Source organism: Amblyraja radiata, chromosome 29, assembly GCF_010909765.2.
Source record: "Amblyraja radiata isolate CabotCenter1 chromosome 29, sAmbRad1.1.pri, whole genome shotgun sequence".
Classification (NCBI taxonomy): domain Eukaryota; kingdom Metazoa; phylum Chordata; class Chondrichthyes; order Rajiformes; family Rajidae; genus Amblyraja; species Amblyraja radiata.
Window position 1 is genome coordinate 16,511,397 of NC_045984.1, and position 65,692 is coordinate 16,577,088.

General features: G+C 42.2%; 2 protein-coding genes across 2 annotated transcripts in view; both read left to right on the forward strand.

The window, feature by feature from the left end:
• Positions 1–9,447: 9,447 nt before the first annotated feature.
• On the forward strand, positions 9,448–21,073 carry LOC116989355 (cathepsin L1-like). Its single transcript, XM_033046678.1, has 7 exons — positions 9,448–9,700; positions 11,985–12,126; positions 12,746–12,868; positions 14,949–15,122; positions 16,484–16,699; positions 18,899–19,061; positions 20,576–21,073. The coding sequence occupies exons 2-7, from the start codon at positions 11,995–11,997 to the stop codon at positions 20,692–20,694; spliced, it is 927 nt and encodes a 308-aa protein (XP_032902569.1). The 5' UTR covers positions 9,448–9,700; positions 11,985–11,994; the 3' UTR covers positions 20,695–21,073.
• Positions 21,074–65,466: 44,393 nt separating this feature from the next.
• The window catches only part of LOC116989721 (cathepsin L1-like), a 20,930-nt gene continuing 20,704 nt past the window's right edge, over positions 65,467–65,692 (forward strand). Inside the window, exon 1 of the mRNA XM_033047316.1 lies at positions 65,467–65,540. Coding sequence (XP_032903207.1) covers positions 65,467–65,540 — 74 coding nt within the window. The remainder of the gene's footprint in view (positions 65,541–65,692) is intronic.

Below are 65,692 nucleotides of genomic sequence, written 5' to 3' on the forward strand. Positions count from 1 at the left end.
TGTTGCATCGAGGAAGTGCTGGATATCCTAAGACGCATGAACGTAGATAGATCTCTGGGGCCTGATCAGATCTATCCAAGAACACTGGAGGGTGGCTAACATTGTCCCTATTAAAGAAGAGCATTATTTTTTTTTTAAACCTGGGAATTATAGATTAGTAAGCCTAACATCTGTGGTAGGAAAGTTACCACAGAGAATTCTGAAGGATAAGGTATACATGTACTTGGTAAAACGGGTTGATTGTGGATAGTCAGCGCAATTTTATACGTGAGAGATCGTGTCTCATGAATTTGATTGAGTTTTTTGAACAAAATAACCAAGGTGGCGGGGGTTGTAGATTTATTAGTCTATATGGAGTCCAGGAAGGCCTTTGATAAGGTTCTGCGTGGTAGGCTGCTCTGGAAGGTTAGATCGGGATGGGAGATTGCAACCTTCACGTGATCTGCCCTGTTTCGACGAATGCAATCAACCTGGTGTGCACAATCAAATAAGATCAAACAGAACAAGTTATCCTACAACTTTATGCTGTGCACGCCATACGCAAGAAGAAGACGTAGAAGAAGGTTAGGGAGAGCTATTTAACTGGGTGCAGAATTGGGTTGATGGCAGGAAGCAGAGGGTTGTGGTGGAAGGTTGTTTTTCGTACTAGATCACTCTGTTTGGGCCCAGTACTAATCTCTGAGGCACACCACTTATCAGAAGGATCTTGTCCGATAAACAACCTTCCACCACTACCCTATGCCTTTTGTCAACTATATCAAGGATTTGGATAAGAATGTAAAATGCACAATTGGTAAGTTTGTAGATTGCACTAAAATAAGTGGTGTTGAGAACGTCCCTCTGACTCTATCCTTTCCATCATTATCCCTGCACGCAGTCACCAGTGTAATTAAAATCCATTATCTTGTTACAGTTGTAACATTTTATTGAAAGATATGTCACTTATTTTCTCGGCAAACATCATAAAGAAGCATTAATTGTTTATTGTGTTGCAATTTTATTGTGTTGCAAGAAGAATCATAGAATCTTGAGCAATTTATTCCTCAAATGAGGTGAAGCTGGAAGAACTAGGAGAATGAGTTGTTAGATTTCAGATAATTTCTTAATATTCTTACCAATAGTTGGGTTAGTTCGTTATAACCTCTTAACCACAATTACCAAACATATTTCATTTTTGGTGCCATTTGACCTTTCTGTAGTGGTTTTATGCCCTGTGTCACTACACCCTGTGCTCAAACCATACGCCTGCAGAAAATGATGAACATGAAACTGGCTGTGTAGTGCTTGCTTTCCTGGAGCCATGAGAGTCAATTTTCATCCATTCTGTATGCCACGTAGACATACAGAATGGAAACGGGTCCTTGGGCACACCATGTCCATGCTGACCATCGATCATCTGTTCACACCAGTTCTATGTTATTCTTCATTCGGATTTACTCCCTAACATATTGGGCAATTTTTACAGAAGCCTATTAACCCACAAACCGGCATGTCTTTGGGATATGGAAGGAAACCGGAGTACCCGGAGAAAACCCATGCGGTCACAGGGAGAACGTGTAAACTTCACAGACAGCACCCGAGGTCAGGATCGAACTAGCTTTTCTGTCGCTGCGAGGCAGCAGCTCCACCAGCTGTTCCATTATGTCGCCAGTTTTTACAGCAAGACTCAAGCCCACATTGTTGATGCAATTTACACATCTCTACCTGTTATCCCTCTCACTCCCAACTCCAATCCCCTCTTCCCCAGCTGGCTCCATCTGTCCATCATCCTTCACCCTCATTGTTCCACCTAGCAGATACTGGCACGTATCTCACTTCTCAGCTCTTTATACTATCTATCTTCCCTCCACTCTGTCCTGATGCAGGGTCTCAACTCAAAACATGAACAATTTATTTCCCTCCACAGATGCTTTTTATACCACAGAAAGTGGGATCACTCAGTTTCCCACATATTGTATGCATTAGCTATACACATAGGTAGTTGGTGCTTTAAGGTCATAAGTGATAGGAGTAGAATTAGGCCATTTGGCCCATCAAGTCTACGCCATACAACCATGGCTGATCTGTCTCTCCCTCCTAACCCCATTCTCCTGCCTTCTCCTCGTAACCTCTGACACCTGTAAATCCTCATTAAATTTGATTTAATGCCAATTTGGGTCATAGCTAATATTAATGAACATGAGATTATGTGGTTTAAGCTTATCCCCACTTTGGACCTCAATCACCTGTATGTCTGTGGTGGAGATGATATTGTGAAACACAAACTTAATAAACACTAGTCTTGAAACGAAAGATACCAACACTGAAGCATGTGATAGGCTCTACAAGTCCTCATTGAGATATTTTTTGCAAGTGGTAAAGGTTACAAGTCAAGATGTGCCATATAATACATTGTAGAATTTCCATGTAGAGTACATCACTGTAGTGAGTAATGTTGTACAATATACTCGTGCATCTATAATAGTGCACCTGAAATGCTTCTCTCTCCGGATATTGCTGACTATCTGGCTATTTTTGCATTTTCTATTTTAAGTTTGGAATTTCAGCATCTAAAGTGTTTTGCATTTATGATACAGATTCCTATTATTTATATAATCACCTTCTGAGACTGGGCAGTATCTTCCAACACTAACACGATTATCAGGTTCAAAGTCTCCAGATATATCTTTCTGAGTCTGACCAGGGTTCATTTCATTCTCATGAAACCAATGAAAGATAAGGATCTAACATCAATCCCTCCAGAAGATATCAAATTCCAGGTCAGATTCTCCATTGTCAAGATGCTAATTCTGCAATAAATATTTATATGTTTCAAAATTTGTGTTAGCATTTATTGGGAAGCTCCTCAGTCCAACAGAGCATCCGATTATCCCATAATATAGAAAATACGTGCAGGAGTAGGCCATTCGGCTCTTCGAGCCAACACTGCCATTCAATGTGATCATGGTTGAGCATCCACAATCAGTACCTCGTTCCTGCCTTCTCCCCATATCCTTTGATTCCTCTAGCCCTAAGAGCTCTATCTAACTCTCTTGAATACATCCAGTGAATCGGCCTCCACTGCCTTCTAAGGCAGAGGATTCCACAAATTCACAACCCTGGGTGAAAATGTTTTTCTTCATCTCAGTTCTAAATGGCCTACCCCTTATTCTTAAACTGTGGCCCCTGGTTGTGGACGCCCCCAACATTAGGATAATGTTTCCTGCATCTCGCTTGCCCAATCCTTCAATAATATTACATCAGTTAGAGCTGAAAAAAACCATTCGGTTGACAGGACTACCCGTACTCCTGATTTGTATGCTCAGCTAACACCCCCACAGAATCTATCATGCATCTCTATCATGCAGAGCGACATTTAGTTATAAAATGTGCATAGATAAACAGAGTGGGTATGGATATGATGCAAATTTGGAGTGAATGTAGACAGACACAGGTATAGAAACATAGAAAATAGCTGCAGGAGTAGGCCATTCGGCCCTTCGAGCCTGCACCGCCATTCAATATGATCATGGCTGATCATCCAACTCAGTATCCTGTACCTGCCTTCTCTCCGTACCCCCTGATCCCTTTAGCCACAAGGGCCACATCTACAGTAACTCTCTCTTAAATATAGCTAATGAACTGGCCTCAACTACCTTCTGTTGCAGAGAATTCCAGAGATTCACCACTCTGTGTGAAAAATGTTTTTTTCATCTCGGTCCTAAAAGATTTCCCCCTTATCCTTAAACTGTGACCCCTTGTTCTGGACTTCCCCAACATCAGGAACAATCTTCCTGCATCTAGCCTGTCCAACCCGTTAAGAATTTTGTAAGTTTCTATAAGATTCCCCCTCAATCTTCTAAATTATAGCGATTACAAGCCGAGTCTATCCAGTCTTTCTTCATATGAAAGTCCTGACATCCCAGGAATCAGTCTGGTGAACCTTCTCTGTACTCCCTCTATGGAAAGAATGTTTTTCCTCAGATTAGGAGACCAAAACTGTACGCAATACTCCAGGTGTGGTCTCACCAAGACCCTGTACAACTGCAGTAGAACCTCCCTGCTCCTATACTCAAATCCTTTTGCTATGAATGCTAACATAACATTCACTTTCTTCACTGCCTGCTGAACCTGCATGTCTACTTTCAATGACTGGTGTACAATGACACCCAGGTCTTGTTGCATCTCCCCTTTTCCTAATCGGCCACCATTCAGATAATTGTCTACTTTCCTGTTTTTTCCACCAAAGTGGATAACCTCACATTGCTCCACATTATACTGCATCTGCCATGCATTTGCCTACTCACCCAGCCTATCCAAGTCATCTTGCAGCCTCCTAGCAACCTCCTCACAGCTAACACTGCCCCTCAGCTTCGTGTCATCCGCAAACTTGGAGATGTTGCATTCAATTCCCTCGTCCAAATCATTAATATATATTGTAAATAGCTGGGGTCCCAACACTGAGCCTTGCAGTACCCCACAAGTCACTGCTTGCCATTGTGAAAAGGACCTGTTTACTCCTACTCTTTGCTTCCTGTCTGCCAGTCAGTTCTCTATCCACATCAGTACTGAACCCCCAATACCGTGTGCTTTAAGTTTGTATACTAATCTCTTATCGAAAGCCTTCTGAAAGTCCAGATATAACACATCCACTGGTTCTCCCTTATCCACTCTACTAGTTACATCCTCGAAAAATTCTATAAGATTCGTCAGACATGATTTACCTTTCATAAATCCATGCTGACTTTGTCCAATGATTTCACCACTTTCCAAATGTGCTTCTATTCCATCTTTAATAACTGACTCTAGCAGCTTCCCCACTACCGATGTTAGACTAACTGGTCTGTAATTCCCCGTTTTCTCTCTCCCTCCCTTTTTAAAAAGTGGGGTTACATTAGCTACCCTCCAATCCTCAGGAACTACTCCAGAATCTAAAGAGTTTTGAAAAATGATCACTAATGCATCCACTATTTCTGGGGCTACTTCCTTAAGTACTCTGGGATATAGCCTATCTGGCCCTGGTGATTTATCGCCCTTTAATCCATTCAATTTACCTAACACCACTTCCCGGCTAACCTGGATTTCACTCAGTTCCTCCATCTCATTTGACCCCCGGTCCCCTGCTATTTCCGGCAGATTATTTATGTCTTCCTTAGTGAAGACAGAACCAAAGTAGTTATTCAATTGGTCTGCCATGTCCTTGTTCCCCATGATCACTTCACCTGTTTCTGACTGCAAGGGACCTACATTTGTTTTAACTAATCTTTTTCTCTTCACATATCTATAAAAACTTATGCAGTCAGTTTTTATGTTCCCAGCCAGTTTTCTTTTGTATCCAGAACAAAGGTCAGGCATTCCTGTGGCATCAGGAAGCCTGAATAGCATTAATATTGTCTGCAAACAGCAGGTGAAAATGTATTGGATGGAGTTCAGCACTTTCTGATAACAGTTAGAAACACGTGAACATTCTCAAAGTATCACTAATGTATTACTTGTGTTATTCCATGATCAAAAAAAATCAGGTTATGTTTATGAAAGTGTGTCATCACAAGAGATATTAAAAAAATAAACTGCTGGAAGAGCACAATGGATCAAGCAGCAACTGGAGGCAAAGGGATGGTTGACACTTCGGGACAATAGATAAAATCATGTGAGGAATAGATTGGGTAGATGCACAGAGTCTCTTGCCCAGAGTAGGGGAATCGAGAACCAGAGGACATTGATTTAAGGTGAGGGAGGAAAGATTTGATATGAATCTGAGGGGTACCTGTTTTACACAAAGGGTGATAAGTGTATGGAACAAGCTGCCAGAGGAGGTGGTTGAGGTAGGGACTATTGCATTGTTTAAGAAACAATTAGACAGGTACATAGATAGGACAGGTTTAGAATGACATGGGCCAAATGCAGGCAGGTGGGACGAGTTTAGATGGGACATATTGATCGGTGTGGGCAGGTTGGGCCAAAGAGCCTGTTTCCATGACGTATGACTGACCTGCATCAGCATGACTGCAGGGTCTCGCCCCATAATGTCCACCATCACTTTGCCTCAAAAGATGCTGCTTGATTTGCTGAGCTCTATTAGCAGCTTGTTTTTGCTCCAAATATCAGCGTCTGCAGCCACTTGTGTCTCCACCACAGGAGTTAAACCTGAACCTCATCCTGCCCAGTCTGCCTGTGGCAGTTGCATCTGCCCTTGACAGTTGCATCTGCCCTTGAGAGCATTGGTAGAAGTGAGCGCCAAACAGTTCTTGCGAAGACAAATTCATACCATTTCACTGAGGACATCATAAATCGTATCAGGTTGCACTGTAATTGTGCACAATAGGATGGAGTCTGAACAGATCTAGCAATTTAAAACTGGGCATCTAAGAGATGTGACCATCAGCAGGAGCAGAAAGTGCCCCCTCTCTGGTTTGATCCTCTAACCAGCAAGCCAGATTTACACAAAAGGACACAAAGTGCTGGGGTAACTCAGCAGGTCGGGCAGCATCTCTGGAGAATATGGAAAAGTGATGTTTCAGGTCAGGACCCTTCTGGTTTAACCCAATCCTAGATTGATAAGGAGTGTAGAAGAGGTGCAGAAGAGCATGGCGGGAGCTGCCCAAGGCATACCTAGAAATAAGCTGCTGCCTTGAGGTGCAGTGCAGGACCACATACCCACAAGCCAACAAAAATAGCTCAACAACAAACAGATGAGATGAAAGCTCTGCAGACCTGCTGCAGCTAGTCATAAACTGTGATGGACAATTCAAACAGTTAACGGGAAGAGGCAGCTCAGAGAATTTCCCTGTCCTCAACATTTGGGTGCTGCAGACCAAGCTGTAGTATTTGTAAACATATGTAGGCAGAAGAGCTGCTGAATAGATTATCATCCCATCTCCCCCTGAGGTCCCCCACGATGACAGAAGCCAGTCTTCAGCTAAATCGATCCCTTCCACATGCAATTTAAAAAGCAGTTGAGTATGTTAGATACAGCAAAGGCTGTTGGAACAGACAACATCCCAGGTGCTTATCTGAAGATCTGCACATAACCAAGCTGTTCCCTACAGTTACAACACTGTCATCTACCCAACATTGTGTATATCCAGTCAACAAAAAGCAGGATAAATGGTATGAATCAGGATAAATTGGGCTAAGCGATGAAAGGTGTTGTTGACTGTGCTTCATGAGATACATACTCAGCAATAACTTGTTATCAACAATCAGTTTGAATTTCAGCTGGATCACTCGGCTCATCAGAGCTTTAGCCCAACATGGACCAAAGAGCCGAATTCCAGGGTTAAAGGTGAGAGTAATTGTCTTTAACAGCAAGGCAGCATTAGATTGAATATGCCATCAAGGATACCTGATAAAACTGAAGAAAGGACATCAGTGCTGGAGTCTTACTCAAACAAAGGAAGGTGTTGCATTTATCAAGGGTCCATCATTCCAGCCCAAGGACATGACTGCATGTGTTTCCCAGGGTTGTGTCTTCGACCCAACCATCTCCAGCTGTTCATCATTAACCTCTCTCCCATCATAAGGCCAGAAGTCGTCTGTTCCCTGATAATTGCACGATGTCAATAATATCCACATCCTGTCAGCAAAGAAACACCCCATGCCTGCAGGCAGCAGGACCTAGGCAACATTCAGGCAGGGCTGTCAAGTGGCAAACAAAACTGAGTTGGCCCAATGGCACAGCTGGTCGGGCTGTTGGCTCACAGCTCCAGGGACCCTGATTTAATCCTGACCTCTGCCACTGTCTGTGTGAAGTTTGTCCGGTCTCCCTGCAATCATGTGCCTTTCCTACAGGTGTTCTAGTTTCCTCCCATGTTCTAAAGTCATGTAGGTTAAATTGGCCTTTTTAAAAAGTCCCACACCAGTTTCAAAGGCAATATTGTACCATTACCAAGTCCTCTAACATTCACATCCTAGAGGTCACCATTGGCCAGAAATTCAATGGGACACTTTCTGCAAGAGACTATCAGAGACTAAGTATTTTGTGATGTTTGCTTCTAACACAGTCATAAAGAGATATTCATTGGATACCAATTTAGATTAATCCCATTTTTTAAATTTTCCGCACATTGTCTTCAACTTGGCCTAGATTCTGCATTCATCGACACACTAGGGACAATTTACAGTGACAAATTAACCTACAAACCCATAGGAATATGGGAAGGAACTGGAACACCTGGAGGAAACCCAAGGGGTCAGTGGGAGAATGAGCAAGCTCAACACAGATAGCACCCAAGGTTAGGATTGAACATGCATCTCTGGTGCTGTGAGGCAGCGGCTCAACTAGCTGTCCCATGGTGTTATCTACAAAGCACATGTCTGGAATGTTATGGAATACTCTCTGCAAATCTGGTTATCAGGATGCACTCAGTTCCAGTAATCTCAAGAGGTTTAGCACCATCCAGGACAAGTCTGGCAACTCTGTCAACAAAATAGAGAGAGTACAGAGGAGATTTACTAGAACGTTGCCTGGGTTTCAACAACTAAGTTACAGAGAAAGGTTGAATAAATTAGGTCTTTATTCTCTGGAGCGCAGAAGGTTAAGGGGGGACTTGATAGAGGTCTTTAAAATGATGAGAGGGATAGACAGAGTTGATGTGGATCAGCTTTTCCCTTTGAGAATAGGGAAGATTCAAACAAGAGGACATGACTTCAGAATTAAGGGACAGAAGTTTAGGGGTAACATGAGGGGGAACTTCTTTACTCAGAGAGTGGTAGCGGTGTGGAATGAGCTTCCAGTGGAAGTGGTGGAGGCAGGTTCGTTGGTATCATTTAAAAGTAAATTGGATAGGCATATGGATGAGAAGGGAATGGAGGGTTATGGTATGAGTGCAGGCAGGTGGGACTAAGGGAAAAAAGATGTTCGGCACGGACTTGTAGGGCCGAGATGGCCTGTTTCCGTGCTGTAATTGTTATATGGTTATATGGTTAACTCATTTACCACCCTAACCATTCATTCTTTTCAACATTAGTGCCATATACAAAATGAACTGCAGATACTCATCCAGGATATTCTGACAGCACCTCACAGAGCAGAACATCTATCACCAGGAAGATCAAGAGCAGCAGGCTCATGAAAGGACCACCATCTACAGATTCCCCTCCAGGTCACTCATTATCCTGACTGAAGGGAGACAGTGTAATGGTGTATTTAGTCCATGATAAACCCATGTAGTGCAGACAGTGAAGTGAAAATCATTTCAGCAATCTTTCCTTCTCAGTGCTGAAAATTATAACGTATCATAATTATTGCCCTCAATAGTGGGCTACAAGGGAATCTGGAGTTCTGCGGCTAAGTTAATAAAAAAGGAATGTCTTAAACCGGTGTTCTCTCACACCTGGAAATCTGCTTGAACCCACTACAGAGTGTACTGGAAACAAGAAACAGTGCTGAAGTTCTGAAGAATCATTAATGATACCTAAGCACTTTTGTATGTATGTCCTGATATCAAGATAAACATAAAAGTAATCAAAAATACAAAGTAAAAGGGAGAATTTGTTATTTTTATTTTTTGACATTTTTTTTGTTTTTCGCCGAAAAATTAGGAACTTAATTATTCAGCATTGTTCTGACAGTCACGAAAAGTGTGTCAACACTTCTGTAGGTTTCCCAATCAGAGGCGTTGCCATGGGAAGGGGGTTGGGTCCAGGGATGCTGCACATCTATATAAACGGGGATACAGACAAGGTTAATAGATACTTCATCGGGCCACATCAGATCAAGGTGAGTTTGCTAATCCAAGGCTTCTGCCTTATTCCTTGTGTAGACTGGGAGGGACACGACTGGATAGAATGGGATGGAACAGCTTGGGCATGGGATGGAGCCTCATGAAATAGGAGGATAACTGTGCATGTTTTATCTTAAGGTCTAGATAGAACAGGGAACAAATTCCTTGGTTGCAGTGTTTCAGAAATGTTTTCATTCTCTTCTGTTCTTTCTCACTCTCCTTTTCTGAATTAACCCCAATTTGGTGTTGTCTTTAATTTTTAATTGGTTCTATAATTTGCAAATAGCAACAACGTATGTTCCCAGTGCCAATTCATGTGGAACACCAGCTTCTAGTTTGCATTGCTTCCTTTAATTCATTTTATATGAGTATTAGAATTGCAAGGAAGCCATAATGGAGATATTAAGTTGGCAGAGATGGCAAATCACAAGGATAGCTAGGGCCAATAATATTTTGTGAACATTTCTTAACCATAAAAAAATTCATATTCCTCCAAAGGCATTATAAGGGAATTAATATAAAACAACATAGGAAGGTGTTTGGCATTAGAGTACCTATTGCACATGCATTATGTTCTAATCATTACTTAAGGTCTTCACAATTTTTTTTTCCTCGATGGTGCCCTAGTGTACAAGCCCAGGATTTATTGCCCATTTCTGTTTGCTTTGATAAGTTGATGGCAAGCTGCCTCTTGTATTGCTGAAGTCCCCATGGTAAAGGCATACCCATAGTGCTTTTGGAGATGAGCTGCAAGGATTTAGAGCAGTGACAATATATTTCCAACATATTGTTCACGACTTGGAGGGAATCTATAGATGCCGGGTGTTTCCATGCACTTGCCACCCTTGACCTTATTAGCAGATTTGGGAGCTGCTGCTGGGATAGCATAAGGGCATAATGGCAGAGGAGAATTTAGGGTGTTGCAATTATAACAGAAACAATTAGATGGGGCAAAGGCATGAGGAACTGGCCATAATGTTACAAATAACTGAATGGCTTACTCCAGTTATTATTTTCAAAGTTTAGTTAAGTTTAGTTTAGTTTAGTTTATTGTCATGTGTACCGAGGTACCGTGAAAAGCTTTTTGTTGAGCGTTATCCTCTCAGCGAAAAGATTATTCATGATTACAATTGAGCCATCCACAGTGTAAATAAAGTATATGATTGTTTATGCAGCTTAGCCTGTGTGAATATTAATGCATTAATAGTATTCAGTACAATATGACTAATTTATTGATTGTGAATTAAAAAAACCTGTTATACAAAGTTTGTTATTCTGATCACTGAGTGATTGATAGGAGGAGAAAGGGCTCTGCTCGCCATCATTGCAAGAATTACACTGGATGTTAATCCATTGTTAATGTGGCACAATTCTTGATCTCATCTGTGGTGGAACTTTTCAGATGCATTTTTGGGATGTGGACATTTATTCCCGATGAGAGTGTCACATAAGGTGAGGCCATGGAAGGATAATCATTTGGAAAAAGAAGTGAACCGACATTAGTTTTGTATGATGTTTTGACAGCATTGTGGTCACATTTCTGGCTGTAATAACAATCCTTGAGGAGAACTTTGACAATAGTTTGGTAGCCATAGCACAGGACTGGGCAGACTCAGTAGGCATAGCACAGGACTGGGCAGACTCAGGAAAATATGGTGAAAATCGGGTAATTAAAGATCATCAACTTCCCAATACCCCTCCCCACAATCTCCAGTCTGCTCCCAAACTTGTTATCCCTCGAACCTCTGCTGAAATCCCCGTCCCCTATTCCCCATCTATGACAGGACACATACTGGTGCTGATCATAACATTTGCCCTTTTCAAAGTCCTGATTTCCAGTCCACTTCCAAAAGACAATGTCGGTCCCTCTTGTTGGTAACTACCCTTCCAACAATGCGAGAGGGTTGAGATCCTAAGAACAAACATTCATGGGAAGTCTCCTACTTCACTTATCAACCGCCCCCTGAAGGGTTTGCTGGGATTTCCAGATATATAAAGTAAGTAATTTTGTTTTCTTTCTAGCTTATTATTTTGGATTATTGATCGTAAGTTTGAACTGTACTTAAGTAGAGCAAATGGGCGAGTAGGTACTAATCCAGAAACAATGCCTGCATAGTATTTTTCTGTTTAATGAGGCTAAGATGAAAAGTTGTGAGCCATTGGAACAGAATGATATCAGCACCATTGCTCTCCATTCAGAGTAATTTAATAAACTATTTTCATAATTATTAACGAATATGGCCCACTCACGTTTTAGCGTCATTTCTTTTTCTCCTTTAGATTGTCGAGAATGTACTTCCCATTGTTTCTGGGCTTTGTGGTGGGGGTTATTCTGGTCAGAGCCTCAGAAAACACGTTCGATTCATCATTGGATGTAGAATGGAAGAACTGGAAATTGCAGTACAACCGGCATTACATAGAGGTGAACTAGAATGTGTTTTCAAATGCAAACCTATCCTGATGTATGTCAGGAGAAAAAAGGACAACTGAAGCATTCTCTTTCTTTCTTTTTTTAAATCAAAATCTTTTTTATTTCGTTTTCAGGACATAACAAAGTGCAAAGTTGTCTATTTGTTACAGACAGAGTGTACGAAAAGAATAAATAAAAAACAACTTATGCTAACATATAACAAGACAACAATAAATAATCAGAGCATCTCAGAGCATCTCCTTCTCCTGCACCAACCCTCCAAGTCTGAAGAAGGCCAGCCAGAAAAAGGGTCCTGACCCAAAACATCACCTATCCACACTCTCCAATGGTGGTGCCCAACAAACTGAGTTGTTCCAGCAGCTTGTGCCTTTACTTTGTCCCTATCTCTATACTTAATAATCTGACTGATGAAGGCCAATGGACCAAAAGCCTTCTTTACTAACTTATCTACCTGCGATGCCACTTTCACGGAACAGTTCACCTGTGATCCTTCTGCTCTACAACATTCCCCAGGGCCACCATTCACTATTAACTTTGAATACTAATGTATAAAAATGATGGTAAAGGGAGGTTATAGAGCATGACTTTGCCATATTGTCTTTTTTTTCAGGGTGAGGAGACCAACAGGAGAATGATTTGGGAAAGTGCTATGAGTTACATTGAACAGCACAACCGAGAGTACGCCATGGGGAAGCACACATTTACTGTGGGAATTAACCAATTTGGAGATCTGGTGCGTACAAGATACTAAATATGTGTGTCTCAAAGATGCTAGTTACTGAGGTGTTAATACTGAGTGATATTAGACAATAGACAATAGGTACAGGAGTAGGCCTTTTGGCCCTTTGAGCCAGCACCGCCATTCAATGTGATCATGGCTGATCATCCACAATCAGTACCCCGCTCCTGCCTTCTCTCCATATCCCTTAACTATCCCTAAGAGTTCTATCTAACTCTCTCTTGAAAGCATCCGGAGAACCAGCCTCCACCGCCCTTTGAGGCAGAGAATTCCACACACTCACAACTCTCTGTGTGAAAAAGTTTTTCCTCATCTCCATTCTAAATGGCTTACCACTTATTCTTAAACTATGGTCCCTGGTTCTGGACTCCCCCAATATTCAGTGATATCACCTAACAAAGTCCTATCTATATTGCCAACATCTGTTTCTTCTGTCCTATTACACCCTATTTCATCTCACCAGCGCATCCAGCATCACAGTGAACCTCTGCTGAGAGCCTAGTGTTCCCTTTGCGTTTGCCCCTGGGAAGTGAAAGATCGTGATGGTCATGGCTGCACCAGTCCAAGTAGCACTCAAGAAATGATGACTGTGCATCATGCACCAGCTACATCCATCTCACATGATCCTCACCTCGTTCATTGAACTAAGATGGCATTGTTGATGGTTATTTGTATCTTTGTGACTTTGTTGTGACTTTGAAATTGAAATAAAATTAAAATCAGAAATATTGGAAAACAGTTCAAAATATCAATGGTGACTCCAATCCAGAGGCATCGTCTGCCTCAGAGTGCAAGCTGCAGTTTGTGTGGCTATTGCATTTGGTCAGTGCATCAAAACCAATCTGATCCTTGTGCCAGTTCTGACCAAAGATCTTGGACTTTGAAGATTTTTTGTTTCTAGTTCCACAGATGCTGCCTGACCTTCTGAGCGTTTCCAGCATTTTCTTTTTTTCTTTCCGATCCATTTGCACATTCTTTGTTCTGGTGCATTGAATTACAGTCAAATGAGCAAAGGCTGCCTGACTTTCTTCACTGAGTTCAAGAGCAACGACTCAAAATATAGATGCCACCAGTAGTCCAGCTAATAATGAAAGTTTGCCTGATGAAGAAATCTGAGAGATTCTTAATCAATGAGGCTCAATGTTGCCCCAAATAATTTAGCATTGTGGAGTGGCAGTTGTTGCCCATTTCTCTAATTGGTCAATGTGCTCTCTGAGATTATACCCACTGTGGAAGATTATTTCAATATTATTATAGAAATTGATTCCACATTAAATATGTTGCATGAATAATAACAGCTCCAACTTGTTTATTGGAAGTTTCTAACTTAAACTCCATACTTACCTTTATATCATTTCCTGGGAATAATTTTTTTTTAGAAGTTTGTTTGTAAAAATCAAAAGATCGATGTTGCCCAGATGAAAATTACATTGAGACATTTGTCAATTCTGTTAACATAAATCATGATTAAGGACAGACATCAATCATTATTAAATGCCAAAACCTACTTTGAAGAAGTCCTCCTCTCTCCAACCAGAGTTCTGCAACACCCTCTCTCGCTGCAACCCCTCACTGCTCTCGTACCCCTCTCCTCTGACTCTCAGTCTGAAGAAGGGTCTCAATACTGAGTTACTCCAGCATTTGGTCCACTGAGTTACTCCAGCTTTTCATGTTTACCTTGGCTGTATTGTGGGTTGGCCCATTAAAAGCAACTTCATGGTTCCAGATCTGTAAGGAAATGTGCTTCTAATGAAAGAAATTCAACCCCAATGCCCTCTTCTCCTGAAGCAGTTTGGCATGACATGGGGGAGCTCGATAATTTGAAAAGTTGCCTGGAAATTTAACCATTTTACAAATTTCTAGACTAATGTACCCATTGGAATGTGTTTGTGTGATAAACCTGATTTAAGTCTAAGAATAAACAATACTGCAGAGAGTTTTTGATATTCTCACCTCTCCTGATGTAAACGAAATACTGGTGAAATATGACCTCAGGAGGTTTGATATCCTCCTTGTGCATATACTCCAAGGACAATCACTATATTAATGAATGTCCATATAATTCGCTTCTTAGACAAATGAAGAGTTCAATAAATTGATGAATGGATTCCTCATAAATGAAGGTGAAAGCTCAATTGCAAAAGTTGAAGAATGTGATGGGTTTGATGAAACTAATGAAAATGACCTGAAATTGCCAGAGTCTTTCGATTGGAGGAAAAAGGGTGTAGTCACACCAATAAAGAACCAGGTAAAAATTGGAGAAAAAAAAAACCCCAGTGATAAATGTGATGTTCTATCGAGGCATTGATGACTTGTAGGTAGCAGTAAGGAGGATGAGTATTTGGTTTTATGTCTTACTTGTCAGAAAGTGCTGCTCTTGCTTGCTTCTACTGCTGATGTCTACTGAGTTTAGCCGCACACGTAAAGTAAAATTCTTCCTCAAATATTGAAAGTAAATATGCAATATACTGCATACAATGTATTCTATCCCTTGTGCCCCAAACCCCAGTTCTGTTGAAGCTGAAGAAGCTATGTGTTAGACACGTAGTCTTTTTCTCAGGGTTGGGGAATCAAGGTCTCGAGGGAAAACTTTTTAAGATGAGAAGCCAAAGATTTAATAGGAACTTGAAGGGTAACATTTCACACAGATGGTGGTATGTATTTGGAATGAACTGTCAGAGGAAGTGGTTGAGGCAGGTAAAGTAACAACAATTAAAAGACATTTGGATGGATTCATGGGTGGGAAATGTTCAGAGAGATATGAGCCAAACCTGGGCAATGGCACTAACTTTGATGGGTCATCTTGGTTGGGCTGGAGGGCCAGTTAGCAGTGTCAATGGTCAAATTCTGGTGAGAGATTATTGTTCTAGGGTTGAATAACCAGGAACTCTGAAAATTGAGGGAATGATTTAACCGGATTTATAAAGATATTAAGGAGAAGAGACCTATAAGTAAAACTACTTCCATGTATTGAAATGCTTAGGGCCAAGAGTTAGAATATATAATGTAGAATTGAAATTTTCAAGAGGAAAGTTTGCATCCATTTTACTTACAGAAGGGTGCAGAAATTGGAATCCTGTTCTATAAGATGCCAAATATATCGGATCATTTGCTAATTTGAAATTTGTGATTGGTAAGTTTTTGGTAGATAACGGTATCAATTAAGATGTGGAACAAGGAATGATGTGAAATTAGATCGCATGATGTCAAAGAATAGCAGAGTAAGCTTGAGGGACGAAATAGCTTGCTTCTTGTTCCTATGTCCTTAACATGTCCATTTCATGATCCACAGCTAGTCATTTTTTGCTATTCCATGCCAATTTATTAAGTTGCCTAACCGAGGAGTGTCTATGTTGTTTGTAGACCAAAGCTCACCTAATCTAAACGTGTTACATATGCAATCTAGATTAGATTCTGACCCCTCATCATTCAACTCTGTGTTAGCTTGTGATACCTGGGCTCACAATAAACAAGCAATAGTTCAGCAAGCAAAGACATTTTATTCAGAAAGCAGAATCAATACAAATAGTAGTCCATCTCAGTAGAGATGAAATGGATGTGATTTTTAAATTGGAATGCTGTTGGTGTGACAATGTTTGTGATTACCAGGGACAATGTCGCTCCTGCTGGGCCTTTAGTGCAACTGGAGCCCTCGAGGGACAGATGGGAAAAAGAGGTAAACTTATTTCTCTAAGTGAGCAGAACCTGCTGGATTGTGACTTGCAATCTTTCGGATGCAATGGTGGATATATGGAAAGTGCCTTTGATTGCATTCAGAAGGAAGGTGGCATAAACTCTGAAAAAGTATATCCATACACTGCAATGGTAAGTCTCTTTTTAAACTGTACTTGATTTTTTTAAGTTCATTTGCAGTGTTAGATAGAAAAGTATTACATTTGTCTGAATAGTAGAGTTGAGTTGAGTTTATTGTCATGTGTACCGAGGTACAGTGAAAAGCTTTTGCTATGTGTTTACCAGTCAGCGTATATCTTCTCTGTTCAAATACATTATTTGGTTAGGGGATTCATAAAACATTTTATTGCTGGTACCTGATGCCCTTCTCTCATTGCCCCTGAACTGAGAAGGCAGTCATTTGCTGGATCAGGATGGAAGACTTTCTACCATGAAAAATATTTGAACCAGCTGTATTTTTACAACACTCCTGTAGGTTCATGACCTTTACAACACCCCTGTAGGTTCATGACCTTTGCAACTGGAGTCAGATTTTTTTCACTTGCAGATTTTAAAATTATTTGAATTTAACGTCACCAGTTTAGTTTATTTTATTGTCACGTGTACCGACGTACAATGAAAAGTTTTTGTTGCATGCTAACCAGTCAGCGGAATGGCTGCACATGATTACAATCGGGCCATCCACAGTGTATAGGTACTTGATAAAGGGAATAATGTTCAGTGCAAGACAAAGTCAGATTAAAGATAGTCCAAGGGTCTCCAATGGGGTAAATAGTAGCTCAGGACCGCGCTCCAGTTGTTGATAGGATGGTTCAGTTGCCTGATAACTGACGGAGTTACTCCAGTACTTTGTGTTTTGCTCACGATTCCCCTAGCTGCTGCGATGAGATTTCAGCTCAGGACATCGGGTCAACAGCCAACTCTTTTGGCTGCTAGTCCAAGAATGTAACCATATCCCTTGATCTGTGATGCTGGGTGCTGGTGTATTACTCGCCTGAGTCCACAGGTCATGTATGCTCCGTAAGCACGTCTCCCAACCAGCACGTCCTTGGGATGAAGATGATGATCATACTTGTGTTACTCTGGCTGTGCTGCTGCTTCAGCACAATTTGATTAAAGTTTGGGGCACAGTCTGCACAGAAGACGTTAAGCTTTGATACAAGGGTTCATTTTAAGGTGTAAACTATTTTGTAGAGTATTTTATTAAAAACATACTCATTTGAAAAGAGAGACGAAAGAATGAAAATTCAGAGTAATTCAGGGAATATTAGATTTTATCTAGGAATATAATGCTGTTCTCAGATAAATATTGATACAATTGGTACTTTTGTTGTTGTTTCTTCAGCAACTATTGACAGATGTTCGTAGAATTAACATTGTGATGAGCCCAACACAATCCACATTTCCTTGATTATCGTTCGTTTCTGCATATCATGCATTCATTTGTCCTATGTACCGTCTGTATGTCTTCTTCCCCTTTCCTCTGACTCTCAGTTTAAAGAAGGGTCTTGACCTGAAACCGTACCTATTCCTTTTCTGCAGAAATGCCTGACCCGCTGAGTTGCTCCAGCTTTTTGTGTCTGTCTGTTTGACAACCTTCTAACTTTTTACCATTGGCATGCACCTTCTGCCTCGAAATTAAAAAATGTTGATGTTAGAAATCTGCAATAAAAACTGAGAATACTTCAAACATTCAGTAAGTCAGGCAGCATTTGTGGAAAGAAAAAACAAGAGATAACATTTCAGGTCAAAGACCGTTCATCATTATAAATGGTCTCCAGCCTGAAACATTAAGCCTGTTTCTCTTTCCACAGACACTGCCTGACTTGCTGGGTGCTTTCAGCATTTTGTGTGTGGTGGTACTTGTCAGACACTGATGTGCAGCCTGTTTTCATGGAGGCAAACTGAGCTCACAACTACAAGAGATCAGCGTGCTGTCTGACTCCGTCCTATCCAGATTTGCCACCTTGTGTGTAAAATATGGAATTGAACGAGTGAGCACCTATTGTTGTACAGCTTTTTGAATGTGCTCTTCCTTGCTTTGAATCCACTCTGCGATTCTGAGCTACACTAATGGCAGCTTTGGAGGATCCTGGGAAGCACGTTGGCCAATATATTTATATAAGGAGCGCTTTCAATTTTTACCTTGTTCTCGATTTTCCCTTTCCATTTGAACATGCCAACAATAGTTGTACATTCAATTTCTGAAGAACTGAATCAGCCTAAAGGCTGAGGGGCTAATACAATATCTCGCAACTATATCATTGGCGTCTCGAGATACATCGTGGATGTAAATGAACTTTGTATTCTAATGATTGATTTATCAATTAGAAGTCCGACTGCAGATTTAGACGCGACAAGGTTGTTGCCAAGGTCCGTAAGTACTGCACGCTCAGAAAAAACGAAACAGCTCTGGCAAAAGGCGTGACTAAGGTTGGACCAATTTCAATTGCTATTAATGCACGCCTTGAATCGTTCCAGTATTATAATGGAGGTAAGAAACAGAAATTATCCATTCCAGGGATTATGTTTAATAGAAAGTAGAATTATATTAAATGTCACACTTCCTCTGCTAACTTGTTTATCATTAATAATTTCTGTTGAATATTTATAATTCAAACCGTATTAACTTTCCATCACAGTCAGGATTTATCACTGCTTAGCACTTGCTATCTTGTGCTGCCACAAGCCACCTGTCCATTCCAGCATTCACATTTTCCATAGCGTCCCTTTCATGGTAGCACTTACTATTTTTCCCTCGCCCTGAATAAAGATTTCACAAGACCTGCACTCAAAATACAACCCAACCATTTCTTCCTATCACTGCCATGATGGAAAAATATCCTCCACTCCTGCATCAAATCATTGAAATGGCACTTTAACTTCTGTGACCAGTCACTCTTCTTATCAATTTTTGTATTCCTGTTTGGTAAAACATAGACTTCAACTAATATATGATTAGAATATTCAAAAATACAATAGGGTTGAATTTGTTGTTATTAAACCAAACTTGGGGATAGAAAACACAACAGAAATGTATTAACTAGATAAAGAGAAAGGGTTCAGTAAAAAGGATTGGCACGTGCTTGCATTCCAGCCTGCCCTTGTGCTCATGTAGTAGAACAATGTGAGTGATGAAAATCTGACTCAAAGGACCACCATCAGTTTCATTGTTTTTTTCAAAATCATTTCTTGACTTTTTGAGGTAAAATCAATTCCACTCGTGTCATTATTTGTGGATATTTTGTGCAAAGAACAATAGGCAACTTTATTTATCATGTATAGATTAGAATTAACTATTGACAAGTTGCACAGAATGATCAAGTACAAAATTGTGCTTACAGTTGTGAAAAGATTCCCAGGTTTCTCACGTGTTTGACTGACATTGCACTGACTAAAATGTATCCAAACAGAAATGCAAACAATAAATGTATCACTGAACAATATAGCGAGTGGCCTTTTCACATTCTAGATTATAAAAAACATTATGAAAATCAATTATTTTGGGAAGAATCCAAAAGAATATGTATTGTTCCACAAATTGTCTTGCTTGAATGCAGGCTAATGGTGCTTGAGACAGCTGAAGTATGAGCTGGGCCTTTTAACTCCTGGCTTCTTGGCTGAGTTCCCCCAACTGCCTAGTCCCCAGAAAAAGATTGAGAACATGTGTTCAGCTTTAGTCAGCAAATTTTGCAGTGATTTGGAAATTGATGTTAGGTGCTTGGGAGAAGGTAACCACCAGAGCATTAGCCAAGGAAAGTGGAGGTGGAATACAAAGCGAAGGTTGGAGGGCACAGATTCAACACAGCAAATGTATATTGGGATTTCACATTACAAACATGAACATTGTGGGTTTATAATGGAAATGTAGGAAACAGTATCAGAATTGTGACAAACAAAAGTGAACTGAATTGCAGAGTGCATGATAATTGCATGGCAAGATATTACAAAGAACAATCCCTTGTCAATACATGTTCTTCAATCATATAAATAAATGTTTCTTACCAGGAATCTACTATGATCCACAATGCTCCAATCAAAATGTGAACCATGCAATGCTGGCAATTGGATATGGCATAGAAGATGGAGACAATTATTGGCTTATTAAAAACAGGTATGTACCCTAAAAGAATATGTTTCCATTTGTGGAAATGTGCAGATCTAAGGGTCTTTGGTATTGTTTTATCACTTATACATCCAGGGAATCCAAAGGAGTTTCTTTATTTAATGCATGGAAACACGTAGAATAAGCTGCCACTAGGGATACCTGAGACATAGTTGGATAATCTCACGAGGGAAAAAGTACCAGAAAGATATATTTAAATAGAGGCTCTTGTAGGACATAAACATGACACAGATCAGTTGTACTAAATGGTATTGTAAACTTTGAGACAATATGTTGAACATCAGATAATATGTTTATGTGATTTAAAGTGTCAATGGCAAAGTTGGATGATATTGCCGAGATCCTCGACTGTATCCAGTCCATTTCCAGCATTTGGCCTTCTCCTAGCCTCAGAACTAGGGATTCCTTTTGTCCTTACCATCCATCCCACGAGTCTTCACGTTCATTGGATTATCAACTTCTCCAACATGTTCCTCCTCTTTCCGTTTCATCATTCCAGGACAGTCTGTTGTTCGATCCATACCTTCTCTTTCCCACAACTGGTGCTACAACACCTGTGCCTGCACTTCTTCCCTGCTCACCCTCCAAACTCTTAAACATGCAGAAGATGTGAATCAGTTATGTCCTAGTTCTTCGTTCAATATTCACTGCTTAATGTTATCCTATTTTATTAAATTAAGGGTATCTAAATTGTGCACAGTACTCCAGGCTTCACCTGTCTAGTTGTACTAATATTTTCCTATTTCTATACTGCGATCCCCTTGTAAAGAGAAACAAATAGACATTTGTTTTCCCAATTATTTGTATACTTGCCTGTGAACATTGTGTAAGTCATACAGAACACCTAGATTTTTTTGTATTCCATTCATTTACTCTGTCGTATGGAGAGTGTACTTGGGCTTCATGAAGATTCATGATATTGAAAATTTTGGAATATAGACAATAGACAATAGGTGCAGGAGTAGGTCATTAGGCCCTTTGAGTCAGCACCGCCATTCATTGTAATCATGGCTGATCTTCCACAATCAGTACCCCGTTCCTGCCTTATCCCCATATCCCTTAATTCTACTATCTTTAAGGGCTCTATCTAAGCAAAGAACAATCTGCTGGAGGAACTAGGCAAGTCTATCAGAATTGATGGGGAGGGGGAGTAATGACCAATATTTCAGGTAGAGATCCTGCATCAGGATTGAGAGTGGAAAGGAAAGATAGCCAGTACAAAGAGGAGGGGGTGAAGAGTGAGATAGGGGCCAGTAGATGGACCAAGGAGGGGTGAGGGACAACAGGCAAATGAGGCTAGATGGGGGAGGAGCATAAGTGGAATTGGGAGACCGAGACATTCTCATTCCTGATGCAGGGTCTCAACCTGAAACATCCGTCATATCTTTGCCTCCACAGACGCTGTTTGATCTGCTGTGTTCTTCCAAAACTAATTTCTTGACCTCGGCCTCTTTTGCATCAATGCAGAGGAAAATTAATTCAAGGGTTGTGATTTCTTCCTGGACCACAGTGACCACTGTGACATTTCGCTAATGGACAAAAAAGTCCCCAGTCAACCAGGCTAGCTCCGGGATACCATGGTGATTCATACTGTTAACCCCACCTAGTTTCAGATGCTTCTCATTCTCACCCAACTCTGATTTGAAAGCTTGTGGCAAATCCATACTCAACACTCTGACAAACAACTTATGACAGAGGTCAAAGAGAACTTTTTGACTCTTAATCTAACCTTATGTTTTCCAAAGCATATTGATACATGCTCATTCTGCTCAGCAATATAATTCTACTGAACTTTGTGCTTTGACATTTTAAAGATCCCAAGCACATCCAGACAAAATCCACTTTTGCAATGCACCACTTCTTCGAGTTTAACACTTGAACGGAACTGTGATATTGACACCAGTTTATTTCTTCTTTTTCAGCTGGGGCACAACATGGGGTGACCTTGGTTACTTGAAACTGGCAAAGGACAAGGGCAATCATTGTGGAATTATCGATTATACCATCTATCCACTCGAGTAAGAGCACCTGCAACCAACCAGACCTTCCAAACACGGCCTGAAACATTTTGGAAAGTTCTCCGCTGTTGCTTATTAATTTCTATACCGTTGCTTTAACTGTCTGCGGCAAATGCATACACATGTTCAAGAGAATAAAAGTAGTTTCTGTATATTCTGCAGTGTGACATTAAGGGCAAACTAATCAAACATTACTTAATGACAATGTTATTCAACCTGTGTCGAGGCAATGGGTTGCAACATTGAACAATTAATAAAAGCTACTGGCAATCATTTCAACTGTATCATCATTTCAAGCTTAATGATCAATTTTGCCTTTCACTTTCCATCAATGACCTGGTTTAATTAAAAACTGAATGTCCTATAATTACTAACAAATAACAAGGTGCATTAAATATAAGTCTGAACCTTTTTCTAAACTTTGATTCCTTAAATTCCTTTCTAACATTTTTACTGAATCAGCTTCCACCACACTTCCAGACATCATTATATAATGTTCCTCATGCTATCCTTGGCTTAGCCAAACTAACTTCTAAAATCTAATGTATACACAGAATTGCTGTTGATATTATCAGTCAAACATGAACAGTGGAAATTGCTAGCCATTTGTCCAGTAGAAAGTGCCATTTGCACTAAAATAATGGGCTGTAGATTTATCGGGTGGAAGATGATTCTATTCATGATCCAAACTATTTGCAGCATCAACTGCAGTGGCATCCACCTTTTTTACACAGTTTCAGACCAGCTAGTATTTCAGAGTATTGACAGTGAACTTGGCAGTGAACCTCTGTGTATGATCTTGGAACTATCTAAATTCTAAGGAGATTTACCTGATTTCATCCCCAAAGTAATATCATTACACTTAATACATAACATAATTAAATAAATCATTCCTAGAAGAAAATTATTAAAAAATTATCCAGACTGGATATATATCCAGCTATATAAATCACTGTTCCATCGTCACCATCAAAATCCTGGAACATCCCACCTAACAACATGGGAGTACATTCAATGGAAGTCTAACAGATTCAAAAGCATAACCCAACCCCACCATCGAGAACTATGAGGAAGAAATGTCAATTGATAATTAAACAATTGTACCACAACTAAAATTGATTTCAACAACATTTTTGTTTAATTATCTTCAAAGTTTATATTTGCATTTATTTAAAAAGATTGTTTTTTCCTCATTTAGGTGTCTTGTCTTACTTGTCTTGCAAGACTTGTTTTACCTGTTGTCCTCCACCATGGGGCGCCTATGAGGTGAGACTGCAGGTTGTGAGGTTTGTGATGTTTTACAGCTTTAATCCAGATTTACTATGGAAGCTGAAGATTTTAGGTGCTACGTAATCATGGGGCGGGTGCAACTTTAACAAAATAAGGGATAAAAGCTAAAATATACTCTACCAAGTAACAATTTATCGAAGATTTTATTCCCTGTTTTTAGATACTAACTTCAATGGTATCTTCATTGTTCAAAGTTTAGTCAAAACTCTTCCTGTAACCACGAGATTTGCAATCAATTTTGCACTAAATGACTGCTAGGCGCCAATACTAACCCCTCTCTTTTGTCAGCTCTTAGGTAAAGAATAAATAGGCTCTTATTTGATGTGGTTCATGCCGAGATAAATCACAGCTAAGTTTTACACCTTTAATTAATAGTCCGGGATCTATCTCAGAAATCCACATGTGGATGTTACACAAAACTAAGATTTGCATGGACCCAAAAAGTTATTCTTGTCCAGACGTTAGGTGGCAGTCCAGAATAAATTTGGATTGGATTGGAATTGCCACCTATCCTCAGGATAAGTGAGAGAAGGAAGCCTTAAAGCCTTGTTTAACATTCAGCAAGATTATGGCTAAACGTAATTTTAGTTTAAATCTTTTTATTTGAATTTTGAATTTAACAGCAATTTGCATACATACAATGATAACAGACAGTGATAATCAGGACATAATTGTACAACAGTATGTAAACGACCCTCAAAACCCTTACCCTTACCCACCCTCGCCACCCGGGAACAAACAACACTCACATACATACACATCCACAAAAATACGATTTTTTTAAAAAAAGAAGAAAAAAAAGGTATAAATAAATAAATAAATAAATAAATAGATAGATAAATAAATAAATAAATGGAGATAAAATAAAAAATGATTTTAAAAAAATTTAAAAAATTGTGGGGAGGGAGGGGGGGGGAGGGGTTGAGGGGATAGCAGCTGCAATAAGACAGAGCTGTGATAGAGGGCACTCAGTCCTCTTCCGAGTCCGGAAACAAGTTAAGACAAGTTCCAGGAAAGGGTTCCATGTATCTAGGAATGTCTTGGTAGAGCCTTTGAGAGAGAACCTAAGTTTTTCAAGCTTTAAGTTGTAGAGCACCTCCTTGATCCAGCGGGCGTGTGTCGGGGGACAGGTAAGTCTCCAGTTAAGCAAAATCAGTCTCCGGGCTAACAGGGTTGTAAAAGCCAGGACCCGCTTCAACGCAACAGAGAGGTTGGTGTTGGGGGGAATACCAAAAATAGCTGACAGTGGGTTTGGAGGAATAGTCTGGCCATAGGCTCTGCTTAGCACGTCGAAAGCACTCCTCCAAAAGGTTGCTAGCTTAGGGCAAGACCAAAACATATGACTATGGTTGGCAGGGGATTGATTGCATCTGTTGCAGGTGTCTTTAACAGCGGGGTATATTCTAGATAATCTTGCGTTTGTGTAGTGGACTTTGTGAAGGACTTTGCATTGGATTAGGCCATGACGGGCACATATGGAGGAAGAATGGATCAAATCCAAGGCAGAGTCCCATTGCTGGTCTGTTAGTTTCGTATTCAGCTCGCCCTCCCACGCAGCTTTTAATGAGGTATAAGGTTTCAATATAACCGACCCTAACAAGTTGTACAAAAAAGAGATGCATTTCTTCCGGTTGGGATCTAGAGCTAGGATGGAATCGGTCAGGGTTTCAGGGGGACGATTTGGGAAATGGGGGAATATCTTCTTCACAAAATTCCTAATCTGGAAAAAACGAAAAAGGTGTGAGTTTGGGAGGCTGTAGTTGTACGAAAGCTCCGCAAAAGACGAAAAAATACCATCCTTGTATAGGTTTTTGATACTACTGATGCCATTACTATGCCAGGTTTTGAATGCGGAGTCTGTACTTGAAGGTTTAAAGATGTGATTTTTAAGCAGTGGGGTCAAGATGGAAGGGCCTTGTAAACCAAAGTTTTTCCTAAATTGACTCCATATCTTGAGCGAGAGGGACGCAATTGGGCCTGCACCCGCAGATGTTATAGAAAGGGGGAGTTGAGAGCATAGGACAGACCGCAACGAGAGATGTGAACTCGCCTTTTCCATGTGTACCCAGGTCGGTAGGTGGTCGCAATCATCATTCATCCAGCACAGGATTTTTTGCAAGTTAGCAGCCCAGTAGTATCGCCTAAAGTCAGGAAGTGCCAAACCGCCGTCACTCTTAGGAGACTGTAGTAGCGTCTTTCGAATTCTGGCCGGTTTGCTACCCCATAAAAATTTAGATATTCTCCTTTCTAATTTATCAAAAAAAGATTTAGTGATAAATATAGGAACATGCTGGAAAAGGTACAGGAATTTGGGTAGGACGACCATCTTGACCAGATTTATCCGGGCTGCGAGGGATAACGGTAAGACTGACCAGCGGTCAAAGTCTCTTTCAGCTTTCTCAACCAGAGGCAGGAAGTTTGTGCGGAACATATCAAATATAGGTATTGTGATAAAAACGCCGAGAAGCGAAATCCGTCCTCCGCCCATTTGAATGAGGTTAAAGAGCGAGGGAGCTGCTTAGCCAATGAGTTAATCAGTAATAGTTCACTTTTTTGGTAGTTAAGTTTATAACCAGAGTACACCCCAAACCGTTCTAAAATATTCATAATCACAGGGAGAGAGCTGACTGGATTCGAGATGTACAGGAGCAGGTCATCCGCATACAATGAGACTTTATGAATTGTGTCAAACCGTGTGATACCTTTAAAGCCCTTCTCTGAGCGTAACCAGACCGCCAAGGGTTCTATCGCGACAGCAAACAGAAGTGGTGATAACGGGCAACCCTGCCTGGTACCTCTCCGAAGGGGGAAGTGGGGCGACAGTGTGTCGTTTGTTTGTACTGAGGCCACCGGGGACGAGTATAATAGGCTGACCCAATGAATGAAACTGTTACCGAGGCCAAACCTGTCCATCGCCTCGTATAGGTACTTCCACTCGACCCTGTCGAAAGCTTTTTCGGCGTCGAGGGAGACCACTATCTCCGGGGTCTCACTACTTGGTGAATGGATGATGTTAAGGAGACGCCTAGTATTGTGGGAGGACTGTCGGCCTGGCATAAACCCTGTTTGATCTAATGAGATAATAAAGGGCATCACTTGTTGAAGACGGAGCGCAAGAACTTTAGAGAGGATTTTGAGGTCCACATTCAAGAGTGAAATTGGTCTATAGCTACTACAAAGCAGGGGATCTTTCTCCTTTTTAAGAATTAGGAAGATAGTAGCCAACGACAAGGTGGGCGGTAGGCGACGATGTAAAAACGCCTCATTGTACATATCTCTCAGGACTGGTGCGAGGAGAGCCGAGAAAGCTTTGTAATATTCTACAGTGAAGCCGTCAGGGCCGGGTGACTTTCCGCTTTGCAGCGATGTGATGGCTGCTTGGACCTCAGTGACAGTTATGGGACCACCTAAGACTCTCGTGGCTTCATCGTCAATTCGGGGAAACGTCATACAACGGAACATGTCATCTGCAGTGGGAGGACAATCGGAAGCGTATAGCTCAGCATAAAATTTAGCAAATGCTTCATTAATTCTAAGAGGATCGGTATGAATCTCCCCTAAGCTGGATCTAATGGCTGGAATTAGCCGTGAAGTCGCCTCGGTTCTGGCCTGATGGGCCAAAAGCTTCCCAGCTTTATCCCCAGATTCAAAAAAGTGTTGCCTAGATTTAAGCAGTCGTAACTTGGCTTTATTGGTAGACATGAGGTCAAAGTCTATTTGTAACCTAAGGCGTTCTTTATAAAAATTAGGGTCTGGGTCAGATGCGTATTTATCATCAATGCCCTTTATTTTTCGTAACAGGTCTGCCATTTGGGACGTCTCGGCTCTTTTCAGGTTGGAGACAAAAGAGATAAGTTGGCCCCTAATATAAGCTTTTGAAGCTTCCCAGAGTATACCTCTTGCTATGTCCGGCGAGTCATTCAGCTCAAAATATAAAATGATTTGAGAGTGCCGGAATTGCTTGTAGTGAGCCTCTGCTAGTAATGAGGAGTTGAACCTCCACTGTTTAAAGGGGTTAGTTCGTTTACGAAAGTGAAGATCGAGGGAAGTCGCAGCGTGATCTGATATCACGATACTATGATACTCGCTGGATTTAATTTTGGAGAGCAGTCTGTTATCTAAGAGGAAGAAGTCTATACGGGTATAGGTACGGTGCACGTGGAGAAAAAATGAAAATAATTTAGTCGTGGGAAATGTATGTCTCCATGGGTCAGGAAGGAAGGAAGCCTTAAAGCCTTGTTTAACATTCAGCAAGATTATGGCTAAACGTAATTTTGCCCAATTCGTATCGATTTCTTCTGATTTCAAATATCTGCCATCCCAGCCTTGAATGTATTCAATGGCGGAGTATAAACGTCACTTTGTACAGATAAATAATTCCTGAAATTAATCCTAGAATATGGAAGAACCTCAGGACAAGTATGCACACTACACACAAATGGCATGATTCAATGCGATACCTCATGTTATTCCAAATTCAACAATATAGAACAATTCTACTCAATCTTTGTTCATGGGACTGCCTTTTCTTTTCAGGATTAAGTCATAAGTTTCACTGCTTCACCTCCAAGATAAGTACATCGTTCATAAGATAAGGCAATCAAAACTATACACAGTACCTCAGATATGATATCAACAAAGCCATGTATGATTGTTACAGCATTCTCACTCCTGTATAACAACCCTCTTACAATAAGCACAGTATATCTTCCTTAATAAAAACTTATGTATTAATTTTGATTTATTCATGCCACTAAATCTCTCTGCCCCCCTATCTTTTAGTGGTTGCTCCCAGTTTCAAAGATTTAAACATTTAAATGGAGGTCATGTGAGAGAGGGCTGCATCAACTACAACAGAGGAGATGCCATATTCTTGAAAATTGAGGTCATTTCAGATGTCCTGGAATAAGGAGGGAGGGGGTTCATCTTGAGATCAGAATCGACAATGAAAGAAATGGGAGAATGGAATTGCACTCCAAGCGATCCTCCTTTTTTAAGGATCTCCGTAGGAATTTGAAACAACCCTTCCAGGTGAGACAGAGATTCACATGCACCTCCTCCAAACAGGTCGATTGCAGTGAATTTGCATAAAGTTCTCTCCTCAACATCAATGAGATCAGGTGTCCACTAGGTCACAGTTTTCAGGGCACCTGCATTATTTCTGCAGTGATTAGCCTGAACATTCATCGGCATACCTCTTCATGCAAGAATGCTCCTGCAACTTCCTCTCTTGCCTCTCTCAATAACCTGGGATAGATCCCATTAGGCCCTGGGACATTATCCATCTTAATGTTCTTCAAGAACCCTGACACCTCCTGCTTCTTAATCTCAAACTGCCCTTCCATATCAGTATTCTCCACACAGATTTCACTGTCGTCCGTCCTTTTCCTTGGTGAAAACAGATGCAGGGTACTTGTTTTGTACCTCGCCCTCAACTCCAGACTCCAAGCACAAATTCCTTCCTTTACCATTGAGCAGTCGTACATTCTTCCTGGTTACCCTCATGTTTTTAATGTAGGCATAAAGAAATGTGGGGATTTTTCATAATGCGATTTGGCAAAGTCATTTCATGGCCCCTTATGGCCCTTCTATATCCCCTCTAGGGTATTGACATGAATTATTTGGCAGACAGGAAGCAACGACTAGGAATTAACGGTTCATTTTCAGAATGGCATGCAGTGACTAATGGGATGCTGCAAGGCTCAGTGTTGGGCCCCCAGTTATTTACAATATATATTAACGATTTAGACGAGGGAATTAAATGTAACATCTCCAAGTTTGCGGATGACACAAAGCTGGGTGGCAGGGTGAGCTGCGAAGAGGATGCTATGAGGCTGCAGGGTGACTTGGATAGGTTGGGTGAATGGGCAGACGCAGTATAATGTGGATAAATATGAGGTTATCCACCTTGGTGGCAAAAACAAGAGATTTTACTTCGGAGTCACGTGAGTGACTACGTGAAGAACCCCGCCAGGACGCATGCGTGTCATATCGCTACACGCATTGCGAAACGTCAGACGCGGTGGAAAGACGTTCCCCCGCAGCGGCAGTTTTAAAGCCGCTAATAGCAGGTAAGCGTTTACTCTGCGGTCTTTTTGTTTCCATTTCCAACTACAGGTAGGAACATGGACAAAACAAAGAAGACAAGGGCTGCGACAAAGCTGGGGAGGGAGGACCGCGGAGCAGCGGGCAGCCAGTAGCAGCCGGAGGCACTTGGATCACCGATAGTGGGATCAGCTGTGCCCGATGTCGCCTCCGCACCGGCCAAATCCACACGGCCAGGCGGCAAGGCTAGACACAAAACTAACAAGGTCATGGACTCAGAGGAGTCCAACTTTGAACAACCGCGGGCGGCCAGCGACCGAGAGCGCTGGAGCCGGATGGAGCAGTGTATGGAGCATTTGCTCCAACGTGACAGACTCCGGGAGATGGAGTCGGGTCACTGTGGGCTCTATGATAAACCCACAGCAGTACCTTTTCAAGGGCTGCACAGTGCTTCTACCTCATCAGAGGGGAGCACTGCGGGTCAGTTCTGGGCTGACCTGGAAGAGGGGTCCGCAGAAGAAAAGACAAGTGTGCATGGGGTGCAGGAAAAAGAGAACCTACTGGACATGGTGGCCAATTTCATACAGCCAGACCAGACTGGTCAAAATCTGGAGCCATAGCTTGCTGCCAGTATAGACTACATGTCTTTAAACAGTTACAAGAACAGGCTGTACTGGACACCACAGCAAGACACCTGGCACCGGGCAACTGCATATCTCTGAATGTTCCAATAGTTAACAACTGTATATGGAAACACATTGGAACAGGAGTCAGGAGTATGGACGTCAAATTGCAAAAAGTACTGAAACTACTGACTGCAGGGATAACAGCATTTGCCCGCACAGTGGACGACAAGGACATGTCCCAGGACCAACAAGATGCACTGGCACTACTCTGCAATACCCAACATGAAATAAATAACATCAGGAAAAGTGCCATTCAACCCACACTGGACCCAAAATTCGCGGGACTGTGCAAACCTGGGACCACAAAACCACCAATACTTTTGTTCGGAGGCAACCTATCGAAGCAAGTAAAAGAGCTCGATGAGGAAGCAAAAACCCTGGGATTAATAAAAGGGACACCAACAAAAACCCACTACAGCCAAAGACAGCACCCCTACGCACCCACCAGCAGAACTGGTGAAAGCTCGAAGGCACGGTATTCAAAACATGAGTCTTTTTTAGGCCATGGCCCAGGCCGGCCTTCTTGGAAGATGCGGGGACCTCCAACGCCAACCAAACCGAAAATCCAGACACCAGCGCAACAACAGCAGCGAAGAAACTACAAAAAGAAGTAAACCTGCCACTGGTAACAATGGAGGTAGGTGGGTCTGGTTCCCTAAAAAATATAGGGAGCATGGAGGTTGGGGGGAGATTACCCCCCATCCGGAAGTGGCGGCGCTGGTGAACGGCTGCGGCTCGCCTGCAGTCCGTTTGTCTTTACTTTTTTATGTTGTTTTTTTCCGTTTTGTCTAGTTAGTTTTTGTTTTTTAGGTTGTGTTTATGTGGGGGGGGGGGGGGGGGTTGGTAAGGGGCTTGCTGTCTCTCTCTTCGGGAGAATACGACTTTTTTTATCGTATCCCCCTTCTCTGCCTCCGTCTGCGCTGAGGCCTGATGGCGGAGCTGGCTGCCTCGAGACTCCGGAGGCAGAGCCAGTCAGGACTTGCACTGGGCTCGCTCCCGTGAGGGCGGCCCAGCTCGGGGCTGGAACGGCGCTCCTGTCAGAGTGGCCCAGCCCGAGGGAGGAATGGCGCTCCCGTCGGATTGGCCCAGCCCGAGGGAGGAATGGCGCTCCCGTCGGAGTGGCCCAGCTCGAGGGTGGAATGGCGCTCCCGTCGGAGTGGCCCAGCCCGAGGGAGGAATGGCGCTCCCGTCGGAGTGGCCCAGCCCGAGGTAGGAATGGCGCTCCCGTCGGAGTGGCCCAGCCCGAGGGAGGAACGGCACTCACGTGAGGGCGATCCGGCTCGGGGCTGGAACGGTGCTCCGGTGGCTGGGACGGCATTCTGGCGGCGGCGGCGACCTGAGTCCGGGGTTGAGCCGCGGGCCAGCGGCTGCGTCCGTTGGACTGGAGGGCGGCAGCTTCGACCACCCCGGGCCGTGGTGTTTGAGCCGGCCCGTTTGCGGGGTTCGGTGAGCCGCGGGACTGTTTGTACCATCGCCCGGTGGGGTATCGCCTCAGCGCAGAGGGAGAAGAGGAGGGAAGAGACTGCAGCCCTAAGATTTTTGCCTCCACCACAGTGAGGAGGTGCTTGGAGGACTCACTGTGGTGGTGTTAATTTGTGTTTATTGTTGTTATTATTGTATGATTGTATGTATGACTGCAGGCACGAAATTTCGTTCAGACCGTAAGGTCTGAATGACAATAAAGGCATTCAATTCAATTCAATTCAATACACTCTTTTCTGAATGCATGGAGCATGTTAACAACCGATACTTACATCTTAAGCAATATCCAGGGATATACAATAGAGTTTATACACAAGTACAGCCCTCCAGTTCAACATATACCGAACCGAGTGTTCGTGCTCTCTGATAAAGAAAAATCAGAGGCGCAAGCTGAACTGGAGCAGCTTTACATAAAAGGTGTAATTGAGAAAACTCAACACGAACCATTAGAATTCGTGTCCAATATATTTACCAAAAACAAAAAAGATGGTGGTTGTCGCATCATCATAGATCTGACAAAATTGAATACATTTGTACAATATATTCACTTTAAAATGGAAACCTTTGTTACTGCTAAACAATTAATTTCCAAAGGTTACTTCATGGCCAGCATCGATTTAAAAGATGCTTACTATTCAGTGCCTATATGAGGTGACCACAGATGTTACTTAAAATTCAACTGGATGGGACAATGTGGCAGTATAAAGCACTGCCAAATGGGCTATCATCAGCCCCCAGGCTGTTCACAAAAATTTTAAAACCAGCCCTAGCGTTTCTACGGAAACGTAAACACATGGTCATGGCATATTTAGATGACATACTCATTGTGGGCAAAACTTTGGAATTGGCCAAACAAACTGTAACAGCCACAAAACAGTTATTTGAAAAACTGGGATTTATCATCCATCCAGTTAAATCTAAACTAGCCTTCCACTACTATGGACTATTTGGGGTTCACCATTGACTCAGTTCACATGTCGGTGACACTACCTAAGGGAAAGGCTAGAGATTTAATAGAGGCTTGCAATAACCTCATTGACATCAGCAAACCATCCATCAGATTGGTAGCAAAAGTAATTGGCAAAATGGTGGCTGCCTTCCCAGCCACACAATTTGGACCTCTACATTACCAAAACTTACAGAGAGCAAAAATACAAGCGCTCAAAATTAATGCAGGTCACTTTGACAGACCTATGAAACTACCAATCAAAGCCAAAATGGAACTAAAATGGTGGATAGATAACATCTGGCTTTGTTCCAACCCAATCATTGTCAGTAACCCTTCCATGGTACTGCAAACTGATGCCAGTGCACTTGGGTGGGGAGCCACCAATACCATCACCAGCTGTAGAGGTAGATGGACTGCACAGGAGGCATCTTTATTACTCACACTGGGCATAAACTACCTGGAAATGTTGGGTGCATTCCATGGCCTAAAGTCATATTGTACTGGGTCATATCACCAGCATGTTAGACTACAGATAGACAATACCACCGTGGTAGCATACATTAACCACATGGGTGGAAACAAATCGACATCATGTGACAATCTGGCTAATTCAATTTGGCAATGGTGTATCCAGAGAGATATTTGGATATCAGCCACTTACCTACCAGGAAGACTAAATTTAGTGGCAGACACCAGGTCACGCAAATTTAATGAAAACACCGAATGGATGTTGAACAAAAAAGTATTTGCTGATATTACAGCAAAATATGGAACACCAGATATCGATCTATTCGCATCCAGACTAAACCACCAGATACCAAACTATGTTTCATGGGAACCAGACCCTGGGGCAGCAGCGACAGATGCATTTTCGCTGCATTGGGGGAAATTGTTTATTTACGCATTCCCTCCTTTCTGCCTCATCAGTCGGGTATTAAGGAAAATACAACAAGACTCTGCGTCTGGTATTTTGGTAGTACCCGATTGGCCTACTCAACCATGGTTCCCAGTGGTACAAAACATGGTATTAGAACCATGTATCACCATCCCACATAGACCAGATTTATTGCTACATCCAGTAACAAGGGATAGCCACCCATGCCATAAATATTATTATTTTTTTTTTTTAATTTATTTATTAGAAGTAGACATATTATAAAATGTAGTTACATATTATAGTAAAAAAAACAAAACTTTTCATATACATCAGTCATACATTATTAAAATTTTCCATTATCAATTACTTCTGCTTCTAGTATTTTTATTTTTTATAGAAAGCGAGAAAAAGAGAGGGTAGAAAGTTACAAATAAAAAAGAAAGCAAAAAAAAAAAAAACAAGAAACAACACAACAGAAAAACAAGGGAGGTGGAATGGGTTACCTGTAATACATCAATGGAGATAGGTTCGTAGGTTATAAAGTATAGAGTATAGTTTTTCATCTGTTCCTGAGTTCAAGTTTCAGCTGGGTCCTCGTGCTGTGCCAATCTATCCCTTCAGATAGTTAATGAATGGAGCCCAAATTTTATGGAAAAGATCTTGTTTGTCCATTAAGACAAGTCTAATTCTTTCTAAGTATAGGGTCTCCGACATTTCCGTAATCCACATTTTAATTGTGGGGGTTGTAGGGCCTTTCCAAAATTTTAATATTAATTTTTTTCCGGTTATTATACTGTAATTGAGGAAGTTTCTTTGGTTTGTTGTGAGTGTTAAGCTTTGTTCTGATATTCCAAGTATTATTAATTTTGTGTCTGGGTCCAGTTTTGTATTAATAACTTCTGAAGTTATTTCAAAAATATCTGTCCAGAAATGTTTAAGTTTTATACAGTTTGCAAACGTATGTGTTAAATTAGCCTCTAAATGTAGACATTTATCACAAATAGGAGAGATTTGTGGGAAGATTCTATTTAGTTTTATTTTAGAGAAGTGTAGTCTATGTAAGACCTTGAATTGTGTTAAAGTATGTCTGGCATTTAATGAACATTGATGTATTTGTTGTAAACTTTCGTCCCACATATCTTTCGTGATAGGGTGACCTATTTCATTTTCCCATTTGTATCTATATGGTTCGGTCGGTGGTACCTCGTTATTTAGTAAGGTGTTATAAATATAAGCTATTAGTTTTTCAGTATTAGGATGCTTGTTCAGACATTCATCAAGAATTTCTGATTCCCTATTCCTGTAAACTTGTGTATTAGATTTAACATAATCTCTAATTTGTAGATATCTGAAGAAATTATTTGAGTGCAGTCCATAATTCAGTTGTAACTCTTGAAATGAAAGAAAAGTACCTTTCCCATAAAGATGTCCTATATTTTTGATTCCATGATTTTTCCATTGTGTGAAACCTTTGTCCATAAAGGATGATTTGAATAAAGGATTATTTACAATGGGAAGGCAGAGTGGTATATTATTCAATTTTAAAACAAATTTTATTTGTTTCCAAATTCGTATTCCACTATGTATTATGGGGTTTTCTTTATAGGTTTTTTTGTGCAGTTTTGTGGGGGCAAATATGATCGGTCCAATTTCAAAAGGTAGACAGTCTTCCTTTTCCATCATTAGCCAATCTGGTTGTTGGTCCATTTCTTCCAGCCAAAAATTCATGTTTTTAATATGGACTGCCCAAAAATAAAATAAGAAATTTGGCAAAGCCAGACCTCCATTTATCTTTGATTTACATAAATGTTTTTTACTTATTCTATGATTCTTATAATCCCAGACAAAACTTGTAACAATGGAGTCGACTTTTTTGAAAAAAGTTTTTGGGATATATATCGGAATTAATTGAAGTAGGTACAGCAGTTGCGGTAAAAAAATCATTTTTATAGCATTAATTCTCCCAAGCATTGAAATGGGGAGTGTTTTCCAGTATTGAATATTCTTATGTAGTTTATTCAGTAAGGGTGGGAAATTTAGTTTAAATAAAGAGGTATATGTCTTAGTTACATAGATTCCTAAGTATTTAAATTTATCTTTAACTATTTTAAAAGGGGATTGTTGTATTGTATGTAAATTGAATTTTGTTATTGGCATGATTTCGCTTTTATTCCAATTGATTCTATATCCCGAAAACTGACCAAATTGAGTTATTAGATTTAATAGGTTTGGAATACTAGTTTCTAATTTTGTAATATATATTAGTATATCATCTGCATATAAGGAGATTTTATTCCTTGTGTCTCTAGTATTGTATCCAAATATTCCTGGATGGTTTCTAACGCTTTCTGCTAGGGGTTCGATTGCAAGAGCAAATAATAGTGGGGATAGTGAGCATCCTTGTCTACAGCCTCTAGAGAGATTAAATTTAGTTGATAACATTTTGTTTGTTAATATTCTAGCTGTTGGGTTAGAATATAACAATTTAACCCATGTACAGTACTTCTCTCCTAGTTGAAATTTTTCCATCACCGAAAATAAATATGGCCATTCTACCTGGTCAAATGCTTTTTCAGCATCTAACGAGATAATTGCTAGCTCTGCGTTAGGGATTCTATTGGAGTATATAATATTAAATAATCTTCTCATATTAAAAAATGAATACCATTTGGGGATAAACCCTGTTTGGTCAGGATGTATTAATTTACTGATCACTAAGCTCAATCTATTAGATAGAATCTTAGTTAATATTTTCTGATCAGTATTTAAGAGGGCTATAGCTCTGTATGAACCTGGGTCTTCAAGATCCTTGTCCGTTTTTGGTATAAGTATGATTGTTGATTCATTTAGAGTTTCTGGGAGTTTCTGTTGAGTATAAGCGTATTTGTACATTGTCTGTAGGCGTGGGGAAAGCAAATCATAATTTTTTTAATAAAATTCCGAATTTAGACCATCGGGTCCTGCCGACTTTCCGTTTTTTAAGGACTTTATTGATTCTTCAATGTCTTTTATCGTAATTTCAGCCCCTAGCAATTCTCTCTCTTTCTGATCTAGACCCGCAAACTTACAATTCTGTAAAAATGTTTCCATTCCCGTTGATTGTTCTGTTATTTTAGATGAATACAATTTTTGGTAGTATTGTAGAAATCTATCATTAATATCTTTAGGCAGTGTTAATGTTTCTCCCTTATCTGTTCTAATTTTGTATATTGTTTTTTCCCCGTCCAATTTGCGAAGTTGACGCGCTAATAGTTTTTGTGGTTTGTCACCAAATTCAAAATTTAATTGTTTTGTATGTTGATAAAGTTTTATAACTTGGTCTGAATAACTTGTTTAATTTATATTTCAATACTGCAATTTTATTGTGTTTTATCGTGGATGGTGCTGCTGCATTTTCTGTGTCTAATTGCTTTATTTCCATTTCCAGTTTCTGTTGTTTGGCCCTATTCTCTTTATTAAAAAATGATTGGGAAGAAATTAATGCTCCTCGTACAAATGCTTTAAATGTCTCCCAAAGAAGGGAGGCAGAGATTTCAGGGCTATCGTTAGCCTCAAAAAACATTTAAATCTGTTTTACTAGATATTCATTACATGACTTATCTTTTAAGATTTGGGGATTAAATCTCCATTGTGACTGTGTCTCTGCCATTCCGTTTACTTTGATCATAAATCTTAATGGGGCGTGGTCTGAGATTATGATGTTATGATATTGTGAGTTATAGGTGAATGGGATAAGTTTTGAATCTACTAAAAAATAGTCTATCCTTGAGTAAGTTTTATGTACTGGTGAGTAAAATGAATATTCTCGGCCCGATGGATTTTCAATTCTCCAAACGTCCTTAATATTTGTGGTATTAATGTATGAATTTAAAAATTCACTTGATCGAGATTTTAGTTTTCTTTGAGTTGATGATCTATCCAAACAAGCATCCAATGTACAATTTAAATCTCCACCGATTATTAAGTTTTGTTGTGTACCTTCCGGGATATTGTTAAGAATTCTCTTAAAAAACAGAGGGCTATCAAAATTTGGTCCATACACATTGAGGAGAGTCACCTTTTTTAAGTATAACTCCCCTATTATTATAATATATCTGCCTTCAATGTCTTCTATCGTTGATATATGTTTAAAGGGTATACCTTTACGAATTAATATTGCAACACCTCTTGATTTATGTGAGAATGAAGAATGGTACGCTTTAGCAATCCATTTTGCTTTCAGTCTATGTTGTGCTTCCTTTTTAAGATGTGTCCCCTGGAGAAATATTATATCTGTTTTCAATGATTTTAAATGTGCTAACACTTTGCCTCTCTTGATAGGTTCATTAATTCCCTTAACATTCCAACTACAGAATTTAATTCCCTCACCCCCAATTTTTATATTCATGTCTTGCATCTTGTGATTAAGTGGTAGAGCAGATGATTCAGCACACTCAACCCTACCTTATACTTGAACTTCAGGTAGATGAATTTTAGGTCACGTCTGTTTTCCATCCGAACGTATCTCCTTAAATAAAATATGCAATTCCATTCCAAATACAAAATATAATGTGATATAAGATTAAAAAAAAGGTGATAGCTAATAGGGTTAGTAAAGTGTGGAAAGTAAAAAAGAAAAGCAACTACAACTACAATTAGTGCAGTTAGTGATAGCCACCCTAATGTGGCTAAGCATCTATGGACTTCCGTAGCTTTTGGTTTATAAAAATACTAGCTCCGTGCTTTCCTTGAAAGGAAAGTTTCCAATTCGATGCATACAATTTGTGGGGGGGAAAGAAATATTGATTATATTCCATTAATGGTATAATTAGTAGTCTCAAATTGAAATATTAGTTTTGTATAATATAAACATTTATCTAAGAATAATCAAAAACGAAAACATCAGAAAGAGGGCCATCAAACATTTCTCATTATAAAATACCTGAATCATACTTTACTTATATTTCATACTTTTAATTAATTCTTAAATAATCTAAATAATCTTGTTATCATTAGTTAGTGTTAGTTAATATTCTTGATTATTAATAGTTGTTAGAGGTTAGAGGTTAGTACTAGAATGTTAGTATTATATATCCGTTGCAGGAAATATACCCAGTTCTTATTGCGAATTTTAGGCAACTCTTAAATATAATAGTTTAAAGTTTAGAGTTCCATATCTTCTCTGCGAGATAGCAGTGTCCGAGTAGGTGTTAAGAGTTGAATATTTTCCAATCTTTGATCTTGTCTTCGACTTTCTTGGCAAATTCAAATGCTTCCGTGTGCTTGTTGAAGAAGTATTCCTTCTTCTCGTAACTGACTCTCAGTGTTGCGGGGTATAACAGTCCATATCTCAGATTCTTTATGTTCTTCAGTATTCTTCTTGTTTCTGTGAACAACGCTCTTTTCTTAGCAACTTCCACGGGGTAATCTCTGAATACGCTAATCTTGTCTCCTTCATATACAAGATTTCTGCTTTTGCCAATTTTCCTCATCATGTCATCCAATACATGGTCATATTGGACCTTTACTATCATTATTCTTGGTCGCCCACCTTTGGGCGACCCACTCTGTGCGCTCGGGCAAGTAATGGCGCCTGATCCAGGTTCAAAATTGTTTTCAGTACTTCTGCAGCAAATTCACGGGGGTCACGAGTCCCCTCTCTGCCTTCCTGGATGCCCACGATTCTTAAGTTCTGACGCCTCTGTCGTCCCTCCAAGTCTGTACATTTTTCAGTTATTTGATACAATAACTTTGATAGGCGTTGGTTCTCAGTGATGAGTTGTTTTGTAGTTGCGGTGCTTGTCTCAGCAAGTTCCTCAAGTTCTTTTACAATCTTGTAGTGTTGGTCTAATGTCAGGAGAATAGGTTCAAGTTTAGACTCAAATCTGGATTCCATCTTATTCAGTTTTCCATTTACTTCTTCAGCGTTTTGAGTCATATTTCTTTCAATTTCTAATTTCCAGTCCTCAAGGACTTCGTGTACAATCTCTGTGACCTCTTCTTTAATTTGTTCTTGCATTTCTTTTTTTAAAGATGCTAGCTCCTTTTTAACCTCTTGAAAGTTCTGTCTGAGATTTTTAAGTTCCTCCTTAAGGAATGTTTTTAATTCTTCTTTTAATTCTTGCATCTCAGTCTTATACTTCTTCTTTGAGATGTCTTCTCGGGATGCTGTTAAACCTGAGGCCGAGGCTCCAGTTGGGCCTACCTCTTTAGACTTGCCGTTTTTTGCCTTGTGGGGGGGAGTATGTTGAGTCGACATACTGCCGGTGTTGCGCGCCTGATGACGTCACGGGCTTAGTACAACACAATCCGTCCCGGTTTCTGCAGGTAGGATCTGTCTTTTCCTCCCGTTTTTTCGTTTTTTTCACGGAGCTAGTTGGCGCGAGTCTCTCCTACTCCATAGCGCCACCGGAAGTCCCCATGCCATAAATATTTGAACTTATTAATTTGTAGAGTTTAAAAACACCACTACTACAACTGGGACTAACGGACCGAACAGCGAACATGATCTCGGCGGCCCAAAGATAATCAACTAAAAAACAGTATCTGGTCTATATCAGGAAGTGGGAAATGTACTGCCATAAAAACAACATCACCAACAGAGACATGAACATCCCGTCTGTTCTGGAATATCTGGCAGGCCTCCACTATGATGAGGGGCTCAGTTACAGTGCCATCAACAGTGCCAGAAGTGCCCTATCGACTTACCTGTGGCAAGGGACAGAGCGTTACTCTGTAGGGACTCACCCACTGGTAACAAAACTCATGAGGGGAATTTTTAATACTAATCCCCCAAGAACCAGGTACTCCCAAATTTGGGATGTAAGTATTGTCCTGAAGATGCTCAGAAATTGGTCTCCAGCAACAGCTCTGTCCCTACACAGACTGACATTAAAAACAGTCATGCTAATGGCATTGGTCACGGCACAGAGGGTACAGTCACTGCATAAACTAAGACTGGACAACATGACTTCCTCACCTGAAAATATTACGTTTCACATCTATGAGCTAGTAAAGCAGAACAGACAGGGATCAGCAGGCCTCAATATACAATTTAGGTCATACCCAACAGATGACCGTCTCTGTATAGTTAGACAACTGTCATTATACATAGAGAAAACTAAAATCCTAAGAGGCAATGAAGCAACAAGCCACAAGCAACCACACAAAAGAGTGACGGTCCAGACCATCTGAAGATGGCTGAAACAGGTGCTAACACAGGCTGGGGTGGATACTAATATTTTTAAATCTCATTCCACCAGGGCTGCAGCTACATCGGCAGCAATACAATTGGATGTACCAATGGACCAAATCCTCGAGGCAGCAGGATGATCAGGGGAAAGAACATTCCAATTATTTTACAATAAACCAGTAATGAAACCTGGAACGTTTGCAGAAAAAAATTTAAGTTCTGTAAATTAAGTTAAACCCATAAAAAGGGTTATAATTTTGTGTTAATAAATTTTATGATTTCAATGTCGAATTCATGTCCAAATTATGTTAACACAATTCCTCCTACAGTCAAGGCAGACGTGATGCATGGACTCGTTTCCACGGCATGAAATCACAGAGCTTTAAAATCTTCACGTAGTCACTCACGTGACTCCGAAGTAAAATAGTAAGATTAAACGAGAACTTACCAGTTTGAAGTTTGATCTGTATTTTATGAGGAGTTACGATGAGGGATTACGTGCCCTCCGCTCCCACCCTTGATCATATACTTAACTGGTATCTTTTCTCTAATCTTACTATGTTTAGTCATTACAGTTATCTGTGATTTCACACCGCTGCTTTGAAGAATGACACGCATGCGTCCTGGCGGGGCTCTTCATGTAATCCCTCATCGTAACTCCTCATAAAATACAGATCAAACTTCAAACTGGTAAGTTCTCGTTTAATCTTACTATTATTATCTTAATGGTGTAGGAAGGAACTGCAGATGCTGGTTTAAACCGAAGATAGACACAAAAAGCTGGAGTAACTCAGCAGGGCAGGCAGCACCTCTGGAGAGAAGGAATGGGTGACATTTCGGGTCGAGACCCAATGGTGTCAGATTAGGAGAAGGGGAGATGCAACAAGACCTGGGTGATCTTGTACATCAGTCATGGAAAGTATGCATGCACGTACAGCAGGCAATGAAGAAAGCAAATTGAATGTTGGCCTTCATAGCGAGAGGATTTAAGTATAGGAGCAAGAAGGTCCTACAGCAGTTGTACATGGCCCTGTTGAGACCACACTTGGAGTATTGTGTCCAGTTTTGGTCTCCTAATTTGAGGAAGGGCATTCTTGCTATTGAGGGAGTGGAGGCCATTCAGCCCTTCGAGGGGAGTGGAGGCCATTCAGCCCTTCGAGCCAGCACCGCCATTCATTGCGATCATGGCTGATCAATCAATAACCCATGCCTGCCTTCTCCCCATATTCCTTGATTCCCCTAGAGCTCTATCTAACTCCGTTTTAAATCCGTCCAGTGATTTGGCCTCCACTCCCCTCTGTGGCAGGGAATTCCACAAATTCACAACTCTCTGGGTGAAAAGGTTTTTTTCCCCACCTTAAATTAGAGGTCTTAAATTACCTCTCCTTTATTCTAAGACTGTGGCCCCTGGCTCTGGACTTGCCCAACATTGGGAACATTTTTCCTGCATCTAGCTTGTCCAGTCCTTTTATAATTTTATATGTTTCTATAAGAGACCCCCTCATCCTTCTAAGCTCCAGTGAATACAAGCCCAGTCTTTTCAATCTTTCCTCATATAACAGTCCCGCCATCCCAGGGATCAATCTCGTGAACCTACGCTGCACTGTCTCAATCACAAGGATGTCCTTCCTCAAATTAGGAGACCAAAACTGTACACAATACTCCAGGTGCGGTCTTACCAGAGCCCGATACAACTGCAGAAGAACCTCTCTACTCCTATACTGAATTCTTCTTGTTATGAAGGCCAACATTCCATTAGCTTTCTTCACTGCCTGCTGTACCTGCACGCCAACCTTCAGTAACCGGTGTACAAGGACACCCAGGTCTCGCTGTACCTCCCCCTTACCTAACCTAACCCCATTGAGATAATAATCTTAGGGCTTAGGGCTAACGGAATCAAGGGATATGGGGAGAAAGCGGGAACGGGGTACTGGTTTAGTATGATCAGCCATGATCATATTGAATGGCGGTGTTGGCCTTAAGTGCCAATTTGCCTACTCCTGCACCTATTTTCTATGTTTCTATGTTTCCATGTTTCTAATTCCCATGAGTTATTTTCTCCTTCCCTGATATGCCTCAAATGCCCTGCCTCATTCCATTTTCTTAAGCATTGCATGCGCTTACTTTGTCTTTTTGACCAAATTTACAACCTTTTTGGTCATTCAAGGTTCCCTTACTTTGCCAACCTTATCCCTCCTCCTGACTGGAATGTGCCAATCCTAAACCGATCAACTGACCTTTAAATGACTCGCAAATGTCAGATGTGGACTTACTCAGTAACAACTGCTCCTGGAGGACCCTCCCTCGCTCCTGCCTGATAACGTAGTAATTAGCCCTACTTCAATTTAGTGGCTTCCTGCGATGTCCAGCCTTCTCCCCATTCAAAGCAATCTTAAAACTTATGGAGTTGTGATCACTATCCCCAAAATGCTCTTCCACTGTAACACAAATCCCCTGATCTGACTCATCTCCCAATAGGTCTAGTACACTCCCTTTTCTTGTTGGACTATCCATATACTGTTTCAAGATACACTCTTGAGTACATTTAACTAATTCTGCTCCATCTAAGCTTTTGGTATTGACCAGGTTCCAGTCAATATTGGGGAAATTAAAGTCACCTATCAAGAGTACCCTGTTGCTTTAGCATCTTTCGGTAATCTTTCTACATATCTGTTCCTCAATCTCCCACTTGGTTTTGGGAGGCCTATATCATAATCCCATTAGAGGGCGTGCAATTTCTTTAACTCTACCCACATTGCCTCAGTGGAGGAACCCTCCAGTTTGTCCTCTCTCAGTGACAGATTCCAATACTGCGTTGGAGATCAAATGCAGATTGCAAAATATGAAGTATTTGGGCTAATTACTGTTATAGAAACATAGAAACATAGAAAATAGGTGCAGGAATAGGCCATTCGGCTTTTCTAGCCTTGAGCCTTCGAGCCTTGGAAAAACAAGGAACAATAGTTGCTGGAATTTTTAACAAAGCACAAAGTGTTGGCGTAACTCAGCGGGTTAAGCAGCATCTGGAGAGGGCATGGAGAGGCGATGATTCGGATCATGACCCTTCTTCAGACTGGCCCAATGAGTTACTACAGCATTTTGTAATTTATTGTTATGTCTTCATGTTTAAAAATAGAGGATCACCCATTTAAGGGAGATATGAGATAACATTTTCTTTCAGATCATGAGTCTTTGAAAGCCTTTTTCTCAAAGAGCAACGGAAATAGAATATTTGAATATATTTTAAGTGGAGATAGACTTTTGGTAAAGAGAGCTTTATAGTTTACTATGGGTGGTTAGCAATATGAAGTTAAGGTTATATTTATGATATTGTGTTCAGGAGCATCAATAGATGTATTTGTATCAATCACTGTGCTGGCGAAACCAGTGGCGACCAGGTTGACAACCAAGAATAGAGTGGTGACGACTGGAGAGACAGTGGACAGCTCGGAAAGACGGCAACCGGGGCGGGGCGGGTTGGCAGTCCAAACCGCATCATCTGAGAGGAGGAGACCCAAATCACGCTACAGAAAAACACATGGAAAAATATCCCCAGGGGTGCCCGAGAGGGGGGGAGGATGAGCACCCCAATTTGATGGATCAAAGGCTAACGACTAATGGCAATGGACAACCGACTATGAGTCTCAAATGCAGATGTGGAAAGGTTTGCAAGAACAGCCGAGGCCTGAAGATTCACCAGACCCGGATGAAGTGTTTGGAGGGAGAGGGAGTGTCACATCGCACAGGTATTTTACCTGGTGAGGCACAGGAGGAGCCGGGCCCGGAATCTCCCCAAAGATCTCGGAGCCTCCTAGTGGCGCAACTAGTCCCTCAGAACAGGCCTCTGGAGAAGGTTCGTGTCAAATGGGCACAGGCTTGCAAGACAGCAGTCTGGCATCAGTTCGACGAGGACGTCGACAAGGTGCTAGAAGCAACTGCAAAAGGAGGCGTGGACCGAAGGCTGCGTACAAGATTGACAATCATCGTCAGCCTAGCTGTGGAAAAGTTTGGAGCAGTGGAGAAGAAGCCGGCCAGAACACTTTTCACCATGAACCAACGAGCAACAAAGATCCACAAGATCCGGCAGGAGCAGAAGTCCCTCAAGAAGCAGCATAAAGATGAAAGGCCGGTGAAGAGTCTTGGGAAGGTATTTAACAGCAGCCTGAAGGCATCAGTCCAGGCAACCTGTCAGGAGCTGGAGAGCTGGTTGAGAGCAGTGGACCGGTCGGGGCTTCCCGGCAAGTTCAAGGCATGGATTTTCCAGCATGGTACCCTGCCAAGGATACTCTGGCCACTCTCCACTGTGGAATTCTCTGCCTCAGAGGGCAGTGGAGGCAGATTCTCTGGATGCTTTCAAGTGAGAGCTAGATAGGGTTCTTAAAAATAGCGGAGTCAGGGGATATGGGGAGAAGGCAGGAACGGGGTACTGATTGGGGATGATCAGCCATGATCACATTGAATGGCGGTGCTGGCTCGAAGGGCCGAATGGCCTACTCCTGCACCTATTGTCTATTGTCTATTGTCTATTGCTTGTCTACAAAGTCCCAATATCCATCGTAGAGATATTGGGGAGGAAAGTCAGCAGCTTTCTCAGAAGGTGGCTGGGACTGCCCAGGAGCCTTAGCAGCATCGGCCTTTATGGAAATAACACCAAGCTCCAGCTGCCCCTGAAGTCCCTGGAGGAGGAGTTTAAGGTGACTCGGGCCAGAGAGGTGATGCTGTACAGGGACTTCAGCGACCCCAAGGTGGCTCAGGCAGGGGTGGAGGTGAAAACTGGGAGCAAGTGGAGAGCTGGTGAAGCCGTGCTGCAAGCGGAGTCTCGGATACGCCACAGAGTCCTGGTGGGAGTAGTGACTCGGGGAAGAGCTGGCCTGGGAATCCTCCCAGCTCCCCAGTTTGACAAGATCAAGGGGAAGGAGAGGTGCAGGCTGGTCCAGGGGGTTGTGAGGGCAGTGGTGGAGGAGGAGAGGTCTACCAGAGCAGTTGGCTTGAGGCAGCAGGGAGCCTGGACAAGGTGGGAGCAGGCCATGGACCGAAAAGTCACATGGACTGAGCTCTGGCAGGCTGAACCACAGCGCATCAAGTTCATGGTCCAGGCAGTGTATGATGTCCTGCCCAGCCCATCGAACCTCTTCATCTGGGGCAAAGCGGAATCTTCAGATTGCCCGCAATGCTCAGGCAAGGGGACGTTGGAACACATCCTGAGCTGTTGCCCAAAGGCTCTTGGGCAGGGCCGGTACACCTGGTGGCACGACCAGGTTCTTAAACCCATTGCAGAAGCCATCAGCATGGGAATCCTGGCAACTGCGCAGGACTGGCAATTTTCTGTAGACGTGGTGAAACAGCTGAAGTTCCCACAGCACATTGCCACGACCACCCTGAGGCCAGATATGCTCCTGGTCTCAGAGGCGACCAAAAACATTGTCTTGTTGGAACTGACAGTGCCGTGGGAGGACCGTCTGGAGGAGGCCCACGAAAGGAAGATGACCAAGTACGAAGAGCTGGTCATAGACTGCCGTAAGCAGGGCTGGAAGGCAAGGTGTAGGTCCATCGAGGTTGGCTGCAGAGGTTTTGCAGGACAATCGCTCTACAAAGCCTTGAGTGCACTGGGCATCAACGAAATGGGGAGGAGAAGAGCTATCAAGAACACCACAGAGGCAGCGGAGGAGGCCTCGAGATGGCTCTGGATCAGGAGAGAAGGTCAAGTCAGGTCATCAAGAGTCAAGTCAAGAGAGTTTATTGTCATGTGTCCCAGATAGGACAGTGAAATTCTTGCTTGCTGCAGCACAACAAAATATTGTAGGCATAAATACAGATCAGATCAGATCAGTGTGACCATATACCATAGAATATATATATACACACATAAATAAACAGATAAAGTGCAAATAGGCTGTTATAGTTCAGAGTTTGCTTGAAGTTGATGGCTGTGGGGAAGAAGCTGTTCCTGAACCTGGATGTTGCAGATTTCAGGCTCCTCTACCTTCTACCTGATGGCAGCGGAGAGATGAGTGTGTGGCCAGGATGTTGAGGGTCCTTGATGATGCTGGCAGCCTTTTGATGGCAGCGCCTGCGATAGATCCCCCCCAATGGGAGGGAGGTCAGAGCCGAGGATGGACTGGGCAGTGTTTACAACTTTTTGCAGCCTTTTCCGTTCCTGGTCGCCCAGGTTGCTGTACCAAGCCATGATGCAACTGGTCAGCATGCTCTCAAATGTGCACCTGTAGAAGTTAGAGAGAGTCCTCCTTGACATACCGACTCTCCGTAATCTTCTCAGGAAGTAGAGGCGCTGATGTGCTTTCTTTATGATTGCATCAGTGTTCTGGGACTAGGAGAGATCTTCGGAAATATGCACGCCCAGGTCTATGAAGTTCTTGACCCTTTCCACCATCGACCCGTTGATATAAACGGGACTGTGGGTCCCCATCCTACCCCTTCCGAAGTCCACAATCAGTTTCTTGGTTTTGCTGGTGTTGAGAGCCAGGATATTGTGCTGGCACCATTTGGTCAATCGGTCCATCTCACCTCTATACTCTGACTCATCCCCATCAGTGATACGTCCCACAAAAGTGGTGTTGTTGGCGAACTTGATGATGGAGTTTGCACTATGTCCGGCTACACAGTCATGAGTATAGAGTGAGTACAGCAGGGGGCTGAGCACGCAGCCTTGAGGTGCTCCCGTGCTGATTGTTATTGAGGATGACACATTTCCACTTATACGGACAGACTGTGGTCTGTGAATGAGAAAGTCGAGGATCCAATTCCAGAGGGATGCGCAGAGACCCAAATCTGAGAATTTGGTAACCAGCTTGGAGGGGATGATGGTATTAAATGCCGAGCTGTAGTCAATGAATAACAGCCTGACATATGAGTTTTTGTTGTCCAAGTGGTCCAGAGCAGAGTGGAGAGCCAGTGAGATTGCATCCACAGTTAATCTGTTGTGGCGGTAAGCGAACTGCAGCGGTCCAGGTTTTTGTCGAGGTATGAGTTGATTTGCGCCATGATCAGCCTCTCAAAGCACTTCATCACCACCGACGTTAGTGCCATTGGTCGATAGTCATTGAGGCACGTCAACTTGCTCTTCTTGGGCACCGGTATTATTGATGCCTTTTTAAAGCAGGTGAGAACCTCAGACCTCAGAAGTGAGAGGTTGAAAATGTCCATAAAAACCCCAGCCAGTTGGTCCGCACAGGTTTTTAAAACACGCCAGGGTATACCATCAGGTCCAGGCGCTTTCCAAGGGTTCACACCCCTGAAGGGTGGGAAATAGACCGCGGTCAGGATGATGGAGGAGAATTCCCTCGGTAGTTAGAAAGGACGGCACTTCACCGCCAGATGTTCCAGGTGTGGAGAGCAGGAGTTGGATAGGACTGCCACATCTGAGCACCACGCAGAATTGACCACGAGGCAGATGCCCCCTCCTCACCCTTTCCCAGATGCCTGCGTACGGTGGATGGAGCAGATGTACAAGGATGATGACAAAAATGCAAGTATACACACATTAGGAAAAGAAAAACAGATTTTTTCTCTTCAGAAGCGATGGCTAATGGATGTTTGATTAGCGGTGTTTAATGAGATAAAAGATCTAGATAGGCTGGAATTCCTCCAGATGTTTGTTTTTTGCTCCAGATTCCAGCATCTACAGTCCCTTATATTTCCTTGATACACCGGATACAGATAGGTAATGTTTACTTGTGGGGAAGAGAAAATAAATATTCAAAATTTTCACATTTTAATAAGCCTGAGTGATAAAATTGCAAAAAGTTTTGGTTAAGGTCACGTTTTGGGAAGTTGCATTGTTCAAAATATTGGGAAATCATGATACAATTTCACTTTTTGTAATTTCAAAACGTCCGCTATAACCAAATAGGAGTGAATTTCTTAATCACTTTTCGCAAGAACTGTTTGGAAGAAACTCTGAGTGGAGCGCTGATTAAACAGAAATTTTGGCACCAACTGACTTCTGTACAGAGCTGAAAAATATAACATTATTTCTGATATCCATGTCACAAATTCTGGTTATCTATGCACGTACTTCAAAATTACACCACCTAAACTCACAATAAATAGTAGCTCACCTCCCTAATCTTACTTTCAAAATGTATTACCGTACAATTTTCTGAATGCAACTTCATCTTCCAACAATTTGCTATTCCTCAGTGTTGACTATTGTCTCCTAATTTTGGATTATCCGCAAAATTATAAATTGTGCTTTTTATTTCAGAGTCTATATTATTAATGTAAATTATGAACCACACCTATCTCAATGTTGATCATCCTAGAATGCTACTATCTTCCTTCTTCTTTACTATGGCTATATGGCACTCACTCTTTGCTTCAATTTCTTTACACCAGCCAATACTGCATTCTGCTGCTTGTCATCTGACTGCCTGTTCCCAGATCTTAGGCCCGGGTAATGTAGTGAAAAGTTTTGAAACGTTTCAGTTAAAGAAAGCGAATGGTATGTTAGCATTCATAGCAAAAGGATTTGAGTATAGGAGCAGGGAGGTTCTACTGCAGTTGTACAGGGTCTTGGTGAGACCACACCTAGAGTATTGCGTACAGTTTTGGTCTCCTATTCTGAGGAAAGACATTCTTGCCATAGAGGGAGTACAGAGAAGGTTCACCAGACTGATTCCTGGGATGTCAGGACTTTCATATGAAGAAAGACTGGATAGATTCGGCTTGTACTCGCTAGAATTTAGAAGATTGAGGGGGGATCTTATAGAAACGTACAAAATTCTTAAGGGGTTGGACAGGCTAGATGCAGGAAGATTGTTCCCGATGTTGGGGAAGTCCAGAACAAGGGGTCACAGTTTAAGGATTAGGGGGAAATCTTTTAGGACCGAGATGAGAAAAACATTTTTCACACAGAGTGGTGAATCTCTGGAATTCTCTGCCACAGAAGGTAGTTGAGGCCTGTTCATTGGCTATATTTAAGAAGGAGTTAGATGTGGCCCTTGTGGCTAAAGGGATCAGGGGGTATGGAGAGAAGGCAGGTACAGGATACTGAGTTAGATGATCAGCCATGATCATATTGAATGGTGGTGCAGGCTCGAAGGGCCGAATGGCCTACTCCTGCACCTATTTTCTATGTTTCTATGTTTCTATGTTTCTATTCTACTGTATGCCATTGTCCAAATTCACCATTATTACTTCAAAAAAGTATTAAGTTTCGTCAAGCTAGACCTTTCCTTTTGAAATCCTTTTCATTCACTATTAAACATTTTATTTCTAGCTTTCTTCAGTAAGGATCAATTATTTTACATGCTGTCTATAGACCGGCCACCAATTATCTGGACATAATGGTATGAACATTAAATACCCCAATTTTAGGTAACTACATCATCCATCCTCTTTCCATTCACCCCCCCCCCCCTCACCTCTCTTGTGTCCACCTGGACTCACACCTTTCTCCCCTCCCCCTTCCCTTCCCTTCCACCTACATTTCATCCTCTAGCTTCACAGTTCACAACACTTCAATCCTTTTTGTTTCCTCTCTGGCCTTTGTTCAACCATCTGTCTATCAAAAAAACCCTCCTCACTTGTATCAACCTATTTCCTACCAGGCTTTGTCCAACCTCTCATCTCTTCCAGTTTTCTTCCTCCCATGCAGTCTGAAGGAGGGTACTGACACCTATACTTGTTCTCCAGAGGAGTACGCCCTGATAAATATTGAAGCAAATAATAAATGAATATATCTTAAATTTATTACATTTTCTGGCAACTTTTTGTTCTTGCCATCTCATGGTTCCCCTGTCATGCAGTTTGATTTATTTTGCGACTTGTCTCCCCAATATTCTCTCTATTCCAGTTAGGGAGCAAGAGAAAGGGGATTGTGTGAGAGTACGGGGGGGAGAAGGTTGTTAGAAGTTACCTAAAATTGGAGCATTCAATGTCCATACCATTAGCTACCCAAGATAAACTTTGGTCGGTCGGTAGCCGTTAGGGCACGTCAACCTACCCTTTTTGGTATTATTGATGCCCTTTTAAAGCAAGTGAAAATGTCAGATCTCGGTAATGAGGTGAAAGATGTCCAGCCAGTTGGTCTGTGCAGGTTTTGTGAACGTGACCAGGTACACCATCAGGTCCAGACACTTTCCAAGTGTCAGCCTCCTAAAGGGTCTTCTGACATTGGCCTTGGTGACTTATGGCCCTGTCTCACGGTGCGAGTTCACCCATGAGTGACCCCGAGTGAAAGAAAAAATCAGACTCATGGTTGTGTACGAGTTAATGTTCAAGAGTTTAACCGAGTTCCCACGGGTATGTCCAAGTTTGACGTTTACTTCTCATTTCTGCGATGTTCCAAGTTCGTCTCCCGAGTCACCAAGTTCCACTCCCGAGTTACTCTTGAGCCAACAACGTCTACCGGCGTGTGGAAAAATCATCACATGGTAAAAGTGATGTCATACAGTTATTTTTTCCACTACAAAAAGACCCAGCCTGAAGAACGATCTCGACCCGAAACATCACTTATTTCTTTTCTCCAGAGATGCTGCCTGACCAGCTGAGTTAGTCCATCGTTTTGTGCCTCTCTTTGGTTTAAACTAGTATCTGCAATTCCTTCCTTCAAACTTTTAGAGCAGTTTGTTTCAAGAAACAATCCTTCCAAAATTGCATTCAAAAGTCCATTAGAACTGCATTTGTTCAAGGTCTGGCATCAATCATATTTTTTTTTTTTTTGTCGGGAGGAACTGCAGATGCTGGTTTACACCGAAGATAGACTTAAAATGCTGGAGTAACTCAGCGGGGCATGCAGCATTTCTGGAGAGAAGGAATGGGTGACGTTTCTGGTCGAGTCCCGTCTTCAGACTGAAAAACACTTTTCGACCCTTCTCTCCAGAGATGCTGCCGGCTTGGCTGAGTTACTCCAGCTTTTTGTGTCTAGATTGTTTTATTCCCTTAATTTATCTCTCATCAAAACGTTGGTAAACGTCTAACAAAAAGATTAGGTAAATTGAACATTAACGTTATTTTTCCCCCTGACAGCAAGGCCCGTAGACCAGAGGGATAGCAGTGTGCCTCTCTCTACTCACACAGTATGAACGTCAGAGCAGCCGTTCCACCGTCGCGACTTAAACTGTATAAAAAGTAGCGGCTCAAAACATTGCTGATTGGGCAGATCTGACCAGAAACCACCCCTTTCACACTCACCCCAGCCCTGGGAAACAAAGTTTTCAGAGCCCTACAGTCACCCCAGCCCGCCCGCAACCTCTGAATGAAAGTCAAAGCTCAAACTCTGCACCGAGGTCAGGATCGAACCCGGGTCTCTGGTGCTGCCAGGATGATAAAAATTTATCAATTAAAAGAATTGAAAGCAAAAGCTACTGATGATAATTTTTTTATCAGTTAATAAACAGCAAAAGCAACTTGAGAACGTTTAATTGATAAAAGATTTCCTGTCTGAATTGGTTTAAATCTGGTATTTTTACCCATCTTTGGTATTTGCATAATGAGGTGTGGAAGGGACAACTCTGACCTTTAGTCATTCTTGTTATGCACTCAACATGCAGGACTGTTTGGTTATTTTTTAATCTTTATCCTGAGATAGGAGAAATAAACAAAATGATCGCTATTGACATGCTATGTTTCGTCATCTATCCATGCAGAAATTTCCACGCAATTAATATAATTGTTAGCGGCAGCTTTTTAAATCCTTCTTCCCCATTTCGTCACAATAACCATTAATAATTTTTGCGCATTGTTATTCTTGTTACCCTGGATAAAAGATTTTTATCCCATAAATAAGAACGGTGCTTCTTCAAATAAGAGGTGCTTGCTTCAGATTCTTCTGTTCCTCTGATTCTCTCTGTGTTTCTCTCTCCTGTCCTCCTCGTTCTCTCCCTTCTCCCCCTCCCTCTCTCCCCATGGGCAATCACTACCAAAGTGTCCGCCCACACAATCAGTACACCTATCATACACCTGTCTACCGTACTAAGTCACCCCAACCCCCCCTCCCCCAGATGCTAGTTGACAAAAAGTGACACATGGTGCTGGAGTAACACAAAGATGCAGCAGATTTTTGGAAATGTCATCCCGTGACCCATTCCTTCTCTCCAGAGATGTTGCCTGTCCCGCTGAGTTAAAGAGTGCCCACGGTAGACTCACGAGTCATTAAGGTAAACCCACGGGCAACTACGTTTTTACAACGAGTTTAAATGTTTCAAATTTTAACTTGAAGAGTAAATTTGACTCGTGGAAATCTTTCAAGAGTTAACAAGTTTCCCGGGTACCTGCCGTTAGTGCCACGAGTCGCTAAGTTGCGTCCACGAGTTCCGACGTTCCCGCTACGTTAATTGTACGTGATTACCACGAGTTTAATTTGTTTTAAACTCGGGGTCACTCGTGGGTCGACTCACACCGTGAGACAGGGGTTTACGATTGCAATACCATCAGTTGCTTTTGGGGCCCAGCAAGCCACATCAGTGTCATCTCTATTGAAACGTGCATAGAAAGCATGGAGCTCATTTGGGAGCGATGACTCACTCACTGTCTTTTGAGCTGCCACTTGATTTTGCTTTGTGGGACTTCACTGAACATTAATTCTCACTGAAAATTCAACAGTTTGTGGTCCGGAATTATTGATACCAGCACACAAGAAACTGCAAACATGAGAATCTGCAATGAACAAGCAATATGATGGAGAAACATAGCAGGTCAAGCAGCATCTGAGAGGAGAGGAATTGTCGATGTTAAGAGTTGATACCTTCTTCAGGACTGAAGGAAAACTTCTTCAAGTTGGCTTGCCTTTAACTATTTTACAGTGGAGTAGTGATGTGGGAACACAAGAGATTCTAAGTGCTAGAATCTAGAACAACAGATAATCTGCTGGAAGAACTCAATGGGTCAAGCAACATTGAGCAGGGGGAGAGGGATTGATGACATCTCATTCTTGACGCAGGATCGTGTCTGATACCGACATCTTAATTGTAGAGTGTGTTTCTGCAATGAACTGAGGATGCACATGGAAAGTCAGAACTTCCACTGCAGCCCTCATTCACTGGATGGTTTCTGTTTCTGCTGAGTCTACTCTGCCTCGCAAGGAGTGCCAAACTTAAGCACGTCTTCCTTGCATGTCCAACACTTGCATGTCCACCCTTCAGGTAACCTGGTCCAACTAACTGCTCTGGCCCTGGCAAGTTAGGCAGAGAAAATGGAGGCACCCAGTCACTGATGTCATTGACAGGCATTGGTTCAGATAACAGTCGAGTGTTGTTCAGATGCTCCGTCTGTCCATACTGAGGTTTCAGATAACAATAGTGTGGCTTTACCACCAAACACAATGCTTTAGTGAATCTGCAGATGTTGATTGCAAGCACAGGCACCTCACAGATAATGTGTCTGTGGACACAGGAGATCTGGCCCCAGTCTGCCATGGCAGCTATTGTGTGCCACCTTCTCATGTAAAAGAGATGTATGCCTGAATTTCAGACACAGTTAAGGGCCTGTCCCACATGGCCGTCATTTGCGCGCCATTTACGCGACCTGGTAGCGTGTGGGTAGCGTGTGGGTAGCGCAGGACGGGTGTATAGAGTGGTGTGGAGGAGTGTGGAGTTGCACACGGTATCGCGCAGCGCCCCAGGATTTCGTTCTGCCCCACCGGCCTGTCGCGTAAATGACGGCCAAGTGGGTCACCCTGGCGCGGTGCAACGTCTCACCTCCAACAGCAGCAGAAGCAGGCAAGCGATCGCCGAGCTAGGCCTGGGACTCACGGCCGTTGCGGATCCGGATCCGCCCCCACTCCGACTCCCAGAGCGGGGCCAAGACGATTGCAGATAGACACAAAATGCAGGAGTAACTCAGCGGGACTGGCGGCATCTCTGGGGAGAAGCAATGGGTGATGTTTCGGGTCGAGACCCTTCTTCAGAGTGAAGAAGAGTCTCGACCCGAAACATCATCCATTCCTTCTCCCCAGAGATGCTGCCAGTCCCGCTGAGTTACTCCTGCATTTTGTGTCTATCTTCAAATGACGTCACACGCTACAGATGGCTGTGCAGACACATGATGACGCGAGTGACCATAGCGCGTCAGTCACTACCGGCCTGCCTCGTAAATGACGGCCAAGTGGGACAGGCCATTAAGAGCACCGCTGGCTCAGCTGTGGGAGTATCTGAGAAAATGGGGTTTGTGCAGATGATTGCTCACTGGTCAGTGTGGATGTGATGGGCCTAATTGCCTGATTCCATACTACACCTCTCTCTATCTTTTGCAAAACTATCCCTGCACACAGCTTCATTCAAGTGTACTTGAATTTTAATAGTGTTTTTGCTGCAGTTGTAAGTTTGTTGAAAGCTAGATCACTTATTAATGCTTTTTGCATTAGTTCTATATGAAGCACCACGTAATCTTTAGCAATTCATTCCGCAATAGTAGTGCATCTGGAAGAATTGAGAAAATGAGTTGCCACAATTCAGATAGTTCCTTAATATTCTTACCAATAGTCGGGTTAGTTCGTTATAACCTCTAACCACAATTTCCAAACATTTTTCTTTTCTGTTGCTATTTCTCCATTTGTGCCATCCAACCTTTCTGCAAACGCTTTACAGCCTCTACACCTTGTCCTCAAAACCATACACTAAAGAAAATTACGATCATGAAATTAGATTATGTAGTGCCTATTTCTTGGAGCCAAAAGCCCAAGCCCATATTTTTTACTGCAATTTACGCTATAGCACGTATTAACCACCTGCCTCAACTCCACACCTCCCTCTCCCTTACCTGCCTCCATCTGCTTTCACCCTTCACCCCAACCCAATCCATCTATCACCTGCTGGCCTCTATATCACTTCTCCCCCTCTCTTTTATACTGGCTGTCTTCCCTCTCCGGCCATGGCCAATATTTTTACCCCACAGAGGTTGCTTGATCCACTGGATTCCTCCAAAAGTTTGTTTTGTGTACCTCTTAGCAATTGGGATCATTCATTCATCTATTAAAACATATAAAATGATAAAAGGACTGGACAAGCAGGAAAAATGGTCCCAATGTTGGGTGAGTCCAGAACCAGGGGCCACAGTCTTAGAATAAAGGGGAAGCCATTTAAGACTGAGGTGAGAAAAAACGTTTTCACCCAGAGAGTTGTGAATTTGTGGAATTCCCTGCCACAGAGGGCAGTGGAGGCCAAGTCACTGGATGGATTTAAGAGAGAGTTAGATAGAGCTCTAGGGGCTAGTGGAATCAAGGGATATGGGGAGAAGGCAGGCACGGCTTATTGATTGGGGACGATCAGCCATGATCACAATGAATGGCAGTGCTCGCTCGAAGGGCCTAATGGCCTCCTCCTGCACTATTTTCTATGTTTCTATGTTTCTATATTCATTTTAGTCATTAGCTATAAGTATAGCCATTTGGTATCACCAGGGGCTCCGGGGAGATGGCAGCCCTGCCGGCAGTCTGTTCGTTTTTTATTTATTTTTGTTATTTTTAGTTTGTTAAAAGTTTTGTTTTACAAACCCTCCAAAAAAATTTTTTTGCGTGTTCCCTTGGGGGTGTGGGATGGGGGTTCGAAATGACGAGAACTTGACACGTTGTGAGTGAAGCTGGAACAAAAAATAAATAAACAGGTAAAATAATCAGAGCCGAGTCAGCGTATAAGCAAAATACCGAATATTGTTCTTTGACTCCCTGACCTTGCATTAACATTGTGCCTTGCGCCGCAAACTCAATTGTCGAAGCAGCTGCCCGTTGAACAAAATGTTTTAAACTCTATAAAAGAGTGTCAAGTGTCTGAATATTCGCAATTTTTAATGAATCATCATCAGCATCAAACGTCGCAGATCTGCCTACCGCAATATGCCACCTACATGTATACAGGCAAATGACTCAATAGAGATGACATTCTCTGGGGACTTTCTGATTTCATACTCCATCGCAAAATGTACCTACATTCCATCATCAAAAGCATGTACAATCAAGATATACGTGATTGTTGATACTTCAGTACGGCACGAACGAGGCCAGGACGTCAGCGTGCGACCGCAATATGTCTGCGTGTGTACGTGATACATCACGCCGGAGGCGCGCAAAGATTTTGTGCACTACAAAATCCTGGAGCGCCACGCAATACTGCGCGCAACTCCATACCCCTCCGCGCTTCTCCATGCGACCGTCCTGCACCGCCCACACACTACGCGTGTGTCTCAATGCGACGACAAGGTAGCGTAAATGGCGCGCACATGGCGGCCAAGTGGAACAGGCCCTTAACAGAACAACCCCATTACCTCTATTTCCCTGACTTGCCAAATATTTACAATATTTGTCTGTTTTTGTAATTGCTGGAATGAGTCGATCACTTGAGTATAAAAGTTTGACTATGCTGTCTTGCAGTCACCCACCTGCCTCATGAATGCCTCTGCTATCTAGTTTCCTCTTTTGGGGAAATCTGCAATTATTAGTCATTCTTTACAAAAGGGGTCTCCAATTGAAGACAGTGATGAAGCAAAATAGTAAGATTAAACGAGAACTTACCAGTTTGAAGTTTGATCTTTATTTTATGAGGAGTTACGATGAGAGATTATGTGACGACCCCGCCAGCACACATGCGCGACATACTTCAAAGCAGCGGTGTGGAATCACAGAAACAACACAATAATTGAAATAAACATACTACAGATAAAGCGAACTAAGATACCAGTTGACCTTTATAATTGAGGGTGGGAGCGGAGGGCACGTAATCCCTCATCGTAACTCCTCATAAAATAAAGATCAAACTTCAAACTCCTCTTCTCCCTCTCGCCTCAGCACAGAGGGAGAAGAGGAGGGAAGAGACTGCAGCCCTAAGATTTTTGCCTCCATCACAGTGAGGAGGTGCTTGGTGGATTCACTGTGGTGGATGTTGATTTGTGTTTACTGTCTGTTCTGTTGTTTATTATTGTATTATTGTATGTATGGCTGCAGGTAATGACATTTCGTTCAGACCATAAGGTCTGAATGACAAATAAAGGATCTATCTATCTAAACTGGTAAGTTCTCGTTTAATCTTACTATTTTACTTCGGAGTCACGTGAGTGACTACGTGAAGATTTTAAAGCTCTGTGATTTAAAACCGTGTAACAGTCCATGCTTCACTCACTGCCGAAGTCATCCAAGGGATGAAGTGTGTTATCGTAATCAAACATTAATCTGTTTATAAAACAATAATGGTATTTATTTGAAACAATAACAAAGAAAATAATGCTCCCCCGGGCTTAAATTATATATTTGCAGAGTCTAAAATTCTCTCTGCAAATGAAACAGGTTGTGCTAATGGCTTGTTGTAGAATGTTTGAAAAGTTCTTTCCATGGACCACCCCGCTGTTGCCAGGATGTGGTCCAATGGCACGTCCATTCTGTTAGCAGCCGACGTGGATGCTGCCCTGGTGGAGTGAGATGTGTAAATATCAGTATCCACTCCAGCAGCTCCCAATACCTGTTTGAGCCATCTAGAGATGGTTTGACTCGACACCCGACCATGAGGTTTTTTTGTGGCTGACCCATAGTGCCTTTTCTCTCCCTCGGGAATCTTTGGTTGTGTTGATATATAGTAGTAGGTGAGTCATGACACATAAACGGGGGTCAGGTGGGTATGCCCGGAATTCCATAATGGGTCCTGAAGTTCCTGGTCTGCTCTGTTTTACCAGCTCCTGAATGGTGAATGTTATTTGGTCTGATGTTATGACCATATTGTCCAGTCTGAGTAGATAAAGGGACTGGACCCTTTGTGCTGAGACTAATGCCATCAGCATGGCCGTTTTCAGGGTTAGCTGTTCCAGAGTGAGGGATCTAGCTGGTGGCCATCCCCTTAGGTATGTCAGGACAACGCTGACATCCCAGATCTTGGTATACCTAGGTCTAGGGGGGTTTGAATTGAAGATCCCTCTCATTAATTTGGCCACCAGCGGATGAGAGCCTACAGCCTGTTGTCCTGGTGCCTGCCTTAGATAGGCTGACAGTGCACTTCTAGCACAATTGATAGTTCTATAGCTCAGACCTTCATCGTGGTGAAGGCTGGCCAGGAACTCCAGTACATTTGTTATGGTGGTTGATCTGTAGGTTGTCCCTGTTCTCGAGCAGTATGTTTCCCATTTTCTGATACTGGAGAGATATTGTTTCTTGGTGGAAAGTCGGTGAGATGCTGTCATCGTGTCCATGGTCCTATTTGACAATCCCAGGTCCAGCAAAGGTCTTTTTAGAATCTGCAACCCAGTAGGTTTATTCTGTCATGGCATGGGTGACTTTCGCCTGAGACAGGGTGGATCAGTAGATCTGGTCCGCTGGGAATGGCCATGGGTGGTTCTATGACCCTGTCAAGGACCACTGGGAATCATGGCTGTGTAGGCCAGTCGGGTACTACTAAAATGCCTGAAGCAGAGTCCATCTGTATTTTGCGTAGCACCCGACTGATGAGGCAGAAGGGGGGAAAGGCATAGAAAAAATAGTTCCCCCAGTTCAGCGAGAATGCGTCCATCGCCGCTGCCTCAGGGTCTGGTTTCCAAGCGACATACATCGGTACCTGGTGATTCAGTCAGGATGCAAAGAGATCGATATCTGGTGTGCCATATTGCTTTGTAATTTCAGCAAATACTTTAGGGTTTAACATCCATTCGGTGTTATCATTGAACTTGCGTGACCTGGTGTCTGCCACTGTATTTAGCTTACCTGGTATGTAAGTTGCTGATAGCCAAATATGTTTGTCGATACACCATTGCCAGATTGTGTTGACCAAATTATCACATGATATCTATAACCGCCCATATGGTTAATATAGGCCACCACTGTGGTATTGTCAATTTGTACACGAACATGCAAATGGTGCATATTTGAACAATATGCTTTTAAACCATAGAACGTACCCAACATTTCCAAATAGTTTATGACCAGTGTCTGTAGTAGTGATGATTCTAGATTAGTCCATCTACCACCTGTACTGGATATGGTATTAGTTGCTCCCCAGCCTTGAGCACTGGCATCTGTTTGTATAGTTAATGTTGGGTTATTGATTATGATGGGACTGGAACTATGCCAAACATTCTCTTTCCACCATTGTAACTCTGATATTGCTTCGATAGGCAATTTCATGGTTCGGTCAAAGTGACCTGCATGTTGTTTTAACGCTTGCATCTTTGCTATTTGTAAGTTTTGATAATGCAAAGGTCCAAATTGGGTAGCTGGAAATGCTGCGACTAAATTCCCAATGACTCTTGCCACTTGCCGAATGGTTGGTTGATTGTTAACCATTAATTTGTTACAGGTTTGTGCCAATTCTGCTGATTTTTCTTTTGGCAACGTTACAGCCATGTGGACTGAGTTAATTGTGAATCCCAGATAGTCCATAGTTGTGGATGGCGTCAACTTAGATTTATCTGGATGTATGACAAAGCCCAAAGCTTCAAATAAATGTTTAGTAGCTAATACTGCTGAATTAGCTAATTCCAGGGTTTTGCCTATTATCAAAATATCATCAAGATATGCCATGACATTATGTTTTTGTTTTCATAATATTGCCAGGCCTGGTTTTAATATCTTGGTAAACAGTCTCGGGGCTGATGTTAGTTCATTAGGCAACGATTTGTGCTGCCATATTTGCCCCATCCAGGTAAATTTTAGGTATCTACGATGATCCTTATGAATGGGTACTGAATCCTTTGGAAATCAATTGTTTGGCAGTCACAAATGTTTCCATTTTAAAGTGTATATACCTAACGAAAGTATTCAATGTGGTTAAGTCAATGATGATGCGACATCCACCATCTTTTTTGGTTTTAGTAAATATATTTGATACGAATTCCAAAGGTTCATGATTAGATTCCTCTATGACTCCCTTAGTATGTAACCTCACCAGTTCTGCTTGTCCCTCACATTTTTCTTTTAGAGAGAGGGTAAAGCCCCTTTGGGGTGCATGCTGAACTGGTGGCATGTTTTCTTGAATAAATTAAATTTTATATCCTTGAATACTTTTTAGTATATAATTAGCAAATGTGATAGACTTCCATGCTTCCAAAAACAGGTGTAGTCTCCCCCCCTGTTAGCACAATCCCTCCACCTTTTATGTACTGGTAGGAACCAGACCCACCTACCTCCATTGCTATTGGTGTGATGTTTGCTTCTTCGGTTTCTGGTTCCTTGTTTGTCGGGGTGGTGCTGTTGGGGGGTGGCACATTTTCCATGGGGCCCGCTCTGGGCCCTGTCCTAAAAAAGACTTCCGGGGATGATATGCGGGCCCCGAGCTTTCACCAGTACCATGAAGTAGACGCCTGCTGGTGGATGCGTGGGGGTACTGCCATCTGGGTTGCATGGTTTTGCTCGTTCCGGGCCCTGCCCTCGTGAGACCAAATGCCTTGGATTCATCATCCAGATCTTTGACTTGCTTTGGTAAGTCTTTGCCAAATAGCAGGATCTGTGGTTCTGAGGTCGGCGTTCTACACAGTCCTGTGAATTTTGGGTTGAGGGCAGGTCTAATGGCCTCCTTCCAGAGTTTGTTGATCTCGTACTGTGTGTTGCACAGTAGAGCCAGGGTGTCCTGTTGGTTTGTTGTCATGTCAACCCCGTCCACGGAACGAGCATAGGAAGTGATAGCCGACGTCAGGAGCATCAATATTTTTTGCAATTTAAGTTCTTGGGTTCTGATACCCTGGCCAATGTACCCCCAGATTTGACTGTTAACGGCAGGTACATTGAGCGAAATGCAATTTTCGGGAGGTGTGTAAAGGTCCAATGCCTCATTGACTACTTGTTCTTGGAGTGGTTTAAAGGACAGGTAGTCAATGCTGGCCACCAGTTTAGGCTGTAACGGTCCCCCCGCTCGCAGTGTTGCCGCGTAGCGGTTCCCCACTCCCAGCAGCTCTTCCTTATCCTGTACCCCCTGCATACTCCCGGGTTCTTCAGCCATTAATTCCTGTTCTTGACCAGCCCAGTCCTGGTCGCCAACACTCCTCTCTGCTGAGGGTGATGCGATGGCCAGTGCGTGATAGTGCACTGGAGTGGGAGTGCTTGCGAGCTTGGGAGTTGGCGAGCTTGCCCCATCTCCCGGAGCAAGTCCCGCTGGAGCATTTGCTCCATGAGCCTTTCTATACGGCTCAAACGGCTACCTCTGCCGCTCTCGGGTGGTGAGTCTTCCGCGCCGGACTCATCCGAGTAAACCGGCCAGTCCGACTTCCGTTTTGCCTTACCTCCTGCCCGCTGTGGTTGTTCGAGCTGTACTAGCGGCATAGGGCTTGACTCGGAAATGTTGTCGGTGACTGAGGACCGCAGCGTGTGCGGTCCAGGTTCCGCCGGTCGCACCCCACTGCTTGGACCCTCCTGGTCCATTGCAGTCGGACGGGATACGACCTTCCTTGGTTGTTTTCCCTTGTTCATGTACCTGTTAAAGTAAAGCAGAACAAGGGTTGCAAAACACGACCTCAGAGTAAGTTTACTTACCTGGAGGTCCCGTTTTTAAGCTTGTTGCGGGAGAGCTCGTACTCCTGTCCGTCGCGTTGCACTGCGTGAGACGCTATGTCGCGCATGCGTGCTGGCGGGGTCTTCACGTAGTCATTCACGTGACTCCGAAGTAAAATTGTTCTTTTAATTATCTTATTCAAAGGAGAGCGGAAGCAGAGTTTTCAATGTTTTAAGGTAGAAGTAGATAGATACATATTAAGAGGTGAAAGGATATTGTAGATAAGTGAGACTGCAGAGGTGAGGTTGCATAACCGTTGTCCGTTATTCAGTTAGAGGGGCAGGTGACCTATCTATGTTCCTGATTTGTATGCTCAGTCAGCACCCCTACAGAATCAACCATGCATTTCTGTACTCTAACCTATCAGTAGATCTAAATAGAGTTATTAAAAATGAACATTGAACAAGCAGAGTGGATACCGAAAACTTGAAGCAAATAGTATAGTAGTATAGTAGTATAGTATATCTTTATTGTCATTTTCCTGAGTACTCACATACCCAGAGGAAACAAAAAAACGTTGCTCAACCAGTGTCCATTCAGTGTGCAGTAAAAAATAAATAGAAATAAAAATACATATATCATGAACAAATTAAACACTCTACTCTCTACTAAACATCAACAGGCGTTCCGATCGGCAGCGGCACGACAGTGGCTCTGCTGCAGTGTGTCCAGGTTGGTGATTGGTGCGCGATACTTTGGCAGGGGTCAAAGTCCGTTTATCAGTCTTATAGCCTGCAGGAAGAAGCTGAGGAGCATCCTGCTGGTTTTGCAGCTAATGCTCCTGTACCTCTTCCCAGATGGCAGGATGGAGAATACGTGATGCGATGGGTGGTAGGGGTCTTTGATGATGGAGATGGCTCTGCTGATACATCTCTTCCTGTATATGTCCAGCAGGAAAGGGAGTGGAGCACCAATAATCCTGCTGGCGGTCTCTTTATGTACTTTAAACGATAAGTGAAGCACATTCTGCTTTATTGTCAAGTAGATATGGGTATACAGAACAAAGCTCGGGCCTTTTCTATGACACCGTGAAGCCTGAACAGCATTAATATTGTCTGCAAATATCACATGATGATTTATTAGATGGGAGTCCGTTTCTATTAAGCCTTGTTTCTATTAAGTTAGAATCGATGAGCATTCTCATTTCATATCTTTAATCATATGTATTCTGTGGTGTATTATTCCATGATCCCACAAAGTCTGTTTCTTTCATAACTGTCCTCAGCTTCTCCATTTCATTTATTGCTAACAAAGATTGAGAAACACATTTGAGCAAATTCATATCTTCTGGTTTTGTGGTCAGGTAAAAATTGTAAGAGAGTGAATTGGAATTTTGGTCAGGATATCCCAATATTTAAACACATTAAACATTTCCCAAAGTTTACTCTAATCCTTACCCTGATCTGTATGTAACCCCAGACCCATTGCAATGGGCTTGACTCTTAAAGGGCATAAGTCACATATTGGTACCATTATTGCTGCAGAAAATAGATAAAACCAAACAGATCACATTGCATTGACCCAAATACAGACGTGGCAAAGTCACTCCCAACACAATTAACCTTGCAAAGTCCAGCTCACAACCATTAGGGGACTATAGATCTACACGGACTGGCCTGACCTCATTGTTCCCTCAGAATCATTCTTTAAATACAACATACCAGGCTTCCCCTTCACAATCCCTGGGTATATTTAGTCCCACTGCCAAGATTGATTCATCAGAAGTGACCACGTTGTGGTTTATAAGCAGCAAGGAGTTGGCCTTGAAGTGCAAAACATTTACCTCAAACCCTATCATGTCTCCTCTCACCAAGTATCCCATAAGCAAGTGCTTCAATAAATATCTACACTCTAGAACTAGCTGCACTTACAACTAAGCTGTTCCCTTACAGTTACAACATCGCCATCTACCCAACATTGTGCAAACCTGCCCAGTTATATCTAGTCGGCAAAAAGCAGGCGAAATTTAAATAGGCTAATTACAGCCTAATCTGTCTACTGACAATCATCATCAAAGCAACATGTAGAAAGGAACTGCAGATGCTGGTTTATACCAAAGATGGACACAAAATGTTGGAGTAACTCAGCGGGTCAGGTAGCATCTCTGGAGAAAATGAATGGGTGACTTTTCAGGTCGGAACCCTTCTTCAGACTGAAGTATTGGTCTTGGTACTCTGATCGGCACAGACATTGTAGGCCGAAGGGCCTGTTCTTGGGCTTTGCTATGTTCTATGTTGCCATCCAGGTCAAGCCCTAATGAATGGGAGATAGCGTAATGGTGTTTTAGTCTGCAATAAACCTGAACAGTGGGGACATTGAAGTAAATATAATTTCAGCAACTTTTCTTTCTCAGTGTTGAGAATTGCAATGGGGGGGGGGGCTGTCTGGATTACTCCAATCTCCAGTGCTGCATAATGGTAAGTCAATAAAAAGAGGAACATTTTAAAACCATGTTCTCAAACACCTGGAACCCTGCATTGACCCACAGCACAGAGAATGGTGGAAAGGAACGAGATTTCTAATGTTTACTCCTACTAATCTCCTTGTTAGTATGGGACACATCAGGAGCACATCTAGGTCAACTGAAAGCGTATCGAAGATCTGAGCTATTGGCAATGATACCCAAGCACTTCTATAATATGCCCTGCCCTGATATCAAGGGAAAAAAAAAAATATTCACAATTAATATGTAAAAGAAAGGATAATATCTCATACTTTTTTTTAAAGTTTACCCTTAACGAAGAGGAATTTGAGTTTTCAGGATTGCTTTGCAAGTCATGAAAAATGTGACGTTACTTCTGTAGGTTTCCCAATCAGTGAGGAAGTGGGGGCGGATCCAGGGATGCGGCACATGTATATAAATGGGGATACACCCAATGTTTGTAGCAACTTCATCAAGGGCAACATCATACCAAGGTGAGTTTGCTAATCCAATGCTAATGTTTGCTAATGCTTGCCTTAAGACTGCGTTCAAGGGTCATTTATTTGAATTGCTTAGGATGAAGATGTTTCCAGAATGCTGTTGGGTCATGCACCAATTCAAACACACAGAATGGAGGTGGAATATG

What these genes read in the sequence shown, in the direction of transcription:
- LOC116989355 (XM_033046678.1), top strand. Translation starts at nt 11,995, where the DNA reads ATGTACTTCCCATTGTTTCTGGGCTTTGTGGTGGGGGTTATTCTGGTC. An exon ending in ACAACCGGCATTACATAGAG is followed by an intron (nt 12,127 to 12,745) that starts GTGAACTAGAAT and finishes CTTTTTTTTCAG; the next exon opens with GGTGAGGAGACCAACAGGAG. An exon ending in TTAACCAATTTGGAGATCTG is followed by an intron (nt 12,869 to 14,948) that starts GTGCGTACAAGA and finishes TTCGCTTCTTAG; the next exon opens with ACAAATGAAGAGTTCAATAA.